This window comes from Lygodium microphyllum, chromosome 1, assembly GCF_053477565.2.
Source record: "Lygodium microphyllum isolate KBCC chromosome 1, Lygodium_microphyllum_v1.1.10, whole genome shotgun sequence".
NCBI classification, from domain to species: Eukaryota; Viridiplantae; Streptophyta; class Polypodiopsida; order Schizaeales; family Lygodiaceae; genus Lygodium; species Lygodium microphyllum.
Genome location: NC_141135.1, coordinates 83,199,824 through 83,271,912, shown reverse-complemented (window position 1 = coordinate 83,271,912; position 72,089 = coordinate 83,199,824). Strand labels below are relative to the sequence as shown.

The following is a 72,089-nucleotide window of genomic DNA, read 5'->3' as shown; positions in this document are numbered from 1 at the left end:
GTTGAGATCAAGGGCTTCCAATCGCTTACCATCTCGCACGAAGGCGAAGCTCCTAGAATGAACAGGCTCTACAGTCAATCCGTCAATACCAGTGTGTTCCTGGTGGTAAACAATCCCCTATTGTGCTATTGGATCGTGAAGGACTACTCTTTGATGGCAAAGGATCACTTTCCAAGCTCCTTCATCAAGATGTTTTTTTCTCAGAGAAGAAGATAAGTCAATTTTCATTAGTTGGAAGTTACAAAGGTTAATAAGCTTTTTAAAAAGCTTAATTCTATCAAATCAAGTAATCGCAATGGCAGCACATCCTACAAGGCGTCAAATTCGGCGAGTACATCCTCTCGACCTGCACGCTGTCAAACGATTAGTTGGAGCTTTCAATTAAAAAGCTTAAGTTAAAGGCTAAGCTTTATTAGAGCTTAAAAACCTTACCTCTCTAAATCTCTTCCTCAACGACGGGCTGCTCTTATTGCCATACTCTCGAATCGATTTTACACTTCTCTGCCAGCCTCTGTTCACACCTATGCTGTGATAGAGATAATTTCCAGCAAGTAGATTGATATACACAATCTTCATGTGTAAAGAATTTGTCGAAGAAGGATTTCAGCAACTTCCGTATCTGCAAAGAAGAAAGATCACTAAAAGGCATTAAAAAAAGAAGAAGAGAGCAAGCCTTGTAAACTCGACTTTGAGCTATGCTCATCCCGTTAACAAGATTTCAAGTGTGTGAGGTTGTTTGAAATTTTACAGGATGACCGATCAAAATATGGAAGATTTTATGGCCAAAGGTGACTTATCGGAACCAACAATGGAGCAAAAATTGGACCTAATTATGATGCAGCTTCAAGAGGAACGAAGAGCATGTCAAACTTTGCAAGCTCAATTGGCCACTCTTCAATGATCTATTGCCGATCAAGATGGACTGCAACCTGAAGATGTTATACAACTCATGATCGATGCGACACTTGGAGCACAATCTATCCACAAAGAAGCCAAGATAAGTAAAATAAATTTCAAATTCTATACTTTTAATGGGTTACACGATGGAAAGACTGTTCTCGCTTTTATTAGTCAGTTTGATGATTATTTCCATGAAGAACAATATGCCAAAAAAGACAAACTCAAGTGTGTTACTAATCATTTAGTGGACAGAGCATTGCTATGGTGGACTGTTGTCCGCAAAAGCATTGATTGTCCTACTACCTGGGAGACTTTTCAAAAGATTTTTTTGCAAAATTTTCTTCCACCTCAATTTCACGAAAAAGCAATCAAACAGTGGGATCTTCTACAACAAAGAGATCATGAGCCTATTTCACAATATAGCGAGCATTTCTGGAATGCCTTATTTCAACTTCGAATGCTCAAAGATGTATATGAGGCAACCCATAAGCGTAAGTTTATGTCTGGTTTACTTGGTCACTTCTATGCGGAAGTGAACATGTTCAAGCCAACAACTTTCGAGGATGTGATTTCCTTGGCCCATGATGCTGAAGATAAAATTTGAGGACGAGAGAAGCGACCACAATAATTCTCAACTAACAGTAACTTCAGTACAAAGCAATTCAATTCTAACTTTTGAAGATTCAATTAAAACCGCTTTGTTCATTCCGTAAATCTTAGACACGACCCCTTGCTTTACCAACAAACACAAATTCAAATCCTAAGCCATCTTTCCAGCCAAATCCCAACATTCCTAAACTCCATGCTATTACCAATAATGTTTCTAAAGCCAAATCCATAGTCTGCTATAAGTGCCATCAACCTAGACATCTAGTAGTGAATTGTCAATCCAAAAAGCCAATTGTTCACATCAACTACTTGGGAGCGACTGAAGATGAAGACCATGAAGAAATGCCAGATTTCATAGAAGATGATAACGATATCGGTACTACTTCAGATACTTTACCAGGTATGCCAAATTTCCATTCTTTATTAACGATGAAATGTCTTGTGCATGGTAGAGAATAGATTGTTTTACATGATGACAGGAGAACACACGATTTTATTTCTGCAAAATTGTCAAAGAATTGAATTTACATACTGTTTCGACTCATTATCGCATCAAGGCTACATTCTTAGGCACTAGATACAATGGAATACAAGAAGTGCATGACTTAGAAATTAAAATTGGTGATTATATCGAGCGCATAAATTTCTTAGTTGTGCCTTTGCAATCTAGTGACATTATCTTAGGAATGCCTTGGCGTCATCAATATAATTCCGATATAGATTATTCCACGCATTTAATGAAGATTCATTTTAATGAAAAACAAATCATATTGCATGGTATGTACACCCTTGATAATTTTCCATTACTTAGTCATACACAAACTAAACATATATTAAGAAAAGGTGGCAAATCCTACTTAATATGAGTGAATGAAATTGAAGTTAAGAAAAATCAGATGCATCCTAGGCACGCACATTTTCTTTCACAATTTAAAGATTGTTTTGCTGCTGACTTACCACCTACATGTCCTAAAGATCATAAAATAGACTTAATTCCAAGTTCTCAACCACCATATTTACATAATCAAATTGAACATAAAGATCATAATCAAGTCCTAAAGATCATAAAGCACCTTATTTACATAATCAAATTGAACAGAAAGAAATTCAAAACCAAGTTGAAGAAAGTTAACCTGAGGACTCATTAGACCTAGTAGTTTTTCTTTTGGTGCACCTGTCCTATTAGTCAATAAGAAAAATAACACCTATAGGATGTGCATTGATTATCATGCCCTAAATAAGATCACTGTCCCAAGAATATATATCCGATCCCTAGGGTAGACGACCTCACGGATAAACTACAAGGGGATGCAATATTTAGTAAAATAGATCTTAAATCTGGATACCATCAAGTATGACTGGTCACATATGATATTTTCAAAATTGCATTTAGGACTCAGTTTGGACATTATGAATTTCTTGTTATGCCTTTTGGTTTAACTAATGCACCAGCCATATTCAGTCGTATGATCAATCACACATTTTTGAAGCATCAGCATTGTGTCATTGTTTTCTTTGATGACATATTGGTTTTCAGTAAAAATAAGAACAAGCATTATGAACATTTATCCTTGGTTTTCAAATTATTGAAAGAGAATCAATTATATGCTAATCTTGAAAAGTGTCAATTTTTTCAAACCCACATTGAATACTCAGGACATATTGTTTCATTTGAGGGTATCAAAGTTGATCCTAAAGAGATAAAAGCAATTTTGAATTGGTCGATACCTAAAAATGTGCATGAATTACGTTTTTTCTTAGGTCTTGCTAGCTTTTACAGAAAATTTGTGAGAAAATTTCCATTGCTTGCATGATCAAAACTGAACAACAAATATCAAACATCTCCTTAGTCAGCCACAAATCTCCGACCGTCATATTAAATGGGTTGCTTTTATTCAAAGTTTTCATCCACTTATCCAATATCAACCCAGAAAAGAAAATGTTGTTACCGATGCCTTGGAGTAGAAAACCAACTATTCATAATATCTCTGTGATATCTTTTGATTCCCTTATCCTTATGAAAGATACCTATGATTAAGACCCTAGTTTTCAAGCTGATTGGAATAAATTAATTGCAAATAACTGGATTCCACTTGATTCATTGTCTTATGTTGATGGATTTATGTTTTATGAGAAAAGGTTATGTGTAACTATTCCATTTAGATCATTTGTGTTGCATGAAATTCATTGTCCCCCATATCAAGGCCATAGAGGTATTATTTCCACTTTATGTACATTGGTTGAAGATTTTTACTAGCCACAGATGGAATCTGATGTTTCTAAATTTGTATCTGAATGTTTAATTTGTCAAAGAGTTAAGCGACACCATGGTAAGCAATATGGTTTGTTAATGCCTTTACCAATTCCAGAACGACCATGGGAACATATTTCAATGGATTTTATTACTGGTTTGCCTAACACTCAAGCTAATCATGATATGATTTGGACTATTGTGGATCGATTTAGCAAACAAGCATATTTCATTCCATGCAAGAAAACGTTAACTATATCTCAAGTTGCTCAATCGTTTTTGAAAACTGTTTTCACTAGCCATGGTTTGCCAAAAGTTATTATTTTTTATCGTGATTCTAGATTCTGCAATCATTTTTGGATTACTTTGCTTGCTAATTTAGGTACAAAGATTGATTTTTCATCTGCATTTCATCTTGAAACAAATGGGCAAACAGAAGCTAAAAACAGTACAATTTTGAATCTTTTGCGTGCATACACAATTTCAAAACCAGAAACATGGGATACACACTTGCATCTACTTCAGTTTGCATACAATAACACCCCACATACAGCTACACGGAAAGCACCATTTGAAATCATTTATGTATATAGATTGCTTACACCTATTACCTCATTATCAAACAAAATTAAAGTTGCTGATGATATTGCCAATATGCATGCTACTATTTTTGCTGAAGTCAAAGAAATGATTGCAAAAGCCCAGCAATCACACACTAAACAAGCTAACAAGAAACGAAAAGCTATGAATTTCACAGTTGATGATTATGTTTGGTTACGCATTGAAAAGAGAAGACTAGAAAGTGTTGAGAAACACCCTGTTGTAAAGTTAGCTCCTAGATTTTATGGACCTTTCAAAATCATTCACAAAATTAACGACAATGCATTTAAATTAGAATTATCCCAACACTAAAAAATCCACAATACTTTTCATGTCAGTTTGTTATGACCTTTTAAAGGCCAATTACTTGTCCACCCTGTCTATTAAAATCCTCCTTTTGTTAGAAGAAGAAACTGAAATCCTTGAACCCGAAACTATTTTAGACACTGATTATATGACCACTAGAACTGGCCGTAGTAGATATTCAAGATATTTGGTAAAGTTTAAAATCATCATGTTGAAAAGGCCCAATGGATGTATGCTCGTGACCTAAGTTCTTACCCCTCACTGCTCGTTCCACATTTAGCTAATAGCAATTGAGGACAATTGCTATCCCACCACGAGGGTATGATGCTAGTAGGCAAATTCCACGGTGGATTCCGTGAGACCACGGTGGATTCCATAAAACTATATTTACCGAGGCTCGTACACAAGGTGGATTCCTTGTGCGAAAAGTTGACGGAGATGCGTATGTTTTTCGGGCATCATGTCAATTTAATGTGCAAGTGGGTAATTTTGCAAAATACATGTTTAAACTAATGGATGTTTATGAGTTTAGAGTGCAGACTCGTATTAAATTAAGGTTAGGACAAAGTTCCAACCTATTTATTTATTTTGTAACTGAAGATTGCTAGGTATTCACTTTTGTCGGTTTAATTTTATTATTTTCTAAAAATTGTGAATTCCTTAGTTGATGTGTAGAGTAGGCGGTGGTGGCAATGGTAAGCACTGGGCGATGGTGTGTATTCAAGTTATTTAGAGGAAATTATCATTTTTTATGGGCACGCGTCTTAGGCGTGGCGCTAATATTTATTTTGGTGTGCTTGATATATATTTATTATTTTGTATGTGCATGGGTGCACGGTTTAACTATTCATTATTGGACATTGTATTTGGGTAGTGTCCGACTCTTGGGCCGCCCAACCGCTTTATTCTTTATTTGGACAAAAGCAAACACAAAAGCTAAAGCATGCTAATTGTAAAAATTGGGCTATTTTTGAGCTTGGAGATGAATAAATTATTAAATACATGCTTTGTGGAGCGCTCACTCAAGGCATGGGGGAGATTGTACCCAATTGGTCTTTTTGACCTCATGTCTTGCAAGTCTATTCTCTTGATTTTTGAGCTTAAAGTAGAGTTCTTTGTTCTTGGGGACCTTTCGGCGCTCGATATGTATGCATATAGCATTCGATTTGTGCACCAAGACTACCTTCCCAGGCTATAAAAGGAAGACCCCTCTAAAGACATCATCAATCTATCTTTCACCCAGTCAAAGTTCTTCCAACTACCCTAAGCTCTTTGCCTATCATTTGTTTGGATCACCATCTAAGCTTCACAATGGAAGTGGATGGGTGAATAGAGCCATCTTTACATCAATTCATTTGAAATTAAAGTAGTCTCTATATCTTCTCATATTTGTTTTATGTTCTCTACTCCTTGCTCAAATTTTGTATAATGTGCCATGTAATTTCTAAAATATGCACTTGAGAGGAAGTAATGGTGGGATGTGGAGTCAGTGGATCTATTGAATTCTCATCAACACTTTGCAATGTAATAAGTACTCAGAAGATAAATTCTTCATAAGAAGAATTGCAAGGTTTGTTGGAATAAAGGACAATGTCCAAAGGCTAGTGGGTAGGTAGCCCTTATATACGTACATATTGCACACACTATAAAGAATAAATGCGAAAGGTTGGCAGGTAGGTACCCCTTATATATGTACACATTTTACATTGATATATAAGAGTAGATAATAAAGAATAAGGGTATTAGAGCATCCATTAAAATTTTTTAATATGTTCTCTCTCTCTCTCTCTCTCTCTCTCTCTCTCTCTCTCTCTCTCTCTCTCTCTCTCTCTCTCTCTCTCTCACCTTTCGCTCTCAATATATTGACTCATTGACTCCTCATTCCACCATCACTTCCACTTGATTGATATTAGAGCAACATTTTCGGGAGCTCATGCATGAAGCAAGGAGCATGAGGAATTAAGGTTTATGTTGAGTTGAAGAAGTCCAATACTGGCACTTATTGTTTGGATTTGAAAGCGGTATAAATCATATCACTCAGTTCTTTGATTTATGTCAAATAGTTGCTTCAATTAAGGGATCCATTGAAGCTCAATTTGGAGGTTTTAATATACCAAATTTAAAGTGTTTGGATAGCAAATAGTGGTTAGAAATAAGGTGAAATAACTAGGATTTGAAATTTCTCAACAAGAGATTAAGTTTATATATTTGATGTATGCAAGCACAAGGGTGATTAAGCAAAAAGCACCTTATTTTTGAAATTAGGGGGTCCTCTTAGCAAGGGGCTTACTTGTAAAAGAAGGGGGCCTAGCTATATTTGGAAGCACATGTCCTACTTGAGTTTGATAGAAACATAGAGAAGAAAATATTGGTTTGTTAGGTACTTATGGCTTGTTAACCTTTGGGGGCCTAGAATCAAATTGATTGTGGACTTGATTAGATCATGGGCATCAAAACATACTCCCATATTGTGTAGATAAGTGGTGGATACCAAAAAATGGGCCACCTCCTATTCATTTGAGAGAGCTACAAACATTTTGAAGTGATTTAGTTAGAATTGGTTAATTTACAAGTGTCAGAAGAGGACATAGTGATGGAAGCATGGAAAACTACCGTAAGAGACTGCTAGAGACAAAGGAAAGAGAAACATTGCAAAAGAAAAGAATAATGCACAATGAAGTTAGAAGCAAAGAGATAATTGGGAAATTGAATCCATATACCAAGATATGAGATAGTATAGAAACAATGCGAGTCACTGGACTGTGAAGGCATGGGCACATGCTCCTCTCCCTCTAGTAGAACCTGTTAGATGATGAATGACCGACGATTCATGTGACTGTGGAGGAGGAGATTAAATAAATAGGCTAAAATAATGCCATAAATGATGTTAGGTCTACCAACATGCATATAATGATAAAATAGCCATCATAAAATGCCTAAATAATCTAGAAAATAAATTGGTGCACTAGCCCACTTAATCACATGCATAGACTTAACCATGACTTGTCATATCTGTTAACAGTCTCTCTTAGATCATGGGTGATTTGATATAATACAACATACAATGATAATGTCCCATCATAGTATCTACAACAAGGACCATCAAAGTAGAACCATGGATACCCAAGCAATGGGTGTGCAAAACTACCATCATCGAGGTGCCTCGGAGAGAACTTGATGTCGATGTTGATTGTATCAGCTCTTGAAAATAGAGAAGAATCATAGCAGCTCTCAATATTTTTCTACAATGTTTCACAGTAGCATACAATACTAGCTAATCAAAAATGCCTATGGACATATGTGACCATGGATTCCCCACCTTTGGCTAGGACCACCAAAGTGTCCCCTTATGTGAGCTCAAGCTAGGAGCCAATCCCACTCTTTGTTAAAGAACTAGCTCATGATGAACTTGGATGTCAAAACCTAATAGAATTTGATCAATGCGTCAAGAAAACTCCTCTAGGGAACTTGTGGACTTGTATACATGTATAGATGAGAATCATTGAGCCCATCTTACCACCCTCTCACACTCCCTCTTTGGCACTTGAGAGTTGTGAGGGATGACCACATCATTTGTACCAGCAACTTGGAAGATCTAGTAGATGGATCTCTAAAAGAGCTTCAAAGATGTGTCAATGAAGATGCAGGTTGAGAGAGAGAGACAGACACTATCATTTGTGGGTACTAGAATGTGTACCACTTATTCAATTTTTAGATATGTATATTTTTACATTATATAATGTCTTGTAAAGGGACATTCACACCTAGTGTGGGTACAGGAACGGTGAACCTTTATTCCCAACAACCTCCCACCTAAAGGTAATGTGCCTGAAGGTAGTGAAAGAATAAGCTAAGTCTAAGTATGTTAAATTTGAAAACATGTACCTATCCAACTCCTATCATATGGCAGCGAAGAGCAAAACTGCTCTACTGGAAGATCCTTCATATGAAAAGGTTTGCAAGGTTATGTTAACCTAAGCACATGAAAAAGCGAAAAAAGCACAAAAAAAAGGAAAAAGTGCAAGTCGAGAGCTGAAAGAGGCGACCTAGAAGGAAATCGGACTTGGAAGAGCCCAAAAGTGCATGCATGGCCACAAGAAATCCAAGAAGCAACCACCATCGAAGCCCAAAAAGTGCTAAAAAAGAGAAGGTGCACCTTTGAATGTAAAGGCACAACCAAAATCCTTGTAAAAGAGTGCCAAGCTCCTCTTGTGAAAATCGTAAGGGTAGACAAGCGGTAGAAAGGAAGTTAGGAAGATAGGAGGACGATAGAAAAATAGCCAACCGGCCATGTAAAAGAGGGGATGACCACCCACATGGGATAAGGGTTTTGTATATAAACTCAAAAAGTGAATGAGAAGCCCATTCCTTGGTGTGTGGCAAAGTGGGCTCATCTTCTTCTCTTCTTCTCTCCTTCTTGCTTGCTTGTGTGTGCTTGAGAGAGGGAGTGTGAGAGTGTGAGGGAGTGAGTGTGTGAGGGTGAGGGACCAAGGAGAAGAAGCTCTCCATCATCTCCTCTCTTCTTCTCTTCTCTTGTCTTGTCTTGCGTGAGACTATGAAGGATGGAGCTTAAAGGTGGAGGCTTGAGGTTGCTTGGGCTCACATCAAAAATCACAGAGCTACCGGTGTGCTTGAAGGAGGAAGGTACTCAATCGAGCACTGGGGTAAGCTCACTACACTCATAGAGAGGGATAGCATGTTGGCTATGTGAGAGGTAGCCATTAGTACTCGGCTTGAAATGCTTGAACAACAAGCATTTTGTGGGTCTTGGCGGTTGAGCGTGAGCTCCCAACATTTTGGTTCCATTGCTAGGACAAACAGATTTGTCGAGCCTTGAGTGCTTGCGCGCTTCGAATCGAGCATTGGAGTAGGGTTTCACCCCCAAACTGGTGCTTGATATAGGTAGGAGATTTAGGTGCTTTGATCTTTGAAACAAGTAACTGATTGGAGTTTTTGATGAGTAGACAAGTATATTACTTTAGCCCAGGGATTCCTTTGTGATTTTTGGTTGCATTTAGGTAGATTAGGGCCAATAACTTGCAGGGAAACAATAGAGTTTTGCTGTTGCAAAACAAGCAAAACAGGGAAAAGAAAATGGAAAAAATGAGTTTTGGGGTTTAATGCATACAAGACATGGAGTTGGAAGGTTAAGGATGGCTAGATAGGACCCTAAAAGCCCAAAATCAAAAGGGAAGAGCTTAGTTGCACTTAGGGATAGAACGAATCGAGCATGTGGATTTTGAGTCCATCTTTCATTCTAGGTATCTCTAGGCCTTCCTTGTGTTTTAATTGCTTGTTCTAGAAGGTTATAGGCTAGGCCATAAACCCTAGGGACCCTTGGCATCGATTTCACCAACATTTGTGTTTGTGCTTGCCGCAGTCCCGAGCACCTGTCAATGTTTGACTTCCATAGTCAAACTAGTAGGACCATCTGACTGGTAGAATCAGATTGTCCGACTACTAAGTGAGTGCATGCGAGAAGTGAGATTTTTGAGCGAGTTTTTTTGGGAAACCTCTATTTCTTGTTCCACATGCAAGGTTTTTGAAGAAAATATCTACATTGTTTAACATTGCAATCTAGAGCTCCATGAAGGAAGATAACTTAAGTGAGCTACTCTAATTGGTTAGAAGTGAATGTGTGAAGTCAAAGCAAGCACCAACCTTTGTATTCTAATATGGACATGGCAAGTGCAGAGCAAATCCCGCAATAACTTCTACTAGAAGGAGTTAGGCAGAGCCCCTTTTTATGAAATGTTTTGACGACATTGATTGGCTGCACTTCAGCCCAACAACAACACTATTTGTGGATGATAGCATGGAGAAGATGCAGATGAATCCACCCAATGCCTTTATATGCCCACCTCCATTTGAGGAAAACCCCATGGATACTATCCTTCTGGAGCGCATGCTTCCCTACTTGACCGAGCTAGCATGCTTCCATGGTTCATGTGCACGATGAATATGTACTAGATTGTGTTTATTTACAAGCGTAATGAAATGAGGATGAGAGGGAAGAGGAGAAAGAGAGAGGAATGTGCAAGTGAGGGAAATTGTATATAGGCATGCACTCAATTGCAATACCACAAGATGTGTAAACAAAGCATGTGCAAAATATCTAGGGAAGGGTGGAGTGTAGAAACATGCATGCATGTGAATGTATATGTGCACAGTGGATTGAGAAACAATGAGGTAATATTGTTGTCTTGATATTAACTATTCAAAAAAAGTGAAAAACAATAGATATTTCATGTTATTGCAATGAGTGTAACAAAATATTTGATACCCTACCCTCTTGTAGTAAGTCCACATAATAATGCTCAATTGAAAGTAGCGAAAACATGTGCGATGTAGTTTCACTTATGTGCGCACAATGGAAGTGATATATCAAGATATAATGTCAAATCATACACATAAAAGTGAGAGGTACGTGAACGTATGTATGCATGTGGGATAACAATGTGATATTCTTTTCGTCTTGATATTAACAACTAAACGTGTCTAAGACAATTTACCTCATGCAAACCCTTGACCCTTGTAAAAATAAGAGGGTTGTGAAAAATGGATGGATGACCCTTGAAAAATTAAGAGGGGGAGAGAGAGAGAAGTTGCTAATATATATAGAGAGAGAGAGAGAGAGAAAGAGAGGGAGAGAGAGAGATGTTGCTATTTGTGAGAGAGAGAGAGAGAGAGAGAGAGAGAGAGAGAGAGAGAGAGAGAGAGAGAGAGAGAGGAGTGGGAGAAAGTGAAAAGTTGCTAATTGAGAGAGAGAGAGAGAGAGAGAGAGAGAGAGAGAGAGAGAGAGAGAGAGAGAGAGCGTGTGTGTGTGTGTAAGAGGGAGAGAAAGAGAGGAGTTGTTGCTTATTTGGTCTAGTGCTCTTTGATCTAATATTAATTAGTTGCTTTATTTACTTGCTCTATTTGAGAGAGAGAGAGAGAGAGAGAGAGAGAGAGAGAGAGAGAGAGAGAGAGAGAGAGAGAGAGAGAGAGAGAGAGAGAGAGAGAGAGAGAGAGTGGGTGTACATATATTTGTGAGCGACACAAGGAGAGAGAGAGCAAGCGAGAGAGAAGGTGAGTGTAAGAGAGGGAGAAGCAAGAAGTTGCCCACAAAGAGAGAGAGAGAGAGAGAGAGAGAGAGAGAGAGAGAGAGAGAGAGAGAGAGAGAGAGAGAGAGAGAGAGAGAGAGAGAGAGAGAGAGAGAGAGAGAGAGAGAGAGATGTATTAGAGGTAATTAATATGGGGGAAGACACATGGGAGGGGACGGTAGTGGTGGAAGCGGTGGTGGGGGTGGTGATATAGACACAAGAGAATAGGAGGAATAAGTGGAACAAGAAACAGAGGTTGCCCTAAAAATCTTGCTTAAATGCTCACTCAAAAAGCTCCCTTCTTGCCTTTCCCCTTGTAGAGCCTCTGTTCTTGCTCTGTTCCTGTTCTATTATGTTCTGTATGCTTCTGTAAGTGTTATGTGGAATGTATTTGTGACTTTGAAAAAGTTTTCTACCTTTGGAAAGAGGTGAATGTAAGTTCAAAAGAGATCAAGGAAGTGGAAGAAGTAACTATTGAAGACTCAAGAGAAGACTGGAGTGAAGTGATAGTGATGAGCTATGAAGGGTCACTGTAGTGGCTCTGGTGACCTTTCATATCAAACACACCTCTTGGAAGGGGCATCCACAACCTAAGAAGGATTATTATGAGTGATTATTGAGTATTGTAGTGAGGAGATGATGTACTATTGATTGAGAGAGAAAGAGAGAGTCAAAGATAGCCAATTCTATGCCAAACAATGTATCTTTCTATGAGAGATTGAGAAAGAAAACTATGAAGACAATGAAAATAAATCATATGTGATATTTTTCCATTCAAAGTGGTGTTTCTTTTGCATTCTCTTTGTTGGTTGATGAATTCTATGAAGAATATGAAGAAAATGATGAGTCGTGGCAGATTGTTTCTATGATGTTGCGTGAAGATTTCTTGTTAGTGGTGTTCTTTTCCTTATTGTGGTTCTCTAAAGAATGAAACAAAAGCTTGTTGATATTACAAGATAGATTTTCTTGCAGTAGAAACCCCTTTTCCTTAGTGTCTCTCTTGGGGCTCCATGTTTTTAATGAACATCACCCTACCACGGCACCATGAGAAGCTCGAACCGGCCAAGAGAGGCTGCAAGTATGCTTGCTAGCCATGAAAACTTGCAAGGAAACTCTCCTTCTCACCAAGAATCCATTGCTCCAAGAACACACAAGAAAGATGCACACAAGAAATTGAACAATTCTTCCATCCTCACTCTCTTCCTCTTCCTCACTCTCCATTAGATTTGGCAATGAAGCATAAGAGAAAGGAGCAAGAACAAGAAAGATGAGAGTTGTGCCAAAATGGGAGAGAGGGAAATGATGCATGAGAGGAGAAGATAAAAAAAGAGAGATATGTAACCACCTCAACCCCCCACCTCCTCAAATCACTCGACAAGCCTCCTCCTTTTCCTTTCTTGATATTATAAAAATTGAGTTGCATACATTTTGGCTAAGGTCAAAAGACCCTTTATTTTTGAAATGGAACAAGAGGTGTTTGACCATCCTTTTTCCTAGCACAATATTTTAATGAGCCTTGGACTCATATGTTTACATTGCTTCATACATCACTTTTGACAAAAGGGTACAAAAGCAAAATGCATTTTTACAAAAGATGTTTTCATGTTGAGCACATTTCGGTGCCTATATTTGCACTGATTTCTCCCATGCTTAAGTGTGAAGTGTTCCCGCAAAAAAAATTGAAGAAGAACCACAATCAGCTCTTGAAAAACCTTCATCTTCATCTTTATCTTCAATCTTCATTTCTTTTCTTCATCGTCTTTAAATTGTCATTGGATTTGGAAAGGAAAATAACACACAGAATAGAATCACAACTAGGACGTTAAAGCCTAGGTCACAAACACTCCATAAGAAAAATTCACCAAGCACATAAAAGATAGGGCTTTCAACCAACTTGCACACAATAATAACTTCACACTCAATATAGAATGAAAGATAACCACCAATGAAGCACAAATAGAAACCTGCAAAAGATGTGGAATCAAAGTACACATTTACTAAGGATTTTACAATAGAGTTCTCCCACCCGAAAAAAAATGTGTTTCGAAAAAGGAAAGGGAAGCGCGTTTTATTAAAGATAAAACAAAAAGAACAAAAAACGATCTTGTGTGCTTGAAGGAGAATGATCTTGGTGAAAGGGCATGTTAAACATAAAGATGATGCATGTAAATGAGCCTTAGAGAAAAATTTTTAATAATCAAAGGTTAAAAATGGTTGGTCATGGTATTCACGGTCTGAAGAATTAAAAGAAAGAAAGAATTGCAGAACAGGATAATGCCACCATTGATGCCATATATAGGACGAGGAGGCATGTGGACTAGATGGAACGTCGCTGGTGGTTGACGTCGTTGCGACATATCTTGCAGTAAGCGTATAATGTGCTTGTTGCACATTGTGCCATGGGCCAATAACTTCTTGCCCTCATGTGAGGCATTGGCATTGCGAGGAGAGAGGTTTAATGAGAGAGAATGAGTAAGGCGCAGGGGTGGTCTCCGTTTGTTGGTAGAACCAGATACGAACGTCATGCCGTTGTCTGATGCGGCTACCAATGAAGATGGTAGTGGCATGCCATTGTTTCGTTGAAGAAGGGGGCGAGAGGGAATGACCAGCATAGCCGAGGAGGAGGAAGTGGAGGAGCGGCATCATTGAGTAGACCCTGGGAGGGCTGAATAGAGTAGGTGGAAGGGGTGAAATAGGAGAAGTAGGCGGGGGTGGATGGTGGGACTGATCGAGCTGACTAACCTGCAGGTACTGGACGGAGAGGTGCAGGGAAGATTAGCGGGTTGAATGGGGGTTTAGGAGTGGTTGCTGGAAGTGGATGAGTGCAGGGAGGAGGCAAAAGTTGGAGTGGAGGGAAGATAGGGGAAAAGAGAGGGAGGACAGGGAGGGATCAAGGCATGGATGACTTGCGGTCGGGGGAGTAGGATCGGGGGGACGACCGAGGCCGGCAGCACGCACGATAACAGCATGAAGCCCGTTGAATAGCCTTGTCAATGCTCTCTTTCATTCTCCTCTAGTAGCTCAGCAAGACTATCTTCATCCCTTGCTCTTTCCCTTGAAATGTAGCAAAGAAAAATCGTATTCCATGGCAAAAATACACCTACAAATCCTTTCTTCTTGCAAGTTCCATGACCTCTTTCCCGGCCAGTGCACCAAATGAAGAGCACCCTGCCATGGCACCATGAGAAGCTCGAACCGGCCAAGAGAAGCTGCAAATATATTTGCTAGCCATGAAAACTTGCAAGAAAACTCTCATTCTCACTAAGAATCCATTGCTCCAAGAACACACAAGAAAGAGGCACACAAGAAATTGAACAATGCTTCCATCCTCACTCTCTTCCTCTTCCTCGCTCTCCATTAGATTTGGCAATGAAGCACAAGAGAAAGGACCAAGAACAAGAAAGATGAGAGCTGTGACTAAATGGGAGAGAGGGAAATGAGGCGTGAGAGGAGAAGATAAAGAAAGAGAGATATGTAACCACCTCAACCCCCCACCTCCTCAAATCACTCGACAAGCCTCCTCCTTTTCCTTTCTTGATATTATAAAAATTGGGTTGCATACATTTTGGCTAAGGTTAAAAGACCCTTTAGTTTTGAAATGGGACAAGCGGTGTTTGACCGTTCTTTTTCCTAGCACAATATTTTAATGAGCCTTGGACTCATATGTTTACATTGCTTCGTACATCATTTTTGACAAAAGGGTACAAAAGCAAAATGCATTTTAACAAAAGATATTTTCATGTTGAGCACATTTTGGTGTTTATATTTGCACTAATTTCCTAGTCATCATTGCAAAAAATTAAAAAAGGAAGATAAATAATAATAAAAATGAGAAAAAGAAAAACAAGCGGGCCCCCCTGCATTCCGCGCAAAAGCGTGGGGAGAGGATAAAAAAATTTGTAGTGGTGGGACTTGTAGATGGCCAGGATACCGGCACGGGGATGAACGGTGTGACGAACGCAGCAGAGGACAGGTAAATAAAAAAACATGGATGTTCAAGTGCAACACAGGAGGCGCGTACACACGTAAAAACACTAAAAATTTAATAAAACCCAAACTGTGCATCGGAATGAAATGCTGTAAAAACGAGAAATGTGTCGAAAGGCAGGGGAAAGAGAATGGAAAAATGCAACAGGAGGTCCGAGGAGAATGCATGGCATTCACATGGGAAAAAGGCAAAAATTGAGCTCGAAAATGCATTCGGGAATTAATATCGGAGAATCCATTCCTTGGAACACAGGGAAGAAACAAGGAAAAATGTGCAAAATAACATTTCCAACAAACCTATCATGTCAAAACATAGTTCTAACCGAGATAGGATGCGTTCACATGGGAAAAATCCAAAAAAATAGACTCGAAAATTAACTAAAAAATTAATACGGAAAGAATCGAGTACTGGAACGAAGGGCAGTAAAAAATTAAAATGTTTGGGGAAGGGGATACACAAGGCGGTCATATCAAAACTCATGTCGGGGGGGATGACAAGGGGTTCTCATGCTAAAAACACAAAAAAGACACCCAAAGACACATTAAAAATTTAATAGCTAAAAATCCAACAAGCAAAATAGGGTGGAGAAAAAAGAAAAAATGTGGGGAAACGTGCATCGAAATGATAGGGTGTAAAAAGGAAACATGTCATAGGGAAGGTATAGGGCAGGGCTGTCATGTGAGATTGTTATTTCAAAGAAAAAAGGATGTGTTCACATGGAAATATGTCCAATTGACAAAAAATGGTTCAAAAATTAATATCTCAAGAACTGTCCGGGTCGAACAAGGGTGGGTAAAAAGGAAAAATGGTCAGGTCAAAGGGAAAAATAGTGCTGGAAGGTTTGATTGGGGTTCCGGTGAACGGAGGGTGTGTTCACATGAAAAACTTCAAAACAAGGAATAAAGGGAAAGAGAGAAGGAACGGCCCCAGAAGTGGGGTGAAAGTGAAAGGGTGGGTGGGGAAGGGACCCCATCAAGGGAAAAGAAAGTCATGGCTTAGATGCATGATCAAATTGAGGCATATGCAAGGGGGTATGCATCATAGACGTGCAGGGACGCGCCCCTACACTTAAAATCTTAACGAAAATGGTAAACTGAACATCAAGGACTTAGGACCACACATCAGACCAACTCCTGATGTCCCCACACTTGAGACCTGACCATCACTAATTAAAAAAAGGTGTAGGGTTAGAAAAACGTGGCCCATGTTGGAGAGAATTGAGGTTGACTGTCGATGTCGCATACTGTGTTGCAGTCGGGATGCAGGAGAGACCAATGTGTCTTTGTATCACATGCACATCTAGTGGGGTAGGGACCACATAGTAGCAATACCCAGGGAGGTAGCTGTATTGAGGGAATCATGGGAAACCGTCAATGAAAAAGAATATTGCACTCAGCTTATGGTCACTCAAATGGAATGAAAGAACAATCACTTGCCCTAGTACTGACATCATTGAGTGAATCATGATTGAACTCAAATCTCACACCCGAGTTAGGAATCGACAAGGGAGATGATGCAGAGGGAATATACTAGGGTGCACAGTTGTGATGGTGCATTAGTACGTTCAACCCCGTCTGGCATAGGTGCAAGCAGAAAGGCCACGGAGCCTTGTTATGCAGTGTACAGAAGAGGATGACATGTCCTCTGGTGATAGCAGAGACGAATCTCGTGTGTGCATAGGGAAACGAGAATGTACCTAACTCTAATTGTCGTAGCATCTCCCAATCCTCATCTCTCAATAAGTGATTTAGAAAACACCAGTCACACTCAATCCCCCCTCTATCTCACACTCTGTTGATAGATACAAGAGGATAACCCATTCCTCAAACCCATTGATGTTATCCTCACAGTCACTTGTGCAAAGGTTGTATGCCTTGTGCGCATTTGATGGTGCTGCATCAGTGCATCCTGTCTTGTGCTAGCATGTAGTGCGAGAAAGAAGTCAGGGAGCCTTATAGTGTAGTGCTGTATAGGAATAGATCATGCTTTGTGTATTGAGAGGCCCAACCCGTGCGTGCAATACTCCATTCACACATTGCACCTCTCTGTTAAATGTAAAGGGCAAGGATTGGTTACTCACACTACCCTCTGTCTCACGCTTTGTTAATAAATACAGAGGGTAGCATATACACACAATCCATCCTATTAGGATGAAAGCTCTCATCACTCAATTGTTTGTCGATGAACATCGATTCGTCTATTATTGCCATCAGGGTGTTGAAGATGAGGCGTACCTAGGGAGGTAGCCCATATATTTGGTACTGTAGATTTTTAGGAGATCATGTCATTTGTGTGAGGGAATCACATGTTTTGCGGGGAGTACAGAGACATCACACCAAGGGAGGTGGCTTTGGAATTTCTTTTGGAAAAGTGTATGCTGATGATTCAGCTATCTTGGACTGTGGGGTGCTACCACCTTTTCCACAGCCAGCTTCCCACCCAAGGGTGTTTCCACATTTTCTTAGAATGAGACTTATTATGACTGGGAATCGCTTCCTTGTCTCCCATAGTAGTTTGTTTTTTTTTTCTTTTCTTGCTTTTTTTTCTGCTCCTGAGGGTGTTTCCACCTTTTCTCGAAGAATAGATCAACATGACAGGGACCTAAGTCCTTTTCTCCCATGACCAATATATGTTTTTTTTCTTTCTTTTTTCTTTAATAAAGAGAATGGTAGAAATAGCATGTGTCAGGACCATCCTCACCACCACTACTGGATCAGACGAGAGGAGAACAGAGTAAGGATGTGAGGTGTTTGGGAGGGGCTAGTAGAAGGATGCCACCTCATAAAGAAGAACGTAATGGCTATCAGTAGCACAAGGAGAATGACAATGCGACTCCTAAAAGGGAAAGGGTGGGTCAATTGTGATTGTCAAGATCCCCAGGGAGGGAAGTACTTATTCAGGTGATAGCCATTGTTCAGAAAGGGATCATCAAAGGCATCAACTATCTGGACTTGGATGGAGCCATTCGGATTGATGGCAAGCACCTTATAAGGACCCATCCATCGTTGTTGTAGCTTGCCTAAAAACTTGCCAAATCAGGAATCATAAGCGAGAACTAAGTTTATGATTGTAGGGCCATCTTGCGGATCTCATCAAGACACTCCAAGTGCAAAAGATGGCATTGCAGGGATTCATCATTTCCCAAGCATTCATTGATGGCCATGTGTAGAGAGGCTAGCTCGAGTTCAACAGGAAAGATGGCTTTTGTTCCATACACCAACTGGAAAGGAGTTTGTCATGTAACTGGCTTATGGGAGGTTCTGTACGCCCAGAGGGCCTATGTAAGTTGATCATCCCAATCACATCAATGTGCAGCAATCATCCTTGTCAAGATCAAGTAGAGGATGTGATTGGTGACTTCAACTTGGTCGTTGGCTTTGGGGTAATTGGTGGACTTGAGATGGCAGATCTTAGACAATTCTGTCAACTCTTTCATAATCTTGTCAAGGGAGTGCGTACGTCGGTCACATACGATCTTTAGGGGACTGCCAAAACGGATAATGATGTTCTTATACAAGAACAAGGCCATGCTATTACCATCATCCCACTTCAAAGCTTTAGCTTCACACCACTTTGTTATGTGGTCTCTACAGACCAAGATGTATCTATTTTGCTTCCTTCTGGTTGGCAGATCAATGGGGCCCATGAAATCAATCCCCCACTTCTCGAATAGCTTTAGGGGAAGAATGGGTTGCAATGGCATGGCACTGGATTTGGTAGGCATTTCCATTTGCTGACAAGCATCACACCGTTTGCAGTAATCATAAGCATCCTTATGGAGGGTTAGCCACCAATATCCTGCAAGTAAGGCTTTTCTCAACCACATGGCTCGTCATGGCATGCTTTCAATACTATGCCGATTTTGTCTCCTGCGACGCATCTTTGCAAGACTTTATCCTTGCCTTTCTTGTACAAATCGCCACCTAACAAGGTGTAGGGGGATGATTCCAACAGAAGCTTCTCCTTCTCACGGCTCAAGATGCCAGGGGGATACTGTTGGGTTGCAAGGAGGTTGGCTATGTCTGTGTACCATGGGGTAACTGTTTCGACTAGAAACAAGGAAGTATCAGGAAGGTTTGGATCATGTTGCTTTTCTTCATCATCACTTTAAGGGATTCGCAAAAGATGATCAGCCAGGACATGAGAGCGATTGGGTTTGGTAACCACTTCAAAGTCAAACTCTTGAAACAGAATGAGCCATCTCATCATTCTTCCCTTCACGTTGTCAAAGAGTTTACTGTTCATGATATAAATCATGGGATTCTTATGAACACAGAAGAGTTTCACTAGAAGATATATGAGATATTTGCATAAAAAATTTAGGCATTGTTATCCAATAACCACCTTAGTTATACAAGTTCTTTTGTATTTAGCATATAATTTGCAATTATACCATGTACATTTATGAAAAATAAGTCTATGGGAACTTACAACTTGGAAATCTGGAAGTGATTGACAGTCTGCTGGATAAATCACATTAATTCAGGTACAAAAATATGGTAAGAACCCAAAAATGATGCCAAAAACTGTCAAAAGTCCACTAGGTCCACATGGGACCAGAAGTAACTGCCTTAAGTGACCAGCAAGTGACCTAGGTTGGTCAAAAAGTGACCAGGGACTGAGTAGAGAGCAGCCCGCATTTTTCAGCGCAAAATGCGGGCTGCACTGTTTGAGGGAAACTGGAAGAGAGCTGGAGCTATGGTGCATGAAATGGAGCATGCAAACTGAAGATTAATAGGCCCAACTACTGAAGATGTAAACATGGTGAGAGCTCGACTTCTCTGCCTCTTTGGTATGACGAAAATGCATGCTGAAACTGTCTATAAAAGAGGGGAAATCTGAGAGAAGAGTATTCAACTTGCTCTTATGCACGACTTCTCTCATCTTGTTTACCTTATTCTTGGTCTAATGAAGCCTGACTTGTATCCAAGTACTTGAGGATATTGAAGACTTATGGATTGTTATGGGCTGTAATAACCAGTCATAAACAGGGCAGCCCACTATTATGATCCATTTTTATGAGCAAACATGGTTTTTTTATGGTTGTAATGGAGGAAAATGACCTCTTTTCTTCAGGACATTGTTCATAGATGATCAAAAGTGCTTCTTCTTGAGTTTATGCACTCATTTTGAACTTGATTATGGGATGGAATTTTCTATTTTAAAACAAGGATGAAGCTAAAATTATACTTTTTCAATTCATTTCATGTATCTTTGGCCCAAATCTTGGATGCATTTGAATCTATCAACAATATACTTGATCCAAAGGATTGAAATCCATCTATGTACATGAAATAAATGCCATTAAAGCTTGCATTTGACATTCATAATTGAATTGGGAATCTGAAAATATCCTTTATGAAATGATGTATGTATCCTGAAGCATTTGATGTAATCAAGTTAGTCTTATTCCTTCTGTTCATGTATGCTAAGTACATAGTGAGAAGGCTTGAACTCTTCTTCCGTGCCTAAATCATTTCTAAATCCTGGATCTTATTAAACCTCAATCTATTTTCCCTTTCCAAATCTTGAATCCTAAACTCTTCTTTTGCACTAAAAGCCCCGGTGGTAGACCTTCAACTCTTAATGCAATGACAGTGGTGAACTCGACGTGAAGGTCCGCTGCAGAAGAAGAAGTCCAATGGGAGAATCATCAAGCTCGGGAGGAGATGCTTTGCAACAGTTGGTTCGTCTAATGCAAGAGAACCAACAACAATAGCTGCAATTTCAGCAGCAGTTGCAATTGCAACAACAACGGAGACAAGAAGAAGAGTGGATTGATGTTGCTGCCATTAAGGCCTTAGAAGCAGTTGGGCATGAGCTCAAGCAATTTAATGGGCAAAATGTGTCCTCTTTTATCCGCCTCTACACTGACAGGATGGTCTTCTTTGGAGTTCCTCAACATGCCTGGAGCCGTTACTTTGCCCGCCTGGCTGTGCATGGTCTCCAGGACCAAATTCATGGTCTTTCCCAAAAAGATGCTGGATGGACTGTGTTCAAGAAGGCTCTTCGAGAAGAATTTTTCCTTGAAGATTCTGGCCTTATAACAAAGAAAATCTTCACCGAATGGGTCAAAAGGCCCAATAAGGGTCTAACTGCTACTGCTCTTCATCGAGAGTTTGAAAGCAAATTTTCCCAACTAGATCCCGATGACCAACAAGGTATGGAAAGTCAAAAGATTGAGTTATTTTTAAAAACTGCAGATTCTTCTCTTCAGGAGAAATTGACTGACCGACTTGAAGACCTTGACTCTAAGTCGGGATTAAAGACCGCTTGGAGTGGTGTCACTGAAGTAGTTAATATGATTGCTCGAAGAGAGTGATTGCACCTAAGATGGGGATCAACCCCTGTAACAACTGATTCTATGAAGGAGCCTGTTCTAGCTTCTCGACCTCCTGTCTCTATGGCCGAGAAATCAAGAAATTCTGCTGTTCCTTCTCCAAAGAAGGATGTCATGGACGAGTTAATTAAAAGCATGCAGAATCTCCATCTTAATTTAACAGAAATTAATTCTAAAGTAGAAAGGCTTGATGTTAAAGTAGAAGAAAGGGGTCGGTCAACCGCCCAAAGACCTGCACGAGAAGGCTTCAAAAGATGCTGCATTTGGTGTGATAGCCTTCAGCATGACAAGAGGGAGTGCGGTGCATTCCGTGAAGCTGAAGCACAAAAATTAGTCTTTTGGAAGGATGGTAAAATTCATGCAACCGAAATCGAGCTTCCTCTTGAGCCAAACTTCGGCAACGGTGGCATGAAGAAAAGATTGGAGGATTTGGCAACAAGAACGGCCTATGCAGCTGTTGATGCTGCAACTTATGGATTGCAAATTGAGCCAACTAATGAAATTGTTAAAGCATGTAAAACTAATGCAAAATCTAAAGTGTGGACGTAGGCCTTGGAACGTATGGAGCAAGGCAAGGCAACAAAAGATGATTTAACCACTGCTAGTCAATGTATTTGAGGGAGAACCGGTTGGTCCGAGCCTGTAGATTCATTTTCAACTTTTGCTCGGTTAGCTGAAATTCATAATCAAGAAGCCATGATAGAAGAAAAGAGAAGAAGAGAAGAAGATGTTGCTGGTCCTTCTTCTTCAGGACCGACTAAACATATAACAAGAAGTAAACCAGACCAACAGAAGGTTGCTGAAGATCCACCCCCACCAAAATTTGACATGGGAGATGCCCCTCAAGCAAAAAAGGCAGAAGGGAAAAGAAAAAAGCAAACATCCTAGTTACAAGCTGCAGTCTGACATAGAGACCATAACAGATCTTAAACGAATCCTAGAAGAAAGGATTCTTGGAAGCAGAATTGAATTTACATTAGGTGAAATTCTCGGTATTGCAAAATGAGGATTTCATGATGTAATAATTGATGTAATTAAACAAAAAAGGCAATATGTTGGTGAGGAAACTGAAGAATCTGTACATGCTTTTTTGCAAGTACTTCATGTGTATTTGCAGGATGAAGAGAAGTTGAAAACTCAAGGGATTCGATTGGAGGCAATCAAAGAATTGATTGTAGCCATAGAAGCCAAAGATGAAGACATTTATGAAGCAGAAGCTGAAGAAGCCATAATGGTGGAAACTTCTCAATCTAAAGTGCAGCCCATGCATAAGAAAGAGACTCTTCTTCACAACATGCAAGAAGAAAGTGAAACTCACTTTATTCCAAGTAGTCACTATTCCCGTACCCATTGGGCAAGGGCGACAACTGAAACTGTTGTTAAAATTTGTGAGAAAGAAACTCCATGCATTGCCCTTATAGACCATGGTTCATAAATTAATGTTATGTCAAGAAGTCTCTATGAGAATGGTGGATGGCCCATTGATGTGGACCCAGGGTGGCACATGAAGGCAGCCAATAACTCTTCTGGCGATCTTTATGCAGCATGTCCTTATGTACAAGTTACTATTGGTAATGTAAAATATGAATTTCATTTCTTTGTTCAATATTCCTGCAGTTATCCAATCATTCTTGGACAACCATTTATTTTCGAGTCTCGTTTAGAGACAAAGGCTCTTGATGATGGTTCATCATATGCTCGGATAAGAAGCAAGGATAATGATAAAGCTGTTCAATTCCTAACTATCTGTGTTAATCACCATCGGAATAGGGATCAATTGAGAGATCATCCTGTTCCTCCTAATGCCCGAGAATTTAAGGGTTTTCGGGTAGCATTGGTATAAGTGGAGGCTATGGCAGTGCATCATGCCAAAATAAATTGCCTCCACATATGAAGGAGGCAAGGTCTAAAGTTGATTTGCAAGTTTTTTCAGCCAATAGTGTGGGCTATTATAAACAATTTTCAGCCATGAACAGGGCTGAAAGAAAGTATTTAAGTCATATGGAACAAGAGCTGAAGCAAATTGATGTTTTACCTAAAGATGAAGAAATTTCAGGACTATTTTATGGGCTGAATTATAATGATACAATGGCTGAAATTTATACAGCCATTCATGTAGAAAATCAAGCTGAAAATCAGTCCATACAGGTATGTACATTGGATATGTATGACATAATTCAAGAATTTGCAGATTATGAAGCTTTTGGATAGCCAAACAAGGATGAAGCAAGAGTAGAAACAAAGTATAAAACAGTTGATAAGAAGGTCAAGCCGGTAGCTACTCCTCTACCACCTGAAAGCGAAGGACTAGCAGAAAGGGTATCCAAACAACCAAGCCTTTGTGATCCTAAAGATATTGGTCACCAATTTACAACAGAAAGTATACAAAAGCTGAAAATTGGTGAAGACTCTTTTCTCTTGCAGAAAAGCAAATCTTCATGCAGATGTTAAAGAATCATGGTAAAGCTTTTTCATTTCAGCCACATGAAATTGGTTGTGTGGATCCAAACATCGTGACACCAATGGTAATTTTTACAGTTCCACATGTGCCTTGGAATCTTAAACCAATTCTGGTTCCAAGGGCTCATTTGCCTAAGTTATTGGAACTTTTAAATGAAAAGATTAAAATGCGAATATTGGAGCCATCTTTAGCTCCATATTCCAACCATTGGTTTACTGTACCTAAGAAGAATGGATCTTTACAATTCATTCAAGATTTGCAACCCCTCAATAAAGTTACTATAAGAAATGTTGGATCAGGACCAATTGTGGATGAGTTCGCCGAAGCATTTGCAGGAAGGGCAATCTATTCCATGGGAGACCTATATTCAGGCTACGATCAATTTCAGCTTCCTTTGGAAAGCCGTGATATTACTACAATGAAGACGCCTCTTGGCCTAGTCCGCATGTGTACTCTACCTCAAGGGGCTACGAATTCAGTAGCTCACATGATGAATGCTATGCATAAAGTATTAAGGGATTATATTCCTCACTTGACTCTTCCTTTTCTTGATGATGTTCCAATCAAAGGATGTGAAGTTCATGAGAAAAATGAAGAACTCAATGAACTTGGATGTCAAAAGTTTGTTTCTGATCATATTAATGAATGTGCTCAAATCTTGTCTAAATTAGAAGAAGTGCATCTTACTCTTTCAGGAGCTAAATCTGTTTTTGGAGTTGAAGAAGTCCTTGTGGTCGGTCATATGTGTGGTCCATATGGCCAAAAGCCTTCTCCATCTAAAATAAATGCTATTAGTAAGATGCAAGAAGAATGTACAAATGTTTCAGAAGTGAGAAGATTTCTTGGTGCATGTGTCTTCTACCTTATTTGGATACCACATTTTGCCCATGTTGCTGAAAGTCTTTATCAGCTTCTAAGAAAGGGCCAAAGGTTTCTATGGACAAAAGAACACACTCAGGCTATTCGGAAACTCAAGAAAATGCTGACTTTAGCTCCCACTTTTAAGAGGGCTAACTACTCTAATGGACAGCCCATTAAACTCACAGTGGACACAAGTCCTATTGGAATAGGATGGGCAGTTGGTCAAGACGACCTTGAAGGCAACATATATGTAATCCACTTTGGAGCAAAGGTTCTTAATGAACGACAAACTTTGGAGCAAAGGTTCTTAATGAACGACAAAGAAGGTATGCTCAAATTAAAAGAGAGCTTTCGAGAGTAGTAACTGCATTAAAATGTGACAGGGAGTACTTCATGGGCGCACATGTTATAGTTGAGACAGATTGCCTTCCACTCTTGGGCATGATAACCAACTGTTCCACTCCTGACATAGCCATGCTAAGATGGATAGCCTATATTAAATCCTTAAATCCTGATTTGAAACATATTGTAGGTAGAGATAATCCAGTTGTTGACATGCTTTCACGTGCCAAATATATGGATGAAGAAGAAATGATGGATGAAGAAGAAATGATGGATGAAGAAGAATCAGAGTTTATAAATGAAGCTATTAATGCAGGTACAACAACAGTAAGAACAATAGGTTCAACTGTTAAAACAACTTTTACATCGGCAAGGAAGGATGAATCAAGCAAAGAAGGACAATGGACAGCTAGTGAACAGCATATTCCATGTTTTGTTATGGTTTGTTCACACTTTAAAGAAGAATATTATGCAGATGATTGGCTAAAAATTGGCCAATTTTTGAGCACTATGACAAAGAAGGAAGAATGGACTAATGAAGAGTTCAAGAGAATTGAGAGAAAAGCCTATGGTTTTTTTCTTAAAGATGGCTACCTTTGGAGGCATGCAAAAAAGAAAGGAAGGGCGCCTGTTCGTGTCTTAGGTGACAAAAAGACACAAAGACAGGTCATGCAAGAATTCCATGAAAGCCTATTGGCTGGTCATAGAGGCATATGGGGTACTTTTGCCAAAATAAAAGAGAAATTTTGGTGGCAAAACATGTATAAAGACATTGAGCATTTTGTTGAGTCTTGTCATGCTTGTCAAATGTATTCTATGGTAAAGCATAGAGATGGGCTTCAACCTACCTATCCTTTATCCATCCACTATAGATGGGTTATTGATTTAGTAACCATGCCTATAGGAATTTGGAACATGAGATATCTAGTACTTGCTAGAGAAGATCTCACAAATCAAGTGGAAGGAAAGGCCTTGACAACAAAATCCACTCATGTTGTTTGTAGATTTTTACTTGAAGAAGTATTTTGCAGGTATGGATGTGTTGCTAAAGTAACTGCTGATAGAGGAGAATTGGATGTCGATGAAGCTCGCCATTTCTTTGCTCAATTGGGAATTAAGCTATCTCTTGCTTCAGCCTACAATCCTGAAGGCAATGGTAAGAGTGAAAGAGGTCATCAACCAATTCTTAAAGCTTTAGCAAAATCATGCAAAGGAAAGTTGAGGGAATGGCCTAAAATGCTACCATTCGCATTATGGGCTGGTAGAACAACCCATAGTGCAATAACATGATATATGCCAGCTAAACTCATGTATGGACAGCCACCTATTATGCCTATTGAGGAATCCATTGTCACATGGAGTATCTTACCTTGGGATGAAGGCATGAACATGGAAGAATTGCTGTCTTTACGCATAAGGCAACTTGAAAGAAGACCAGAAGATGTTAAAATAGCCATTGAAAGGCTAAAAATAGCAAGATTAAAGAATAAGAAGAGGTTTGACAAGCATCATCGACTCCGTCCAAGAGCAATTCAAGAGAATGACTAGGTTCTTGTTTATGATAGCAGCTTGGACAATCAACACAGTGCTTATAGAAAGTTAGCCAAGCGATGGTTTGGACCATATGTTGTTAAAGTAGTACATCATAATGCTACTTACTCTTTGGCTGAAATGGATGGGACCATGATAAAGACTCCAATAGTTGGGAAACAAATCAAACTCTTCAAACGAAGAGAATCTTCAATTTATGAACTTGAAGACTTAGATATAAGCCCTCTACTTGAAGATATGTAGGAAGAAAAAGACTTAGGGAATGAAGATAAAGAAGAAGACCCTCCTTGACCTATAATCTTATGAAATGGCACATGCCGGAGGATGTGTAGGTTAGGAGGGGGTGAATGTCAAAGAGTTTACTGTTCATGATATCAATCATGGGATTCTTATGAACATAGAAGAGTTTCATTGGAAGTTATATGAGATATTTGCATACAAAATTCAGGCATTGTTATCCAATAACCACCTTAGTTATACAAGTTCTTTTGTATTTAGCATATAATTTGTAGTTATACCATGTACATTTATGAAAAATAAGTCTATGGGAACCTACAACTTGGAAATCTGGAAGTAATTGACAGTCTGCTGGATAAATCACATTAATTCAGGTACAAAAATATGGTCAGAACCCAAAAAATGATGCCAAAAACTGTCAAAAGTCCACTAGGTCCACATGGGACCAGAAGTAACTGACTTAAGTGACCAGCAAGTGATCTAGGCTGGTCAAAAAGTGACCAGGGACTGAGTAGAGAGCAGCCCGCATTTTTCGGCGCAAAATGCGGGCTACACTGTCTGAGGGAAACTGGAAGAGAGCTAGAGCTATGGTGCATGAAATGGAGCATGCAAACTGAAGATTAATAGGCCCAACTACTGAAGATGTAAACATGGTGAGAGCTCCACTTCTCTGCCTCTTTGGTATGACGAAAATGCATGCTGAAACTGTCTATAAAAGAGGGGAAATCAGAGAGAAGAGTATTCAGCTTGCTCTTATGCACGACTTCTCTCATCTTGTTTACCTTATTCTTGGTCCAATGAAGCCCGCTGACTTGTACCCAAGTACTTGAGTGACTTTGGGGCAAGCAAAGGGTGAGGATATTGAAGACTTATGGACTATTATGAGCTGTAATAACCAATCATAAACAGGGCAGCCCACTGTTATGATCCATTTTTATGAGCAAACATGGGTTTTTTATGGTTGTAATGGAGGGAAATGACCTCTTTTCTTCAGGACATTGTTCATAGATGATCAAAAGTGCTTTTCCTTGAGTTTATGCACTCATTTTGAACTTGATTATGGGCTAGAATTTTCTGTTTTAAAACAAGGATGAAGCTAAAATTATACTTTTTCAATTCATTTCATGTATCTTTGGCCCAAATCTTGGATGCATTTGAATCTATCAACAATATACTTGATCCAAAGGATTTAAATCCATCTATGTACATGAAATAAATGGCATTAGAGCTTGCATTTGACATTCATAATTGAATTGGGAATCTAAAAATATCCTTTATGAAATGATGTATGTATCCTGAAGCATTTGATGTAATCAAGTTAGTCTTATTCCTTCTGTTCATGTATGCTAAGTACATAGTGAGAAGGCTTGAACTCTTCTTCCGTGCCTAAATCATTTCTAAATCCTGGATCTTATTAAACCTCAATCTATTTTCCCTTTCCAAATCTTGAATCCTAAACTCTTCTTCTGCACTAAAAGCCCCGGTGGTAGACCTTCAACTCTTAACACAACGACAACGTCGGCCTTGTTCATCAAGAAGGAAAGGGCTTCATGGTCCACATAGAATTTGAAATGCATCGACAGTAGATAATGTTGGAACTTCTCCAAAGCAAACACCATTGCTAGACACTCAAGCTCTGTCCCTGTGTAGTTTCACTCTTGGTCAGTTACTTTTCGACTTGCATAATAGATTGGTTGATCTAACTTGGAGGGGCCTTTTTGGCATAAGACTGCACCTAGGCCTTCAATTAATGCATCAGTGTGAACATGAAACTCCTTCGTCCAATTAGGAGGCTACAAGATGGCTGCTTCAATCAAACACTGCTTTAGGGTATTAAATGCCTCGTCACAATCAGTGGTCTATGTAAACTCAACATCTTTTCTTAGGAGTTTATGCAAAGGGGCTGCCTTCGTTGCAAAGTGTGCAATGAACCTTTTGTAATGGCCCACATGTCCAAGAAATCCCCTAAATTGCTTAAGGTTAGTTGGGGCTGTCAAGGCGGAAATCTTGTCAATCTTAGCAGGATCTGTTGCTATCCCTTGTGCAGAGACAATGTGGCCTAGCAGAACTCCTAATGAGATGACAAAGACACATTTGTCATGGTTGAGAGAAATCCCATACTCTCGGTATCTGTCAAAACACTGCTCTAGGTATCCCCACTGCTCACGAATTAGACTATAGACACAAAAGTCATCTAGATACACCTCAATAAAATCATGCAGATGGCCTTAGAAGGCAACAATCATCACTCATTGGAAGGTAGTAGGAGTATTACACAGCCCAAATGTCATCACTCTGTAATCAGAGGTTTCCCATTCTGTTGTAAAGGTTGTTTTGCATTGGTCCTCTTCTGCAATTTAGACTTGGTTGTATCCGTTGAATCCATCCAATAGGGAATAGAGCTCATGGCCTACCATTGTGTCCAACAGTTAGTCCGTGAAAGGGATAGGGAAATGATTCTTCTTCGTCTTCAAGTTCAACTTTCGAAAGTCCACACATATTCAAAGTTTCCCGTTCTTCTTGGGCTACGACCACAATGGGCAAAACCCATTCACTGTTAGCCACGGGATAAATGAACTCAATTTCAAGGAGCTTCAATAATTCAGCCTTCACCAGAACAGAATAATTGGGATTCATGCGCCTCTGTCTTTGCCTCACAGGTTTGGCATTAGGCTCTAGATCGATGTGATGTTGGCTTTGGCATTAGGCTCTAGATCGATGTGATGTTGGCATACTGTGGGATCAATCCTCTTTAGATCTTTATACGACCATGCAAACACGTCTATGTTCTCCTTTAGTAGGTCTCACAGGACCACTAGTTCTTCTTTTGGAAGATTTAGATGCACTTTCAGGTGACGTTCAATACCGTCAGCATCCAAGAATGTCAATTGCCTTTCACCTTCCACTTCATGGATAAAGGTTCCATGGATTGCTTCTCGGTAAAGATCCGACTCCTTCAAGGGGGAGGTCTCATCTTTTGATGATGCACTGGAACTACTATTGTCTTTTAATGGAGACTTAGCTCGCTCTTTGGAAGGCTGAAAGGGTATTATTGAGGTTTCGAGTTTGGGTTGGGGATGAGTTACTTTTTGACTTGAGAATTCATCTTTTGAGTATGCATCCAGGAACATCACATCACACGAACTTTGTGCGTTCTGTTTAAGCTGCAAGGCTGGGGGTTGTTGGCAAGGTGCATCATCATCATTGTCTTTAAGGAAGGGTAACTTTGGACGATAAGAGACCTACCCTTTCCCTTTTGGGAGTCGCACTGCCCTTCTCCTTGTGCTACTCATAGCCATTACGCTCTTCTTTATGAGGTACCATCCTTCTGCTAGCCCCTCCCAGACACCTCCCATCCTTACTTTATTCTCCTCTCGTCTCATCCAACAATGGTGGTGAGGATGGTCCTGACACATGGTATTTCTACCATTCTCTTTATTAAAAAAAAGAAGAAATATATATATATATCAGTCATGGGAGAAAAAGGCTTAGGTCCTTGTTATACCAACCTATTCTTTGAGAAAAGGTGGAAACACCCTCGGGAGTAGGAAAGAAAAAAAAAGAAAGAAAGAAAAGAAAAGAAAAAAAACTATTATGGGAGAAAAGGAAGCAATTCCTTGTCATAGCAGGCCTCATTCCGAGAAAAGGTGGAAACACCCTTGGGTGGGAAGTTGGCTATGGAAAAGGTGGTAAGGTAACACCCCATATTTCAGGATAGTTGACTCACCAACAGACCTTCTTCAGATACAATTTCAAGCCACCGCCATTGATGCGCTGTCTCTGCAACTTCATCAGTTCATTTGACCCCTTCAACATACGATCTCTTTTCCAACCCAATCGAAGTACCATACATGTTGGCTACCTCCCGGGGTACATCTCATCTTCAACACCATGATGACAATAATAGACGAAGGGATCTTCATCGACAAACAATTGAGTGATGTGAGCTTTCATCTTAACAGGATGGGTTGGAATATAGGCTACCCTCTGTATTTATCAATAGAGTGTGAGATAGAGGGTGGGGTGAGTAACCAGTCCTTGCTCTTTACATTCAATAGAGAGGTGCGATGTGTGAATGGAGTATTGCACGTATGGGTTTGGGTCTCTTAATGCACAAAGCACGATTTGTTCCTGTGCACTGCACTATAAAGCTCTTTGGCCTTCGTTCTCGCACCATATGCCAATACATCGTGGGATGTACAATTGCACCAACAAATATGCAAAAGGCATACAACCTCTACACAAGTGACTATGAGGCTAACATCAATGGGTTTTAGAAACGGGTTGCACTCATATATTTATCAACAGAGAGTAAGACAAAGGGGGGGTTGAGTGTGACTGCTGTTTCCTAAATTAATTATTGAGAGGTGAAGATTGAGGAATGTTACAACAATTGGAGTCAAGTACATTCTCGTTTTCCTATGCACCCACGGGATGGGTCTCTGCTATCACCATAAGACACATCATTCTCTTCTGTACACTGCACAACAAGGCTCCCTAGCCTTCCTGCTTGCACTTATGCCAGACGGGGTTGGACGCACAAATGCACCATCAATTATGCACCCTGGCATACTCCCTTTGCACCATCCCCCTTGTCGATTCCTAACCCGATTTGGGTTTCAATCATGATTCACAGTCCTAGGGCAAGTGATGATTGGTTGTTTCGAATGAAATTAATAAAAATAAAAAATACTTAAAAAAACCCACCAACTCATTTGAATATTTTTGGAATGTTTCATACGCTGAAAATGATGTACCCAATAGGCAAAATATTATTTTAAGACCAAAATACTATATTTTTTACCTAAATTCATAGAAATTTTATTTTACATTTCAAAAATAAGCTAAAAATGGCAAAAAAATATAGATACATTGTTGAAATTGAATGGTTCAATTCTCACTTAGGGTTGAAGGCAGAAAGCTTGTTATTAAAAGTTTTTTTTTAAAATCTATACTTTAATAAAAATACGTAAATAATAATAATAACAACACAAACACTAATCACAACTAACCAAACTCAATAGGACCACACTAACCTTGTCTTGATATTTTTTTAAAAAAAATAAGATGTTTCATTTTTTTTCAGTTAGTGGCTTTTGCTTTTTTTTTTTTTTTGACTCATTACATCTTGGGACTAATCCATGCGCCCTTAGTTTCTTGCATACACACCCTTGCCATGTATTTATTTTTTATATTTTCTACTTTATTTATTTTTATCACCCCATAACCATGATTAATTGTTAAAATAAACTTTAATTACCCACTTTTCCACGTGCACTCGCGTCAAACACACATTTTTCTAATAAAATAAAATAAACCAACTGTTCACTTAGCACACACTTCGTGCACTACAGACATATCTAAGTTTATTTAATAATGAATCTGCCATCACAAGTGTACGCACTACACAAAAAGTGCTAAACACACACTTAATTTTTAACCAATGAATTTACATTTAGAGACCTTAGTCTAGGACATGGACTCTAGGTTTCGTTTAAAGCACCACTTCACCCTAATAATTTGTAGTTAACATTTTAAGAAAAGGAACCGTTGTTTTCTTTCTAAGGTTTACCACCTAATAAAATTTCATCCATTTTTAAATAATTTCTTAAAATAAACCATTCATTAAAACTAATTTCTCTCAGTGCACTTATTTCTTAAAACAAACCATTCATTAAAACAAAGGTAACTAGATGGGCATGTGTCATATTTTGAGTTGTCATTTCTTACCAAGATGCCCTTTAGTTACCTTTCAAAGGAGTTGTTTACAGCTTCTAGAATGGTGTTGAAAGGCATAATGATTGATTGGAGTTCCTACCTTCTGTAAAAAATGGATCAACACTTTGTCATAGCCACAAGGGGTAATGTAACTAATGTTACATTTGGTTCCTACCTTTCTATCTTTTTGGTATGTGCCGCCCCTTCGAATGAATTTCTTACCTTGGTAGTTGATCCACCAGAAGCTTCTCCCACTACTGAACACTCTGATGTTGTCATTGAGGATCTTGATCCTATCCCTCTTGTGGTAGTTCAAAGGAAACACTTAAAACAAGTGGCTGAATCAGCCCTAGCAGCTCCTCGTCCAGTCTCCGTTCCTTATCAAACTAGCGGTCACCTACCTATTTTTCTCACAATGCCGAATCTTTTTAGAGCACATCGTGAGGGTACTTTGGAGATTTCCATCCCTACATGTACAAAACTTGGTAGCTGGAGATGCAATTCCCTTCCTATGTCAAGATGTTCTTTCCATTGAGCTCTCAATTGACTACTTGTATCCAACAGCTCTATTTCTCTTGCTATGACGAACTCCAACGAACCAAAGAAAAGTTGAGAAAAGTCCAACCCCTACTCATGAATGTTTTTTTGATCTTTGTACCCAAATGGAGCAACAAACTAAGATCATTGATGCTCAGAAAATGGACATTTCTAGTTTTCACACTCAGTTGGGTGACACTAAAACCCAAGTGGTTAATGTGATTGAGGAATGAGTTAGATTGTTAAAAGAATCTCAAGAGCTTCAGGCTCTGCTAGCTGCCTAGACAGAGGAGCTTAAGGTAGCAAATACCACCTTAGAATAGACTAGAATCTAAATTTAGCAGCTTAATGAGCAACTGGTCCAACCACATTCTTCTACACCGAGTTCTGGGCAACCACTTTCTTCTTTGACCCCTACGGACTTGGCAGTTCTTCAATGACAGCCACATCATGTGCATTGTTCCAAGCTAAAGTGGAACGACTGTAGTCCAAGATGGACTTATTATGGTCTTCACTTGAGCGATTTCAGGAGTATATTCCTCTCGACCATTCCTTTTTTGTCTACTATTAGTGCAGAAGTTGGCTCTCAACACTGGATCTACCTCTTCCAGAGGATGGTTGGAGTGGAGTCTGGTCTTCTGATTTGCTGATAGAAGTAGTCCACATGGTCTTTGAAGATTCTGTGACTTTGGATACAATGATGTTGTCTTATATGTATTTACGAGATGATTTGCTGATTCCAGATGATGAAGATCTGTCTTGGTATATAGGGTATGTGGTCTTATAAGCTGCCTTATACGTCAAACATTTGGAGTTGAGGATAGATAAAATGTTCCAATGCTATTCTTCTAAAGTGGCTACTTGCCCTGACACTTTATGGCATACAATGATTGATTCTGTAATCTTGAACCAGTGACACAATAAAGTCTCTACTCATGTGCAGAACACTAACCAAGTGAGGATGGATCTTTTAGCTTATTCGATGCGCAAATTGGATGCTAGATGCGTATGCAGCGAGCGCCAGAAGGTCCCCAAGAACAAAATAACTCTATTTAAGCTCAAAAAGCAAGAAGATAGATTTGCAGACATGAAGAAAACAGACAAATTGGGTACAATCTCTCCCCATACCTTGTGTGAGTGCTTCACAAGGCATGTATTTATAAATTTATTCATCTCAAAGCTAAAAAATAGCTCAATTTTACAATTACCATGCTTTGGCTTTTGTGTTTGCTTTTGACCAAATAAAGAATAAAGTGGTTGGACAGTCCAAGTGTCAGGTTGTGCCCAAATACAATGTCCCATAATGAAATATTTAAATCGTGTACCCATGAGCATACAAAATAATAAATATTTGTTAAGCGCTTCAATAAATAAGCACACCTAAATAGATATTAATGCCACACCTTTAATAATAAGATACACCCATAAAAAATGATAATTTCTACTAGGTAATTTGAATACACACTATCGCCTAGTGCTTTTGAGTGCCACAGGTGTCTGCTCTATACATCAATTGAAGCATTCACAATTGTTAGAAAATAATAAAATTAAATCGACAAAAGTGAATACCTAGCAGTCTTCAGCTACAAAATAAATAAATAGGTTGGAACTTTGTCATCCTAACGTTAATTTAATACGAGTGTACTCTACACTCATAAGCGTCCATTAATTTAAATATATATTTTACGGAATCACCCGCTGTGGAATTATCCACGTGCACATTACATTAATATGACACTCGAAAAGGATAGGCGTCCCCATCAACTTCTCGCACAAGGAATCCACCTTGTGTACGAGCCTCGGCAAATAAATATAGTTTTACAAAATCCACCGCAAAACCTCACGAAATCCACCGTGGAATAAAAACTCACAAAATCCACCATAGAATATGCATTTTGGCATCATACCCGCGGGGTGGGATAGCAATTGACCTCAATTGCTATTAGCTCGATGTGGAGTGAACAATGAGGGGTAGGTACTTAGGTCACGGGTATGCATCCATTGGGCCTCTTTAATAGGATGATTTTTAAACTTAACCAAATATCTAGAGTATCTATGGCCAGTTCTAGTGGTCATAAAGTCAGTGTCTAGAATAGTTTCGGGTTCAAGGATGCCCGTTTCTTCTTCTAACAAAGGAGGGTTTTCATAGACAGGATAAACATATAATTGGCCTCTAAAAGGTCATAACAAACTGATATGAAAAGTATTGTGGATTTTCCAGTGTTGGGGTAGTTTTAATTTAAATGTATTGTCATTGATTTTGTGAATGATCTTGAAAGGTCCATAAAATCTAGGGGCTAACTTAACAACAGGGTGTTTCTCAACACTTTGTAATCTTCCCTTTTCAATGTGTAACCAAACATAATCATTAACTTTGAAACTCATAACTTTTCTTTTCTTGTTAGCTTGTTTAGTGTATGATTGCTGGGCTTTTGAAATCATGTCTTTAACTTCAACAAAAATAGTAGCATGCATATTGGCAATATCATCAGCAGCTTTAACTTTGTTTGAAAATGATTTAATAGGTGTAGGCAATCTATGTCCATAAATGATTTCAAAAGGTACTTTTTGTGTAGTTGTATGTAGTGTATTATTGTATGCAAATTGAAGTAAATGCAAGTGTGTATCCCATATTTGTAGTTTTAAAATTATGTATGTACGCAAAAGATCTAATATTGTACTGTTAGTAGCTTCTATTTGCCCATTTGTTTCAAGATGAAGTGCAGATGAGAAATCAATATTTGTACCTAAATTAGCAAACAAAAAAGTCCAAAAACTATTGCAAAATCTAGAATCATGATTAAAAATAATAACTTTTAGCAAACCATGGTTAGTGAAAATAGTCTTCAAAACAATTGTGCAGCTTGAGATACATTTAATGTTTTCTTGCATGGAATGAAATATGTTTGTTTGCTAAATTAATCTACAATAGGCCAAACTCATATCATTATTAGCTTGGGTGTTAGGCAAACTAGTTATAAAATCAATTGAAATATGTTCCCATGGTCGTTCAAGAATTGGTAAAGGCATTAATAAACCATATTGCTTACCATAATGTCGCTTAACTCTTTGACAAATTAAACACTCAGATACAAAGTTAGAAACATTAGATTCCATGAGTGGCCAGTAAAAATCTTCAACTAATGTATGCAAATTAGAAATAATACCTCTAGGGCCTTGATATGGGGGACAATGAAATTCATGCAACACAAATGATCTAAATGGAATAGTTACACACAACCTTTTCTCATAAAACATAAATCCATGAGAATAAGACAATGAATCTATTGGAATCCACTTATTTGCAACTAATTTATTACAATCAGCTTGAAAAGTGGGGTCTTGGTCATAGGTATCTTTCATAGGGATAATAGGGATAAGGGAATCAAAAGATATAATGGAGATATTATGGATACTTGGATCTTCTACTTAAGGCATCAGTAACAACATTCTCTTTTCCAGGTTGATATTGGATAAGTGGATGAAAACTTTGATAAGTGGATATTGGATAAGTAACAACATTCTCTGATGCCTTATCCAATATCAACATTGGAAAAGTGGAAAAGTGGATAAGTGGATGAAAACTTTGAATAAAAGCAGCCAATATCAACCTGGAAAAGTGGATAAGTAACAACATTCTCTGATGCCTTATCCAATATCAACATTCTCTTTTCCAGGTTGATATTGGATAAGTGGATTTGAGATCTATCTTGCTAAATATTGTGGCCCTTGTAGTTTATCCATGAGGTTGTCTACCCTAGGGTTCGGATATCTATTCTTGACAATAATCTTATTTAGGGCACGAGAATCAATGCACATCCTACAGGTGTTATTTTTCTTCTTGACTAACAAGATAAGTGCACCAAAATGAGAACTACTGGGCCTAATGAGTTCGTGGTTTAATAATTCTTAAACTTGGGTTTGAATTTCATTCTATTCAATATGATTATGTTGATAAGGTGCTTTACATGGTGGTTGAGAACCTAGAATTAAGTCTGTTTTATGATCTTCAGGACGTGTAGGTGGTAAGCAGGTGTTAAGTTAGCACCAAAATAATCTTTAAATTGTGAAAGAAATTGTGCATGCTTAGAATGTATCTGATTTTCCTTAGCTTCAATTTCATTCACCCATACTAAGTATGATTTGCTACCTTTTCTTAATGCACGTTTAGCCTGTGTGTGACTAAGCAATGGAAAATTATCAAAAGTGTGTGTACCATGTAATGTGATTTGTTTCCCGTTAGAATGAATTGTCATTGAATGTGTGGAATAACCTATATCGGGATTGTATTTATGATGCCAAGGCATTCCTAAGATAATGTCACTAGCTTGTAAAGGCACAACCAAGAAATTTCTGCGCTCAACATAATCACCAATTTTAATTTCTAAATCATGAACTTCTTGTGTACCATTGTATCTAGTGCCTAAGAATGCAACTTTTATGTGATAATGAGTTGAAATAGTACATAAATTCAATTCTTTAACAAATTTGCAGAAATAAAATTATGTGTGCTCCCATCATCATGAAAAACAATCTTTTCTTTACCATGCACAAGACATTTCATCGTTAATAATGAATGAGGACTCATCATACCTGGTAAAGAATATGAAGTAGTATTGATATCGTCATCATCTTCTGTGAAATCTGGCATTTTTTCATGGTGTTCATCTTCAACTGCTCCTAAGTAGTTGATGTGAATAGTTGACTTTTTGGATTGAAAATTCACTGCTAGGTGTCCAGGTTGGTGGCATTTGGCTTTGGAAACATTATTGGTAATGGCTGGGGGTTTAGATATGTTGGGATTTGGTTGGAAAGATGGCTTATGATTTGAATTTGTGTTTGATGGTAAAGCAGGGGGTCATGTCCAGGATTTACGGAAAGAAGATGGAACAAAGCGATTGATTGAATCTTTGAGAGTTAGAATTGAATTGCTTTGTATCAAAGTTACCGTTAGTTGGAAATTATTGTGATCGCTTCTCTCGTCCACAAATTTTGTCTTCAGCATCATGGACCAAAGATATCACATCCTCCAGAGTTGTTGGCTTGAACATGTTCACTTCCGCATAGAAGCGACCAAGCAAACCAAACATAAACTTGCGCTTGTGAATCGCCTTAGGTACGTCTTCAAGCATTCAAAGTTATAATAAGGCGTTTCAGAAACACTCAGTGTATTTTGAAATAGGCTCATGATCTCTTTGCAGAAGATCCCACTGTTTGATTACTTTTTCATGGAATTGAGGTGGAAGAAAATTATGCAAAAATTTCTTTTGAAAAGCCTCCCAAGTAGTAGGACAATCAATACTCTTGCGGACAATAGTCCACCATAATGATGCTATGTTTACTAAATGGTTAGTGACACACTTGAGTTTGTCTTTTTTGGAATATTGTTCTTCATGGAAATAATCATCAAATTGACTAATAAAAGCGAGAACAATTTTTCTGTCATGTAGGCCATTAAAAGTATGAATTTTGAAATTTCTTTTACTTATCTTGGCCTCTTTCTTGATAGATTGTGCTTTGAGTGTCGCGTCAATCGTACGTCGTATAATATCTTCAGGTTACGGTCCATCTTGATTGACAGTAGATCGTTGAAGAGTAGCCAGTTGAGTTTACAAAGTTTGACGTGCTCTTCGTTCCTCTTGAAGATGCATCATAATTAGGTCCAATTTTTGCTCCACCATTGGTTCCGGTAAATCACCTTCCGCCATAAAATCTTCCATATTTTGATCGGATATCCTACAAAATTTCATACAACCTCACACACTCGAAATCTTGTTAGTGGATGCATGTTGACAATGTATTTTTTAAATAAAAAATATGACTTTTTGCGATCTTTTTTCTTTTATGGGTACGATAATTGATGAGTGTCTTGTTCAAGTGGGAAATAGACTATGTATGTCAGTTTGCTTGCTAGAAACTATCACTGTTAGAGTGCAGGTATGAACATGGGCTTGTTGGAGTTGCAGAACCGGTTCATGTTTGATTTAGTGTGAACAACCACTATGGGAAAGATTGAAAATTGGAATTTTAAGCCTTAGTAAGCTTAAAAGCTTTAAGATTTATAAAAATCTTAATGTCTTTTTTTGAAATCGGCAGGACTAGAGGACGTGGATGACGGATTTGGTGCCTGCGAGTACATACTGCTGTTGTCATTGCTGAAATTCAAAGTGCTTAAGCTTTTTCTTAAGTTTTAAAGCTTATAAATTCAAACTAATGAAAATTTCCTTATCTATTTCTTTGAGAAGGAAACGTCTAGGCAAAGGAACTTCATGAGTGGTCCTTTGTCAAGACAGAGAGTGGTTCTTCGCGATCCCCCTTCGTGATCCAATAGCACATCAGGGGGTTCTTCACCGCCAGAAACATGCTGGTATTGACGGTTCATTGCGACTGTAGAGCTTGTTCGTTTCAAGAGCTTCGCCTTTGCGCGAGATGATAAGTGATTGGAAGCCCTTGATCTTAACTTTACTCTGATATCGCTGGTGCACAAATTGAATGCTAGATGCATACGTAGCAAGCGCCGAAAGGTCCCCAAGAACAAAAGAACTCTACTTAAGCTCAAAAAGCAAGAAGATAGATTTGCACGACATGAAGAAAAGAGAAAAATTGGATACAATCTCCCCCCATGTCTTGTGTGAGCGCTTTATAAGAGGCATGCATTTATAAATTTATTCACCTCAAAGCTAAAAAATAGTCCAATTTTACAATTAGCATGCTTTGGCTTTTGTATTTGCCTTTGACTAAATAAAGAATAAAGCGGTTGGGCAGCCCAAGTGTCGGGCTATGCCCAAATACAATGCCCATAATGAAATATTTAAATAGTGCGCCCATGAGCATACAAAATAATAAATATTTATCAAGCGATTCAATAAATAAGCGCACCTAAATAAATATTAGTGCCATGCCTTTAATGATAAGGCGTGCACCCATAAAAAATGATAATTTCTTCTAGGTGATTTGAATACACGCTATCACCCCCCAGTGCTTCCTAGCACCATAGTTGCCTGCTCTACACATCAATTGAATCATTCATAATTGTTAGAAAATAATAAAATTAAATCGAAAAAAGTAAATACCTAGCTGTCTTCAACTATAAAATAAATAAATAGGTTGGAACTTTGTTGTCCTAACCTTAATTTAATATGAGTGCACTCTAAACTCATAAACGTTCATTAATTTAAATATGTATTTTGTGGAGTCACCCGCTATGGAATCACCCACATGCACATTAAATTAATATGACACCTTAAAAGGACACGCGTCTGCGTAAACTTCTCACACAAGGAATCCACCTTGTGTACGAGCCTCAGCAAATAAATATAGTTTTACGGATTCCACCACAAAACCTTACAGAATCCACCGTGGAATAAAAAAACTCATAGAATCCACTGTGGAATATGCCTCCTGGCATCATTATCTTTTCAAGAACCATCCCTTTGATTCATCCTTCTTTGATGCATACCATCGACGATCTGCTTTAGGTCCCTTTGTTCCTAGCTTATTTTATTATCAACAAATGGCCCATTGATATGATACTTATTTTTCCCTTTATTAATCCAACTCAGTAGCAATCTTACCTCTCCTTTTCCAACCTCAAGGTGCTCCTCAAATTCCAATCTTTACCTATTGTTCATTCATTAAAGTTTGATTGTTTTCCCCTTCTCTGCCTTGTCCTTCCCCATCTATCGATATTCCTTCCACTTTTCTTTCTTATCAATTAACACATTTCTTAACTAAATTGTCTAAATTCTCAGCTAATCCTTCTTTAGATTATTCCTCATTTTATGTTTTTTCCTACCATTTTCTTTATCCTTATTCACCCATTCCTCTTCCATCTCCTACCACTTCTATTTCACAACCCCCTCATTTGGTTAGTGGGGGGTATGAAGGATTCGATCAGAAGATTCCAAGAAGAAGAGGATGGAGCTCAATTAATTGATTATGTTTTGGAAGCTCATGATGATTCTTAGTAGAAATATGAGGTTCTCTTTGTTGGTTGATGAATTTCATGAAGAATATGAAGAGAATGATGAATTTTGTTGAAGATAAAGCTATGGGAGATTGTTTCTATAATGCTGCATGAAGATTTATTGTTAGTAGTGTTCATTTTCTTGATGTGGTTCTCTAAAGAATGAAACAAAAGCTTGTTGATGTTACAAGATAGATTTTCTTGTAGTAGAAAACCCTTTTTTAGCGTCTCTCTTTGTCAACCGTTAGATGAACAATGTGGAAAATTTGGAAAATCTAAAGAAAAAGACAAAGGCCAAGGCAAAAGTGAAATGGAAGACGAAGGTGTGTCAAGAAAAATAGGGAAGCACAAGAAGTGCAGAAAAGCCCTAAATAAAGGAAAAAGGAGCACAAGAAAAAGTGCAAGTCAATACTTTTGTAAAAGAGTGCAAGCACATCATGATTTAATTTAAAGAGTGCCGGGCTCTCACCCGTGCAATTTATAAAGGTAGATGGGCAGTAGGAAGGAAGCTGGGAAGATAGGAGGACAATGGGAAAAAGGGCTTAGACCGCGGCTGGCCATTTAAAAAAGGGGATAAGGGGATGACCACCCAAAAGAGATTTAGGGTTTTGTTTATAGAGTTGAAAAGTGAATGAGAAGCTCATTCTTGTGTGTGGCCGAAAGTGGTTCTCTTCTTCATCTTCTTCTTTTTGTTGCTTGCTTGAGTTTGTGCTTGAGAGAGGGAGTGGGAGAGTGTGAGGGAGTGAGTGTGTGAGGGTGAGGGATCGGGGAGGAGAAGCTCTCCATCTTCTTCTCTCTTCTTCTCTTCTCTTCTCTTCTTTTTCCTTATGGCAATGGACCTTGGAGCGTGGAGCTTGAGGATGGAGCTCGCTTGAAGCTTGCACTTGGATCGTGGAGCTATTGGAGTGCGCAGGAGAGGAGGTAACTCGATTGGCATGGAGGTAATCTCACTACACCCGTAGATATGGATGGTGCATTGGCTATGTTAGAGGTAGCCATTCGTGCTCGGCTTGGAACACTTGAAACAATAAGAGGTCTATGGGTCTTGGTGGTTGAGCGAAAGCTCCCACATTTTGGTTCCATTTCCGGGACCAACAGATTCAAGCCTTGAGCGCTTGCGTGCTTCGAATCGAGCATCGAAGTAGGGTTTTCCCCGAACTGGTGCTTGAGCTAGATAGGTAGGAAGCGAGGGAGTTTGAAGAGGTATTAGATCTTCTTAGCAAGTAGATTTTTGGTTTTTGGACTTGGGAAAGTATGATGGAGTAGTGTAGGTATTTTCCTTATGATTGTTTCTTGCATTTAGGAAAGATAGGAGCAAAACATAGGAGCAAACAATAGGGTTTTTTGTTGCTACAATAGGCTGAAACATGAAAAAGAAGGGCAAAAAATGAAAATTTGGGTTAAATGTTAGCAAGGGAAGCAAGACTAAGGTGAGTACAGGCCTGGGCAGGGTGATAAGGGGCCAAGAGTGGCAAGAAAGGCCACATTGTGCATTGCAGGGTTCCATGAGAGGAGGAGAAAGAGAAAAGCTTCGTTGAGTGGACCTGTGTCAATCTGGCCATCCAAGAGTTATTTGCTTAACCTAGGTAATTCCACACCTTTCCCTACATGAGTAGATTGGATCTGGAGGTGCTTGACCAGTAGGAAGGCCTCCATTGTTCGGCGCAACAAATTCCTTGAAGCCTGGTAAAAAATTTTGTTGCACTCGGCCCATTCGAGTGACGATGATTTTGGGTCGAGTTCCTGAATCAGCCCTTGGACTGCTCGACCATTCGGCCCTCGGACGGCCCTCAGACCGCTCGGCCATTCTGCCCACTACACTCGGATGCCTTTCACTCGGCCCGTTGGAGTGAAGCATTTGAATCAACTTTGAAATTCGGCCCTCGGTCTTGCCAACTCGGCCCAACCCGACTTAGATAAGATGACATTTGGCCCGATCGAATTCACCATTCAGCCATCGGCCCACTTGACTCGGCCCACCTGACTCGGCCCTCGGCCCACTCGGCCACTCGGCCCTTGGACAACCACTCTCAAACTGGCCGAATTCGACATTCGCACCAGTTACATTCGGCCCTTTCTCATTCGGGTCTCGGTCCTCGGATGGGCCGAAACATGCATTTAGCCCCTGCAATTTGGACTTGTTGGGCCGAATTTAGATTTTTTCCAATTTTAACCTGTAGACCCTGAAACTGATCAAGAGACCATATAGAGCCGAAACCATATCATAGATCTATCACTGGGCTGAAATCTAGAGCAAGTAGTTTAAAACTTGGGTGTAAATGGTCATCCATATTGCGCATGGCATTTACCGTAACGGCCCTGCGGGCTGGGGGGGACTGTCTCCCCCCCCTCACAAAGAGGGCTCAGCCCCCTCCGCACCTCCCCTAAGTAGGTTGGAGAGAAAACGCGCACTGTGATAGGTCCTCCAAATTAGACCCTAGTGTAGTAATGGTTCTACATGAGCATGGATTCTCACTTGCAAAAGAGCAACCAAAAGCCCATACCCGAACAGAGACAAACAGAGACCTTATAACCTCAATGGGCCAATCTAGCCAATAAGGGAAAAAAGGCCACACTGCAAAAACACGTATGTGTTGCATTCAGACTGCATCTAGTCAAAGCGAAAAGCAACAACATCAAGCTACAACAGGAAGGATGACTAGATATGACAGTCCTAACAATAGATGCACCTTGAATAGCACTGCACACGTGATCCAAGACATTAGTGGAGAATCCATATCTAGTTGTGCAGTTGGGGACCCAAGGGCATTTGTTAGAAGGCTTAAATTTATGAGCCAAGACTCGGAAGATGAAGACATAGTTTCGCTTGCTTATCTTAGGGTCAAGCTCACCGTGAAAAGAGAGCACACTATTGATGCTCTGATTGATGAAGGAGTAGATTTTAATATCTTGACCTATGAAGCATAGACCCTACTAGGCCAAACAGAGCTCACACCGACTAATGTAACTCTTAGCCCTTATGGGGGACACCCACAAGCACTCATAGGGAAGTGCAAAATCCTTGTGACAATTGAAATTGAAATCTTGCCTATCCTATTTCATGTTCATCCAAATAGTGCTAATTACGGGAAGGAAACCCTCTTAGGAAGACCCTTCAAAAGGACGACCAAGTGTGAGGTCGATTATGTAGCATAGAGGATACACCTGATACTACCGAGTGTGAGGATAGTCACAACCTTTAGCAAGGGTGACCTCATCAAACCTCGAGGGAAAGGCAAGGAATGTGCTGACATAACAATCAAGCCTACTAACGAGAGCAAGGACTTGTTCGAAGAGTTGATACAAGCACAGGTCGAACAAAGAAAACCAGTGAGTGAGGCCATGCCTGAAACAAGAAGGTCAAGAGACAATGCCAAGGGCAGGATTTGGACTTACAAATATTGTAGAAGACCCCAAAAGAAGTCCAAGACTTATAGATGAAGGCATCGATGGAGGGTCAACACAACGCGGTGATGGATATCCAAAGCGTTGCTACGTGCTCAAGGGTATTATGCAGATAACCGATGGATTTGGGTGCCAAAACCCCCAGCTAAACCTCCTTTGTTGACTAAAGGCTAGATCGTATCAAGAGCAAAGAAGCGTAGAAGGAGATTTAAATGAAAAACCAAGTCTCGAGTCAAAAACATTGGAGTGACCGGGTCAAAATCAAGAAACCAAATGGGAATAATCGGAGGGTAGATCCTCAGCCTAGCGTGCTTGACAAGCAGATATTAGATGTAATCGTTGAGGATACAAAAAAGCCACTAGTGCCCAAGGAGCCTTTGATTCCCCAAGAGAATAACATGCATCATAGGCACAACATTGCTCATGGCAAGGTTAAATGCTCAACAAAGCAAATGGTAAAATCATCTAACAGCCATGAGCAAATCTTCCAGCCAATGTCGGAGCCACTAAGGAGTCCCAAGTCTCCTACACCCTCTTTCCCTAAACAACGGACACAGGAAGCACAATAGCAGTCATCAAGTGCAACTACTCAATCCCAACTCTATCTACATCTAAGCTTCCAAATGTCTAAGAGGTGGGACATGACACCATCTGTAGCTCTCAGCCCAAGGATATGCTTGTGCAACCTAATGTGACTAAATCAACTCATGCTCGATATACACAAGTGAATGCTCAAAGGGCAACAAAAGACACGACCAATTCTGATCGCCCTAGGGACTTGACACCGCAATCCACCAAGGGTAGTCAGCCCACTGGACTAGCCACTACTACTTCCAATCAAGGATCACAATAGTCACAACCTTGGCCGTGACAATGACCCTTGCGGAACGTGTCCTTAGCAGTTCACTTGTGGAGGAGGTGCCGCAACCAGCATCCTTGATAGCTCCAGCACTTCCAAAGCACCTAAAGCCTAGGATTGATGAGAAACCTCTCAAAGATGTGGCCAAGGAGATGGTGCATCTAACCAAGCAACCTAGCAAGGCTGTCCAACAGGTCGCAGCTACATCCCATGAGGACACACCAGAGAAGAGGAAAGCTGAGGCCCAACCAAGCACCTCAACATCTGACCTAGTTCAGGGTCCTAAGTCATTAAGTTATGCACCTTCACTAATCAAGAGAAAGAGGAGAAAATAGCAAAAACAATAGCAGTTACAAGTGGTTGTGGACCCTGAGACCAAGAGCACTGGAGAGCTGAGGAATAAAGCATCGAGTACATCCACCAAGGAACCCGTTGATGTCTCTCCTAATAGTGGTGAAACCTTAGACACATTTGTGTGTCCTAAAAAATCAAAGCAACCATTACCATCAATGGTTGCTTGCAATAATCAATCCACCGACAATAGAACTCACATTGACCAATCAAGAGTGGATACAACACTGTCACAACAGGGTGACAAATCTATACCAGTCACATCCGAGGAGAACCATGTCACAATAGCACCAAAACCTCAGGAAAAATGCACAAACCCCAAGAGAATAAGCAATCCTAGGATTGAACAATCTTGCTCATCTAGGCATGAGCCCCCAGCTATGCTAAAGCCTAGGGAAACTCCTAGAACCTTGCATGAGATAGCAACAGAGCAAGCCCTCATTGAATATAGAAGTGTCACTGAATGCTTAATTGAGTTGGATGCTAAACTCAAAGTATTCGCACGTGTCTACATCCTTGTTGCGGACATGGGTGCATTTTCGAAGGAGCAGCTTGAAGAATACTTGCCATTTCCCCTATCTTGGGAAGAGCAAGAACATCTTGATGAGCACTATGACAGGCTCCTGCATGAACGTATGCGACTCACCTTTGACGAGGAACCCGACGAACTACGCTTAACTGTAACATTCAATGATGTGCTCTGCCAACCAAATCTCTTAGAGATAGAGAAACTAAAGTGACAATCAGAGGATCGAAGTCAATTGAAAAAATGTTGGGTTGAAAACCATGTTGCAATGGCCAAACTAGAAGCCCAAATTATGACAGTCTTAGAGGAGCAATTGGCCAAATGATGGTCTCAAAGAGACCCAACCTATGTGGCACCAACTTCCTTTCGAGTGTGCTGACTGCCATTCGAGGTATAGACTTAGCTAGAACTAGCCAAGAGAACTCTTTGGCTGATAAGGTTCTCACTGAGGAAGAGTTACATGTTGCCAGTAGACTTGGACAAGGTATCATGCTACTCGATGTTGCAAAATATCTATCGTTATTGAGTATGCTGCCACGAGCACTAGATGCATGTGCCACACTCCAATACAATCCGGAGTTCTACAATTGGTTTTTATCCTCACGAAGTGACATGGATTCATAAATATGTATATAAATAAACAATGAATTTTGTGACCTTGTATAGATAACATCAACACACACAGGCAATGATAGTCAAGCGCATGGAGAAGAGTTGGGTTTGATAGGATGAGCTCCTTAGGTCCTCTCACCACACATTTAAGTTGTGTGACCATTCCCACCTCCAAGTGGAGGGTATGCAACCTGCATTATCGCCATAGGAAGCCCTGACCAACATCTTTAATGGTGTAGACGGGGCACCATCCCTTCCTATATACCTTTTCCCTTTCCGGTCTATCCTTCCCGGGATGAGCCCTGCCCCACTCCATGACAACCAGTCCACATAACTTAGCATAAGCCAAGATCTGCTAATGGCTGGAGGCAAAACAAACATCATTATGGGGGCCATCCCTCTATAACAAACATTGCATGCCTCACCTCTCCCCTCCTCATCATATGCGCTTGATAACCCATTGTATAATCCCTTCCATGCGAATAGTTTTATCCTGTCTCAGGGCCTAATCCTTGGTTCGCATTTTGTAGGTCCCCCTACGGTAGCAGTCATGGACCACATAGTGCAACTGGCATGCAAGGAAGCTCTCTGCCTTTGAAAAGAGCATAAGGCACTAGTACCCCCACTAGAACGCTACGTGCCTACTCTAAAGAGGTATGCGCCGAAAAGAGGCCCCAAACGACACCGCCCAGGATGCAGGCCGAAAACCCCCCAAGCCAAGAGTACGAGGGCTCAAGGGAGCACACGGGGTGTGGCAACACCAGCCGTGTAGGCTCCCACCAGACGCTCGGGCACCAGGTGCTCGAAATAGGAGAGGGCAACTTGAGACAAGCAGAAATTTGATGCATTGTTTAAAAGCATTCTGGAAATAGTTGTGGCCAGGGACTACATCATTCGGGTTCTAGTTGACATCTTCCCCACCCAGCCTTACAGGAGCCCCTCATCGGCACAACCTCAGTCGCTCGACCACCCGGACTCGCCCCGCCTCGTACAAATAGAGTAGTCCCTATGATATATAAGCTGCTTAACAAAGGCCATCGGGCAGGCTGCCCACTTGTATACACTTTCCTTACCTACTGCTAATATATGCCATGTCTTTAACAAGCACCAAAATATGCATCACAGCCAACATCATAGGGTTTTGATAAATTAATATCTTGACATGATTGCATCTGTTCGTTGTACTTGGTGCATGCGACTTGCATATACTCTCATGAAGTGACAAGTGGATGCAAGATGGCACAGGTCTTCGTGCAAACATGTTCAATGCCCAAGTCACCGCAAGACCACCAACCCCACAAAGAGCCGTGACAAAGCCATGTCTTTAACAAGCACCGCAATATGCATCGCAGTCCGCATCATAGGATTTTGATGAAGTAATATATTGACATGATTGCATCTATTCATTGTACTTGATGCATGCGACTTGCATATACTCTCATGAAGTGACAAGTGGATGCAAGACGACGCACGTCTTTGTGCGAATGTGTTCAATGCCCAAGTCACTGCAAGACAACTAACCTCACAAAGAGCCGTGACAAAGCCACACTGCCAAAAGCAAAAATCACCCTTGCCGATCGCCCACGTCGCATGGCCCAAAGCATGATCTTAACCACTTTCTCTTTCTGGGTTACACTCTACACCAGGCACTCATGGCAGCTGTTACCTCAACTGTACCAACATCGCACGTTCCAAGTAGGGTTACAAAATCTCAAGTGTATCTCCCCATCTCAAACAACTGCTTCTCTAACAACAAGACTAGGGCACAATCATCACTGTAATATCCATTTTCTGAGCCTTCAAAGCTCGACATCTCCCAACCCATTGAAAGGCTGATAGCCTCAACATATTGCAATGGTTGTATTCAAGCTAGTCCAAAAAAAAAGAGAGAAAAGAAAAGAAAAAGAAAAAGAAAAAGAAAAAGAAAAAGAAAAAGAAAAAGGAAAAAAGAAAAGAAATGAAAAGAAAAGACAAGAAACGAAAAGCTAAAGCAGCACCCATGATCACAACACATCACCTAGGGGTCCTCAAATTAGGTACATCTAGCGACCTTGGTCGGTGGCTCCATCCCTGGTCCCCTAGCCCTCTAGCATCACCCACAATTGTTCAGGGCACATCAAGGGTAGGACATACCCAGGGAGCTTGTCTCACCTATGGTTAGACCTGTCACCCTGACCCATTCGGACGATTCCCTCTTGCACTCTGCCTTAATACCATTGCAATCAATCGTGGTAAGCACCCATGAATGGCCATAAAAAGTACACCGTCCTCATCATGCAAGTCCAATAGCTACAAGCTATACCAAAAGTGTTCTGTCCCTGTGTTCAATTATGCTATGTTGTGTAGTCACAACACAAAGGATGTCTCATACACCTTCACTGTACTTCTTCTCAATAGGGACAACTTTGCTTCATCCACATGTGGTTTCGAGAAAACAGCCTGAGGTCTTCTAGCTATGTAATATCTAAGTATGCATGAGCACTCACATAATATCTGCATCGAAACATATACACAGTTTGGGTCCTCAAGTGCATAACAATACTCTCAGCTTGCTTAGAGTTTGACCTGTTTCCCAAACTAATTGAACTACATCTTGTGCATGATAAAGAAGACTAGCACTACCCCTAGGGAGAGACCACATATGAGAGGTTTTCAATTGTAGGTATTGAAGACTCCAACAAAAGTGTCATTCGCTCTTCCTCGACACTCAACTCTGAATTCTTATCGTTTATCATCCTGCAAGCCTGCCAAGAATCGTCATGTGCACAATCCCCAACCAACCAACACTTGTGCTAGCCATTAGTGCAATCCTCAACAAAGAACAACCCTACCAGCAACCATCTAGGCCACCAACATGCACCCAATTACCTTCCTCCACACCACCACCAACACTCCTCCACAACAACCACTGATGTCCCTTCCACCCACGTCTTCAATGCATGCCAAAACTTGCTACCTACGACGGTGAGTGCCATGGGACTGGCACTCGCCTAGGAGGGGATAATGTTAACCATTAGATGAACAAGGTGGAAAATCTGGAAAATCTAAAGAAGAAGAAAAAGGCCAAGGAAAAAGTGAAACGGAAGATGAAGGCGCACCAAGAAAAATAGAGAAGCACAAGAGGTGTAGAAAAGTCCTAAATAAAGGAAAAAGGCGCACAAGAAAAAGCGCAAGTCAATACTTTTGTAAAAGAGCGCAAGTGCATCATGATTTAATTTAAAGAGCGCCGGGCTCTCACCTGTGCAATTTGTAAAGGTAGATGGGTGGTAGGAAAGAAGCTAGGAAGATAGGAGGACAATGGGAAAAAAGGCCTAGACCACGACCAGCCATGTAAAAAAGGGGATAAGGGGATGACTACCCAAAAGAGAAGATAGGAGGATAATGGGCAAAAAGGCCTAGACCACGGCTAGCCATGTAAAAAAGGGGATAAGGGGATGACCGCCCAAAAGAGATTTAGGGTTTTGTATATAAAGTTGAAAAGTGAACGAGAAGCTCATTCTTGTGTGTGGCCAAAAGTGGTTCTCCTCCTCCTCCTCTTCTTCTTCTTCTTGCTTACTTGAGCTTGTGCTTGAGAGAGGGAGTGGGAGAGTTTGAGGGAGTGAGTGTGTGAGGGTGAGGGACCGGGGAGGAGAAGCTCTCCATCTTCTTCTCTGTTCTTCTCTTCTCTTCTCTTCTCTTCTCTTGTCTTGCTCGTGGCAATGGAGCTTGGAGCGTGGAGCTTGAGGATCGAGCTCGCTTGAAGCTTGCACTTGGATCATGGAGCTACTGGAGTGCGCGGGAGAGGAGGTAACTCAATCGGCATGGAGGTAAGCTCACTACACTCGTAGATATGGATGGCATATTGGCTATGTGAGAGGTAGCCATTAGTGCTTGGCTTGGAATGCTTGAAAAAATAAGCAGTCAATGGGTCTTGGCGGTTGAGCAAGAGCTCCCACACTCTTGGGGCTTCATTTTTTTGGTGCACAGCGGGGGAAACTTGCCATTAACAAGTATCTGAAGAGGCTAAAAATGAAGAAAATGTCATTGCCAAGAAGAGGAGAATTCAATGGATGTTTGCAAAGTTCATTCTTCCACTAAAGAGTTGGAGATTCTTATTACCAAAGCTACTTTTTATAAGAAGTTCATCCCACAGTGATGGAAACATATGACCATCATGATGCAGGCTCTATGTGGTGGACTATTTCCTCTTCCTATTGAAGTAGCAGAAACTTGCATCTTGGTGGCAAATTGTTTGGGAACAAACTGAAAATTGAAGTGAAAAAATAGAGAGAATGACCATCCATGGAAGATTTGGCATTCATTGAGAAGTTTCCAGATATCATCAAGTGGAAGTTTGTGAAGAAGATTCAGGAGTCATGGTCAATGGAGGTTCACAAAAATAAGAAAGAAAAGAGTTGGAATTTGTTTGTGGATGCTCAACAGCAGGACATGTGGGATGCCTAGTGCACTAACAATCTCCTGTTTGTTCAATTAGAAACCCACTAGAAGTTGGTGGATAGATTATTCTTCACAATATACACTATTGAAACCATTAGAAGATGGCATTATTATGGTGATGGCACAACAATGATCCTCAAAAAAATGAGTTTTGATACCTTTAGAATGGAATATCTCCCCCTCTATAGTGGCATGAAAGTAGATTTCAGAGATGTTGAAAAGAAATAAGTAGAAGAAATGTTTGCAAGAGAGTCCTCCAGAGATTAAAGCCTTCTGCTATCCTTATGTGAAGCACTGTGGGAGCTTTCGCTCAACCGGCAAGACCCACGGACCGCTTATTGTTTCAAGCGTTCCAAGCGAGCTCTAATGGCTACCTCTCACATAGCCGACGTGCCATCGATCCTACAAGTGCAGTGAGCTTACCTTGATGACGATATGAGTTGCCTTCTCTCTCACGCACTCCTGTAGCTCCATGATCCTAGATGCTAGCTCAAGCATCCTCAAGCCTCCTCCATCTCCAAGCTCCATCCACCATGGCCGCATGCGTAAGAGAAGAAAATAGAAGAGAAGAGAAGAGAAGATGGTGAAGAGCTTCACCCTCTTAATCCCTCACTCCCACTCACTCACTCCCTCACACTCTCGGGCTCCCTCTCTCAAGAGCACACACAAGCAAGGAGAGGAGAAGAAGAGAATAGCTCTTGTTGGGCACACACTAAAGAATGGGCTTCCATTCACTTTTTGAACTTTATATATACAAACCCTAAAACCCCATGGGCACCCATCCCTTTTTACATCATCGGCCATTGTGGCAAGGTCCCTTTTTCTAATTCCCTCTTTTTCCTTCATGCCCTAGGCCTATAATCGACTATTCTTTTACAAGTGGCATAGGAGGGAGCCTGGCGCTCTTTTACAAGAGTTTTTGGAGTTTTTGAGGCACCTTTTATTTAAATCTATGCTTTTGGCCCCAGCTTAGCTTTAGAGGCCTCATGTGTGTCTTTGCTCTTTTTTCATCTTCTTTCCGCTTTTTCATTCATCCTTCCGCCTTCTCGGCTTGGGGTTAACATTACCCCCCTCCGAGATGGGTGACAGTCTCCGTGGCACTCTTTTGACTGTTGGTGTTTAAGAGGCAGTTGGTGAAGCAGTCGTGTGAGGGCAGGGCAACGTGTAAATGTGGGTGCTCGTGGAAGTGTGGTAGTAAGGTTGGTTGGAGAAGTCAAACGAATAGCGAGTGGTTGACGGGGGCCTCTGAAGTTGGTGGTTGGTTGCGTTGGTGATGCTTGGAAGGACAAGGTGCGGTGCTCCACCTAAGGAGGGGGTGTCTATCATATTGTGTAGTGCATTGTGCTCATGCTGGTGGAATGGGGAGTTGGGTCTAACCATAGGGTAGCCTAGGTGAGATCCCATGCTTGGGGGCCCCATTCGTGGCAGAGGTGCAGTGTGAGTAGCTTAGGGTGACAGGTCTAACCATAGGCGAGTAGACCTCCCTAGGTATGTCCTGCCCTTGATGGGCCCTAAGCGTGAAGTGGGGGAGCAAAAAGGGCTAGGGGGTTAGCGACTGATCGAAGCCACCGGGCATGCCTAACTTGAGGACCCCTAGGTGTAGTGGTTGTGCTTTATGTGGTGCTAAGTGCTTGTGTAAGTGAGTTGTTTTGGTTATTCCATATGTAATGTTTCGCTTGTGCTTCCTTTCTTTTTTTGGGTATTACACTAGTAGATCGACAGCTTGTACCTAATCTTCCTTGTCTGATTGAGGCAGAGAAGGGGGTCAAATGAATTTGCTAAAAAATTGATGGCTTTGCATGTACCCTTTGAGGTTCATGTGGACGTGGAGGGAGGTGGTGGAGAGAAAGGGATGGTTGCACCTAGTAAACTGGCTATTGTTCATATCCTCTAGGAGAGCTAGGCAAAAGGAGGGAAGAAGGATAGCTCTCATCATTAAACGTACCATGGTGCAGTTGTCAATGGCGTTGGGGTCAAAAAAGGGGGGAGGCAAGCCACGCTCTTGTGGGGTTGAGTCTTGCTCGAGTAGTAGCTTAAGTAGCCTAAGATAATTACATGTAGTTATAAAGGCTGGATTGGGGCATGAAGAGAAGTCCGCGAGAAAGCACGTCATGGAATCATTTGGGCTTCTCGAGTCAAAAAGGAGGGCATGCTCGAAGGAGGCGGCATTGGAGTTGTGGATGATGGGGAAATCATGATGCCCATGGAGGGTGGCAACAAAATCCACACCTACCCTACAAGGATATGCCATGAATGTGGGGTCGTTCCTCTCATAGGGTAGGGTGTTGCAAAATGCCATCCAGGCGAGCATGCTAATATCGCACACTCTCCTCCTCCATAGGGTTGGCATTTGTAGCCTTGTACAGTATGTAGTATTTCAAACACCTTGTCTTTCCAAAACTCTACTTCCTCCGTGCCCCACAGAGTGGGGGTCTTCTCTCATTCTTCCAACCATTTTTGTCCCAGTCGGCCGCCCGTCGTGATCACCTCCTCCATTACCTTGATCGGTAGGACCCTCCGCAAGCTGTTAGGCATGAGGAAGCTGAAGGTGAAAGGGTCCTTTTCATTTTCTTGCCATTCCCAAATCACCAGCTCCGCGTGGAATCCAGCAAGGAGGTCATCGGGGCACGATAGGAGGGGTGCGGATGGCCACACGATTGGTTCTGCCTCCTGGTTTCTTCAACTAATTTTTTCCGTCACTCCCTTAGCATGGTTTGTTTTTCCGAGGGTGGATCAATCTGTTGCTATTCTTGAACATGCGGCAAGGGGAGTTGTGGTATTATCTATTCGCTAGTTCTTCTCATGACGAATTCAAGGTCAGCCTCCTCCCCTTGCCGGTCTTCTAGCTGCGCTCCTTTCTCAAAGCCCAGTGTATCCAACTCTTGGGGGGTTAGGCCGGCCAGTAGTAGGTACTTTCGTTGCTCTTCTAAAATCAGCTAACCTCCGCAGGTTGGGGTGGCATCTGTAGTCCCATATGCAGGGCCCTGCATGCGATGCTCAATTTTTTTTGCATCACCTCCAACGACTCCTTTCCCTCTAGCCGAGTCGTGTCCAATAATGTGTTGAGGAAGGCCTATTTTGTTGGGCAATGAAGGCTGTCTGGGCCCAAATGATTTTTTCTTTCTCCACCAAAGCGAGGTGCCGTGCCAGTGTCTTCACCCATTTCTCGTTCTATGTGGCCCATTCCTCTGCTCTTTTGTTCATTCCTTCCATGCTCTCCCCTTGCTTTTGTGCTAGGGTTATGAGCTTCTAGTCCTGGGCTTTGAGCTCTCTGCTCATATTCTTGTTCTCTTTCCTTCCCAGGTGCAGTTGATCGTGATCTCCTTTTGCTGCTGCTCCCTCTCTTCTCTTCTCTCCTCCTCTTTGGCATTTAGTTCCTCCATCATTTGGTCGATGTTGGCGGTTTTCACCTCCAATTCCCCATGTTGCATCAAGAGGAGCTTGTATTCCTGCTGCATCTGCACCAGTTCTTGATTTTCATCCTCGAGCCGTTGTTTGTAGTTTTCATCCATGTCTTCCTTGGCCTTTAATTCCTACTTGAGGCCAAAGATTTGTCGTTGTTGCATGGCTATTGTGTGGGTTTTCTCAAGCTAGAAGGCAGCTATTGACTCGTTTTCCGCCACCAACTCTGCCACCAACTTAGCATCTACGGCTGGTCTCTTTTGCCCCATGACCATGGTTTTTGTGCTCTTTCCCTGGGCCATTTCTTTATTGATAAAATATTGCATCCAGGCCATGAAGTTGGAAACCTCCATGTTGGTGGGGATGCTAGGGGTGAGGATGGTTGGTTCGATGGAGGGTGCCATGAGGGTGGGGATAGGATGGAGGAGGGCCTTGCCTTTGCCTTCCAGGATAGCGGGCGGTGGCATGACTTCTGGTACCTGCATGTTAGAGCTAGGCCCTTCTTCCATGAGCTAGCTCCAGGCTCTCGGATCATTAGTCCTACACTACTGCTCAATGGACCGGCGTGTGGCTTCGGCCAAGTCCTCCTCCTCCTTTCTTCTTAGTTCCTCTTCTTCCTTCGCAACTCTTCTTTGCCTTTCTTTTTCAGCTTTCTTGTACTCTTCCTCCAGTTTCTCATTTTCTTCCTACTCTTCTCTTTTTCTCTTCTCAGCCTCTTGTTTTGACAGCTTTTTAGCCCTCTTGACTTGTTTTGTTGTTTCTTCTTCTTCTCCCTCTCCTCGGTCTCCTTGAGGGATTGTCTTTTTGCATTTTCCAAATCCTCTTTCTCCTTCCTGCGGCCTTCATCCGGCTTCTTTTTCTTCTACGTTATCTTCTTCTTGGGTTCCTTGACCTGCTTTTTGCTTGATTGCTCTTCTTGCCCCTACCCTTCCATATCAGTCTGTCTTGATCCTGTCTCAATCCTGTCGCTGGACCTCTCTTGGCCCTGATGAGGGGCTGACATGTCAGGCGTTTCTCCTTCCCCTTCTTCTGCATCTTGCATCTCTTTCACTGCCTCCTGGATGAGTGCAGTCAAAATGCTTTCATAGGCAATGAACAAGGCCTTGGATGAGGCCTTCTTTCTTTCCATGGCCCTAGAAGCTAGAGACTCTCCTCCTGCGGGTGTGCTTTCTAAATCCAATGCTTTAGCTGCTTGGTCGATAGTTTTATGCACATAGCCATTCTAGTCGACTTCATGCAGGGTATGAGCCGCTATATTCTCCAACACAGGCACACTGATTTGGTGCATCAAGGCTTTGTAGCACTGGTTGGAGAAGAGCGCGTGTACTAGTTTTTTCTGCAATCTGGTTTTCGCATCAGGGATGTCCTAGATACTGATGCTGTCATTTGTCAGCACGTCCTCCTTTCTCATCTTTAGCATGGCGTACACATCCATCTTCTGCTTCTTCTCCATTTTTGGCTCTAGTCCCAATACCTTCTCCACCAAGGCAGGGGTTAAGAAAACCTGCACCTGTTTGGCATTTTGTCCCCTTCCTATTGTGATGGTGCCACACTCATTGTTGGGGTCGTGAGACCTGAGAAACTCCACACACTTTGTGTGGTCAGGTTATTGCGTAAATTTTTCAATGTACTTGGTGAGGTTGCATTTTTCAACGACTCTCCTAACCGCTTCCTCCTTGGCCACCAAACCTTCGACATTGTGAATGGTTTGGAACTTTAGCTGGTTGTAGGCACATGGCTCTCCAGAGTGATGCTGTACTATGCTCTTTCCTCTTCCGTGAATGGAAGTCGGTGGGCACGGTCTTGCTGCGACATCTTTTGTTCCTATCCTAAACCCCAGTTTCCATTAGTGCTTCCAAATTAACAATTCGCAAGAAAAGTCATAGACTAAAAAGAAAAGACTCTATGTGTTTATTAAATGAAATCATTAAAATCCTATCCAATGTGGAGCCTTCCCTTTCAGCTTTAACTTTTTACCCTTTATTTCAAAGTTCTCTTGACATTTTCCTACCTTGCTTGTTGTCTATGTGCTTATGTGTTTTTCTTGACTTTCATTGGTTTTAATTGATCCCTCAATTCACCTCACTCCCCTTCCCTTCCTAGCTTGAGAAGAATCCTTACTAGGATTGAAGGTTTTGGATGTTGAGGACCTTCGGCAATGGGTCTTAGGAGTCACTGGCATAGGAACCAAGTGTAAAAATTGGGGTTGTACTCTAACTGAGCTGCGTGATCGAGATCAAAAGGGTGAGTGCCAACGTGTGTTATGTAAGTGAGAACATCTATTAGGAAGTCACTGGAGGCACTGCGACTAGCAATGTGTAGCTCCTCCTTAGTCAGTAGGCGATCGAGGTAAGGGTGTCCCTTGATGTGCTCTTCCAGGGGGTGATTGAAAAGAGTGGTTAACAATCTATATGAGGTTGGTGCGATATAAGTGGGGTCGTACTTCGCTGTTTTGATTGCGTGGCACTACTCTGTGTTGGTCATGACTCAGCATCCCTCTACTTCCCATTGCAACCTAAGAGTGTACAAGTGCCGCAAGAATAGAGATTTAGTCCCAGCAAGTTGGTGATAATTTTGTAATTTCTTGGTTGGTGATGGTAGAAGTGGTTTGTTGATTGTATGACGTTATGACACGCTATTTGAGGGCTTGCTCTTTAGAGACCTCGCTGTTGAGCAATACATCAGCAGAGTTTGCTGCCTTTGCGAAGGCAAGTTCAAACATCTCCCAAGAACAAGGCATTGTGCGAATTTCGATTGTAAAAGGCTCGGGAAACAAGCCTAAGTCTAAGAGGTCATAGCTCAGAGCTAGCTCTCTGAAGGTGGCATCGAGCCATCTAATGCAATCAACCACATCATCCCCTGTATCTTCAGCTAGATCTGAGGCCAGTGTCAAAAATAACTTCCGCTTGTAGGAGGGTTTAAGACATGCTGGTGGTTGGGGTTTGATAGCACTAAAGCCTTTGACAGTGGATAGTTATGGTTGCATGTGTGCCTTAGGTTGCTGTTGGACTTCTTGGCTTAGGGCTGGGGAAGCAGAAGCTACTTCTGATGGACTACTGCCTTCAGAGTGGATCATTGTAGTCGGATGGGCTCTAGTGGGTGATGGGTCATGAGACGATGTCTGTCGTTTGGGCCGGTAGGCCTGTTCGACTCTCTTGGGCATATGTGTGGATGGGGTTGATTGATATGGGCCTAGGGAGCACTACCGCTTATGGTTTTGAGGTTTGATGGGGCTGGGGGTGATCAGGCTTGGGGGTAGCATACAAGTGGTGGTCTTGGCTGTGTGGGCTTTAGGGATCCATAACCAGGCATTCCCCTCATAGTAGCCTTGCGTGTGCATGAGGGATTTAGAGACCCACCTTTGCCTGATCATGCCTTGATTTCTATAACTGCGCCTTGGTGTCCTAGGTTTAGAGCTTTGGGTCTTATGAGGTCATGTGCGATGACTCCTAGGCGGCGGTTGCGGCTGTTTAGGCCTCCATTGGAAACTAGGCTATTGACCCTTATTGATGGGACCTAAAACAGGCCTCGGCACTGGCTCATGCACTAGCCGGATCTCTATCATGTGCTCAACAACCCCATGGCCTCACGACCAGGAGCGTGGATGACACATACATCATCTTCCTAAACATCTTGCGTTTGTATCACGTCTCGTAGTCCAACCCTAATCCAATTAACACTCTTGAGAGGGAGTCCCAACACATTGCCAAATAGCACGAAGTACAAACATAGGAGGTCCTCCCACGGATGACTGCCGCTACCTCACTGCGACTCTCCTACACCTTGGGGATTGGCCCCTCAATGCATCGCTAAATATATATAACACAATATCGCACATATTTCCACTCAAGGTACCAATTGATTGTATACAAGAATGTACCATACCTCACTTTCTTTCCCCTAGACCCAACGCTTAGCCTACAGCTTGGACAACCTCACTCACTCAACGTTGGTCACGATCCTCTAGAAAGCAAGTGCCATGCATCCAGGAGATATTGTCTGATACCTTTAAATTTCATGCTTCATGCAAATTGTGAATGTCCATGTGCTCAAACAAAGAAAAATTAGTATTGTGCTTAGTGCAAAAATATTCTTTTAATGATTTTGACTATTGCTCGTATACAGCGTTGCATGAACCTAGCACCGAGAAACCCTCGTGCTACTAGGTTCTTAATTTTAAATTATCGACCAACCTAAATGGTATGCATAAAAACCAGCAAGCTTTTCATCATTTCATTCAGCATTTAAACACCTTTTATACACTCTACCCCCTCACCCGTTTAGGTTGTGCATTATTGATCGGTTTAGGGTTCATTTTTCACATTTTTATTATATAAAAAGCCATAAAAACTCACTAGAACATAAAGGTAGGGCTGAACTGAGGCTAAACCTTGTACTTTAGACCCCCCATACATCCACAAACATAAATCTTATTTTTTCTTAAATTTTGGCACTCAAAATTTATTTTTTCCCTATTTTTCTCCATTTTTCTTGTATTTTTTGCAATATTAAATGACTAAAAATTAAAAATGAGTTATGGACTGTGGCCCTTAGGTTCATTTGCAAAAAAAACACCAGTTTAGTTGGTGTGTCTTATTATTTTTTCCATTTATATCTCAAAAATACCCAATTTCTCTCTATTTCACGTGTTTTACGGGTTTTACACTACTAATTTCATCCACAACACTTATGATTTTCTGATTTTTTGATCATAAATAGTTGAAAGACATTGGAAAAAATAGTATAATGCATAATCATCCCATGGGAACAAATATTCGTGAAGCAAATTGCATAAAAACACCAATTTCCATTGTAAAAATGAGATTACCGTTCTTTGCGGGTTGCAGGTTTTTATTTGCCATATCTCGGGACTGATTTCCAGTAGCCATTAATGCTCATGATAGTCCACAATCAGTAATCTTCATTCCTTTTGAACCACGTAGCAATCCGGTCTTCATTGGACAAGCATCCGTCATCCATTCTTCTTCTTCTTCTTCACCACATGAATCTGCCCTTAGTGGAGAGAGAGGGAGGAGAGAGAAAGACTGAAATCAGAGATTTCCATTGAGGCCACCATTTGACGGGCGAAGACAGGCGATAAGACCAGCCAAGAGAGGGAAGATCAGCCCCATGATCGATTGTATGGGTTGCTTTCAGCCTGCATACTCCATCTCCATCATGAGAGGGCGCAAAAAACGGCCGCCATGTTGCTCCACGTTTTTCTTCATCCCTCATTCTCTCTCCACGTTTTTTTCTTTATAAGGTGCATAAAATTTTAGAGGGGGGGTCCAAACTCAAAAGGCATGCCCAATTTTGGCCTCCCAAGTGTCCACCTTTTCATATCTTGACCATTTTGTGGCCATTTTCCCGTCCGGACTCCGAATTGAGCTCTGAAAAATCGTGGGCATTTGGCTCGACATCCCGCATTGGCGGGTAACTCTTTTCAACCCGTACCACAGTGTCGAGCCGCTGCCTTCGACGTTGAATATTTTTTCCTTGATATTTGTAATTTTTAGCTATTTTTAAGCACTTCTCGGCATAAAAATTCTACTCGCATTGGCGACCACGGGATAGGATGCTCCCACACCAGATCCGCACAAAACAACCAAAGGAAGCATCAAGCTGATACAAAATAGATACATATTAAACACAGCATAATGCTTACCCTACCCCCTAACAAAACCAAGGCATGACATTCACAAGGAGTAGGCCTAGCATAATCTGATAGAAGCTCCAAAGCTAGTCACTAACCAACTGCTCCAACACGGCCAAACTAAAAAGAACTGTCAAAGAGGTTGCCCTAAGTGGTGATCTGATTGCCTACCTAACTAAGGATAACACAACTAGGAGCTCCTACTAGGCGAGGACTCATATAGCCTGATCAAGAAGTATTTTCTTTTGGTGCATTTCTTCTTGTAGGGTTTCATTTTCCGATACTCGGGTATGTAAAACGGAGGGAGCTGAGCGTAGTGACCCAAGGAGAATAGGGCATCGGCCTCAGGACCTATCTCGGTATCCAAGAACCTACCAAGCCCTCGCAAGGCGACACTGAATCCTTTTCTGACATGCACTTTTATTTTCGCTCCAACCTTCCTTATTTTCTTCTTTTCTAGCAAGATGCCACCCCTAGGAAGACAAGGCATCGGCCCCGAGTCTGACTCGTCCCCAGGAACCTACCGGGCCTTTGCAAGGCAATGATCAAATGCTTATAAAATTTTCTTTCTTTTCTTTTCTTTGATAGGGGTTAGAACCCCTTTTTACACACCTTCGTATTTATTTATTTTCTTAAAGATATTCAGGGTTTTATTTCCCTTTATCATCATTATTTTTCTTGTGGCAGGCTTATCTAACTGCCTCACAACTAGCAAGAACTCCTAGAACAGCTGCCTAGCAGGCTAGCAAAACAGGGTCACTAAAACTCCCTTCTAACACAGGTCTCTCAATGCCTGGCAATGTCTTCATAGGAGGCAACGACTACACAGACCTCCCTCAAACATACTTAACCTAAACCTCGGGACTTCATGCCTTGGACGTCGGTCCCCAATAAGAAACGAAAAACCCCTTAACAAGTAGACAAACATGTATAGTATAAAAACCATAGTACTCATAAAGGAGGGATATCACCTGGAGAGGGCCACGAGAAGCTTCCACACAACAAAAAGGCTCCTTCCAAGCTCTTCTTCTGAACCTGTCTAGCATAGAACTAAAACCAGAAACCATTAACCGCACCTGCACTAAACAGACAACTGGCCCTCTTGGCCTAACGAGATTTGGACGTAATCTCCAAGGCAGCTAGCCTTCCTAGCTTAAAACTAGATAGGTCATTTCAGTCCATGTAATACTGATGTCCTTGGCATATACATCACACCCTATCAGACTACCCAGGGTGCCAAGGATAGCATATCATAGGTTGACTAACCCCATGCTACTCATGCAAGTTAGCTAAAAGCTTGATCTTGTATTTTTTTTCTTTTTTTTTTTAAATCTTAGGATTTTCTTCCTGTAGAGCTACAAGTCCAAGCCTTTCCACAAATAACTCATCAATAAGGCCGATCCCTTCTTGGGCACTATAAGCTAAATGAACGGCCTCAGTGGGCTCGCATGTCCTACATTTATTGTAATCCAAATAAACTGGTCGTTCAAGTGGCTGAGTGGCCCCTTTGGGAGAAGTAATCATAGCTTTGTACTCATTCGAACCTCCTCTATTTGGGTTTTTACATAAATCAGTGCTGCGACCCAAACTAGGTGGAGCTTCAAGCCTAGGCACATCACATGGTTGTATCCCAAGGTAGTGTATATTGTTAGATGTATATCCAGTCTTATCATCTTGGGGGCTCAAACGAATATATCCAAATGGGATCCTTGGCCTTGCATCCGACATTCCTACCACACCTTTGGACATTTTTGGTCTCCAAACCCATCTCACATTTCCCTTAATATTCTTGCACTCCCTCAATTTGCTGCACTGGTCTAACGAACTCAATGCAAACTTATCCCTATGGCCACATGGCCTCACATCCTTATGAACTTTGTGAAGCACAGGTGAACTTTTAGCATTTTGCATCCTCTTTACAAAAGATGTCTTTACTTGTTTACGTCCATATTGCAAATTTTCTTCCATAAGAACCATGCTTTCACTGGAGGGAACAACATCCACCCGGAAGCATGGTTCCAACACCAAAGGTCTCTCAAGAGCCTTACTAGCAACAAAATTAGAACCACACACAGAATTCTTATCAACGCTCATAGGCCCATTGGTGCGATCCATATTTCCATCACAACTATCTCTCGTGGAAGTGTTGCAAGCCCTAATGGGACTTACATGGCTTGGAACCTGTTCACTGAGAGGCATGTCATTACTACTCATAGGATGGCCATTTTCTGCTTTGAGATTTTGGCCACCAAGGTTCCCCTCATAGGCTACCTTGGTATCAACAAATGAACTGTCTTCTTGCATAAATGATTGGAAGCTAGGATGCACTTGTACTGAGTAGGGAAAACTCCAAAAGTTTTCCCAACATTTCTAAATATGACCCTCATAATCGATGGCATGCATTTTTGCTTCCCTTAAAGACTTAGGATTCCGCAATCCCACTTGGATTTGCGTATTAATCTCTAAGCCATTCAGAAAGAGCTCACATAGCACATCATCTGCTAGTGCAATGTCTCTTCTTGGCCAAAGCCTAAGAGTACTATCAAAGGCTCTAGCATACTCTTTAACAGAAAGATAAGACTCCTGTCTAAACTGCATAAGCTGCCCTAAGACCTGAATCATAGGGAGCTGTTTTTCATAGTCATCTAGAAATCTATCACAAGTCTCCTCAAATGATTTGATTGACCCTCTTGAGAGGCTCTAGTACCATTTCCTTGCCTCTCCCTTTAGGGTACTTGGGAATACGAGCATCCAATGTATATCATTGAACCCACTTGCAATGCAAGTTAGGTCATATTCTCTTAAATGAATCATCGGATCCTCATTTGGCAACCCATAAAACACTGGGAGATCCCTATAAAGAGGAGGACATTTAGTCCTCTCTTTTGGGATCAACACCGGGTCATTAAAATCTTCATATTCATCATGATCTGGGTCCAGTCTCTTAGGATCTTTAACCTCTTCCATCCCCACCCTTTTCGATGTAGGGGGGTTAATATCCTCATTGACATCCCTTTCTGCCAACTCACTGAGTGGTCTAGGGAATCCTATAAATTTCAACATATCATTTTGATCCCCTCTTAGAGGGTCTTCCATACCTTTCCCTTTAAAAGGAAAGTCCATAACGGGTTTATATAAGAGTTTTTGGTCCTTATCTAAAGCAGATTTATCATTACTACTTCTTAAAACTTGGGAACCGTGCCTTTTAAGCAACGGTTTTTTCTTGACAGCTAGGGCTTCTAACATCATTATGAAGCCTACTATGTCATCATGGTGGCCCATTACACGGGATGTTTCAACCACAAGCATATTCCATTGTATATCCGCACTTTCCCATAGCATTATGGCTTTAGCATAATGACTTGTTGATGCCACAACTACCATAGTTTCCAACATGCTTGTTTCATGCTCTCTAGGTTGATGGATGGTTAAACATGATTTCTCTTGGGTCGAGACCACACCAAGGTGAACCTCGGCCCATGCCATCGTCTTAGAGGATGGGGTAACCACTACTGGGCTACTCTTTTCATCACATAAATTATCTTCTGTAGAGGACTCATGCTCTACATAACTAACTAAGTCCATTAGTAAGTTTTATATGGGGAAAGCCAAGTTTTTCCATCCTTGAACAAATCCCATTTTATGGATAATTTAGGGTCCCTTAAAACCCTAGATTCAAAAACCGCCACTTATAGGTGGCTCCCGACAGATGCACCACTGATGGGACCTAAAACGGGCCAGCACTGGCTCATGCACTAGCCGGACCTCTATCATGCGCTCAATAACCCCACGGCCTCGCGGCCAGGAGCGTGGATGACACATACATCATCTTCCTAAACATCTTGCATTTGTATCACGTCTCGTAGTCCAACCCTAACCCAATTAACACTCTTGAGAGGGAGTCCCAACACATTGCCAAATAGCACGAAGTACAAACATAGGAGGTCCTCCCACGGCTGACTGCTGCTACCTCATTGTGACTCTCCTACACCTTGGGGATTGGCCCCTCGATGCGTCGCCAAACATATATAACACAATATCGCACATATTTCCACTCAAGGTACCAATTGATCGTATACAGGAATGTACCATACCTCACTTTCTTTCCCCTAGACCCAACGCCTAGCCTACAGCTTGGACAACCTCACTCACTCAACGTTGGTCACGATCCTCTAGAAAGCAAGTGCCATGCATCCAGGAGATATTGTTTGATACCTTTAAATTTCATGCTTCATGCAAGTTGTGAATGTCCATGTGCTCAAACAAAGAAAAATGAGTATTGTGCTTAGTGTAAAAATATTTTTTCAATGATTTTGACTATCGCTCGTATACAGTGTTGCATGAACCTAGCACCGAGAAACCCTCGTGCTACTAGGTTCTTAATTTTAAATTATCGACCAACCTAAATGGTATGCATAAAAACGAGCAATCTTTTCATCATTTCATTCAGCATTTAAACACCTTTTATACACTCTACCCCCTCACCCGTTTAGGTTGTGCATTATTGATCGGTTTAGGGTTCATTTTCCACATTTTTATTATATAAAAAGCCATAAAAACTCACTAAAACATAAAGGTAGGGCTGAACTGAGGCTAAAACTCATACTTTAGACCCCCCATATATCCACAAACATAAATCTTATTTTTTCTTAATTTTCGGCTCTCAAAATCTATTTTTCCCATATTTTTTCCATTTTTCTTGTATTTTTTGCAATATTAAAAGACTAAAAATTAAAAATGAGTTATGGGTTGTGGCCCTTAGGTTCATTTGCAAAAAAAAACACCAGTTTAGTTGGTGTGTCTTATTATATTTTCCATTTATATCTCAAAAACACCCAATTTCCCCCTATTTCACGTGTTTTACGGGTTTTACACTACTAATTTCATCCACAACACTTATGATTTTCTGATTTTCTGATCATAAACAGTTGAAAGACATTGCAAAAAACAGTATAATGCATAATCATCCCATGGGAACAAATAGTCATGAAGCAAATTGCATAAAAACACCAATTTCCTTTGTAAAAATGAGATTACCATTCTTTGCGGGTTGCAGGTTTTTATTTGCCATATCTCGGGACTGATTTCCAGCAGCCATTAATGCTCATGACAGTCCACAATCAGCAATCTTCATTCCTCTGGAACCACGGAGCAATCCGGTCTTCATTGGACAAGCATCCGCCATCCATTCTTCTTCTTCTTCTTCACCACATGAATCTGCCCTTAGTGGAGAGAGAGGGAGGAGAGAGAAAGATTGAAATCAGAGATTTCCATTGAGGCCACCATTTGACAGGCAAAGACAGGCGATAAGACCAGCCAAGAGAGGGAAGATTGGCCCCATGATCGATTGTATGGGTTGCTTTCAGCCTGCATACTTCATCTCCATCATGAGAGGGCGCAAAAAACGGCTGCCATGTTGCTCCACGTTTTTCTTCATCCCTCATTCTCTCTCCACGTTTTTTGCTTCATAAGGTGCATAAAATTTTAGAGGGGGGGTCCAAACTCAAAAGGCATGCCCAATTTTGGCCTCCCAAGTGTCCACCTTTTCATATCTTGACCATTTTGTGACCATTTCCCCGTTCGGACTCCGAATTGAGCTCTGAAAAATCTTGGGCGTCTAGCTCGGCATCCCGCATTGGCGGGTAACTCTTGTCAACCCGTACCATAGTGTCGAGTCGCTGCCTTCGACGTTGAATATTTTTCCCTTGATATTTGTAAATTTTAGCTATTTTTAAGCACTTCTTGGCATCAAAATTCCGTTCTCACTTATCTTTTGTTACCACTAGCAGTGGTTCTTGAGAGGTGATGGGTGGTGGCCGGGCACTACCCTTCTCCTTAGATTCGGATGCTAATGGTTTTATCAGTGGCCATGCGGATTGTTCCATCGCGCAACCCTTGCTGAAAGCTGTATCAATGCGGATGTTGCCTATGGCAAGGTGAATGTGCTGCAACTCATAATTGACATAGCAACGAGTTTGCTTCTTGAAGGTTCGCCCTAGTAGTGTCTCCATGCCTGCGTCCTTGATGTTTGATAGCACGTAGAAGATCATTGGTACAGTTTCATTCTCGATAGAAACGGCGGCCCTGCACTTACCGAGGAGTGTATAGGAGCGGCTCCCATATGGATTTAATCTGGCGTTAGTGGGTTCTAGTGGTGGTTTGCCAAGTTGGGTCCAATGATCGTGAGTCAAGACATTGAAGTCTGCTCCCTCGTCAATTAAGGCATTGAAGATGCATGTTCGCTTGGCAGTGACCGTGATGTGCAGGTATGCAAGTTCCACGATTTCCTCATCCTCGTCATCGATTTCGGTGATGGTGGCTACTTGGATGTTGACTGGTGGTTCCAACATTGGTGGTTTATGTAAAGGATGCATGGGGGGATAGTATTTCTTGATACGGCTGCCATTGAAGAAGCCTATTCCTTCGTCGGCTGGAGTCTCGAGCTCGACATTGCCCGTTCGGATGATTGCATGGACTTTGAAAGGTTCAAGACCCCAAAACTTCATTTTTTGCTTGTGCCCCTTGACTGAGTATAGGAGCACTAGGTCGCCTTGTTCAAAGTCGCATTGCTTGACATGCTTGTCAAACCAGCCTCTTGTGTCGTGCCTTCTCGCATATGAGTGTATGAGTGGCTAGAAGACGTCTTCGAGAGGCATTCGAGCTCTACTAGGCATTGCATCCATGCCTCCTTTCCTTCCCATTGCTCCTGAAGTGCAATTCGTAGGCTAGGCATGAAGAATTCTACAGGGAGAATTGCTTCGATTCTGTAGGTCAACCTAAAGGGGATTTGTCCGACGGCCGTTTTGTAAGCTGCGCAGTAAGACCACAAGGCCGCCATCAACTTGTTATCCCAGTCGCTACGTGAGGCCGAGACTACCTTGGTTAGGACATTGACAATAATCTTATTTGTGGATTTTGCCTGGCCATTTGCTTGAGGGTAGTATGGAGAGGATTTCCGATGGATAATTAGGAAGGTGGATAGGAGATGAGTTATCACTTCATTGATGAAGTGTGTCCCTTGGTCACTGACTAGTTCAATGGGGCATCCGAATTGTGAGATCACCTGCTCCCACAAGAACTTGGCACTCGTTCGAGCATCATTCTTTCAGGTTGTTCTCGCCTCTGCCCACTTCGTTAGGTAGTTTGTGGCCACAATGATGTATTTGGCCTGAGAATACTGTGCAGCGGGGATGATGGGTCCCATGAAGTCGATTCCCCATTTTTCGAAGGGTTGTCATGCAATGATTGGGGTCAACTCCATTTGATTCTTGCAAATCGGGACCTTCGTCCGTTGACATTCGTCACAATGCTTAACAAATCGTGTGACATCAGAAAACAACGTTGGCCACCATAGTTGACACTGCAACACCTTGTGGGCCGTTGTGTCTCCGCTAAAGTGTCCACTAGCAATCCCACTATGTGCCTCTGAGAGCACATCGTGCATCTCATGTTTGCACATGCATCTGCACAGCAATCCATCTTGCCCTAAGCGATATAGCTGGCCTGCTATTAGTTGGTAGGGTTGGATTTTGAGAATAAGTCACCTCAGTCTTGCCTTCTCTATTGGTCGTTTAGGCAGTCCATGCTCAAGCACTTGGACTATGTCATTTGCTGAATATGGCATTATATCAGCCTTGAATAAATCCCTCCCATTGGAGAGGTTAAAGAGGTGGGCGTCTGGCAATTCATCAGTAATGCCTTTTCCAGCGGATTCTCCTGTGGGGATGCGTGACATATGATCAGCCATGTAGTGTTGTTTTCCCTTCCATACAACCAGGAGAAGTCAAACTCCAAAAGCAAAAGGAGCCATGGAGCTATGCGTCCTCCTGTAGTGCAAGGTTTGTTCACTAGATATAGCAATGCTTGATGGTCTACAAAGAAGGTAAAGGGTGTAGCCAATAGATAATGCCGGAACTTCTTCACAGCAAACACCATGGCCAAGCCCTCTCTTTCTGTCGTTGAGTAATTCATTTCCATATCTGTGAGTTGTTTACTAGTAAAGCTCACTGGATAATCTAGGTTGTGCTCTCCAGGTTGGCACAACATTGCCCCCATAGAAATTTTAGAAGCATCGATATGCACGTGGAAGGTTATGGTCCAATCTTGGGCTCGTAGAATTGGTGCTGTGGTTACAGCCCTCTTCAACTCTCAGATGCTCGTTGGCATGCTTCAGTCCATTCAAAGACAATCAGTAGCTTGTATAAAGGTCTAGCTATCAATGCGTAATTCAATACAAACCGTCGATAGTACCCGTATGGCCTAAGAAGCATTGAACTGCCTTATAGTATGTTGGGGGTGGAAGGTCGACAATAGCCTTGACCTTCGAGAAGTCAGTGGGGAAATGCTGTTCTTCGACACCACGTGGCCGAGGATGCATCCATGCTTCACCCAAAACTGGTATTTCAAGGGGTTCAAGGAGAGACGATATAGGCGACACCGGTCTAAGACTGCTTGGAGTTTGTTCAAGTGTTCCACCCAGGTCAAGTGAACACAGAGGCCATCGACAAAGACTTCTAACTCCTTGCGAAGCATGTCTTTAAATATGGTGCACATGAGACGTTGAAAGGTGGCAGGGGCATTAAGAAGGCAGTCTTATGCCTATCGGCAGGATGCACTTGCACTTGATTGTATCCTGAGAAGCCGTCCAGAAAATTGTAGGAATCCTTGCCTGCTACTCTTTCAAGCATGTGCTCGGTGTATGGCAATGGATAATTATCCCTTTTAGTAGTAGCATTCACCCTCTTGTAATTGATGCACACTCTACTTTTTTCGTTTTTCTTCATCACAATGACTATGGGTGATACCCAGTCCGTGTGCTGAATTTGGTAAATGAATCCTACTTTCATCAGCTTATCAGTCTCTTCCTTGACAGCATGAGTGTGCTTAGGATTCATTGGGTACAATCGCTGCTTCACCGGTGTTGTGTCTGGTATCATGGGTATGTTATGAGTCACTACACTCGGACTTACCCCTTTAAGCTCTTCCAAGGACCATGCGAATATGTCTACATACTCTCACAAGAGAGTGACAAGACTTGCTTCCTCTTTCTCATCCAAGTCATCGGCAATGAAGACTAGTCGGGGTGTCTCCCCTTCCCGGGCTAAGTTCACCTCTTTGACCCTGGCTAGTCCCTCAATCGGTTCGCTCGTTTGCTCTTGCCCTTTGGCACCCATCAAGATCACTACCCTATCTCCTTTCTTGAATTTTGTAAATCGTTTAGGAAGGTCCCGTGTTTTTCGTTGTTTGTCTGTTCGGGTGTCCGTGGGTTAGTTCGCCCTTCCTCTCTTCAATCGTCTGTGCCTCAAGTGGACAGGTAAGTCCTCGGCTTGCTCTGTTGCTATCTCATGGAACTCACCACTGACTCTGGGTCGCTATCCGAGCTCACCACCAACTCAGAGTTGAACTCGCCGTCTTCGCTAGAAGAGGGGGTCTCCCCTGGTGGTCGTAGTTTAGATGGTGACTCTGCCCTAAGCACTGGCATCACTCTTGGTTGAGCTAGGCCTGCTTTCTCAAGGTCTATGGCTCCTATGTGTTCTAACAAGGTGCAATCACAATTTGTGTGCATGAGTCCTCGCTCTGTCTTGTAGGCACTTCTTTGTTGCGACTTGGAATCCGCCCATATTTGTTCTATTTCATATCCCTCCGTGTTGTATTCTATTGAATCCATCTCACCCTCACTTCCATCACTGAAGGGTTGGCAATCTTCGTACTTGTTGTCAGAGTCCTCTGCACCAGATTGTTCATCGTCTCGTAGGGATTGGTACATCTCTTGTTGTCGATATGGGACTAAGGCCCAGTTGTACATAAGATTCAAGTCATGCACCCTGGTCCATTGCCACTTGGATTCGCCTAAGAGATCCTGGAGTGGTTTGAGGTTTGCTGTTGAATTGTCAGCCATGTTGTTTGTTAAGTATTCTAGGGCCTCCTAGAGTTCTCTCTTGTTGCTTGGCACTTGGAAGGTGACAGGCTTAGGTCTCCCAAGAAGGGTTCCTTCCATCATGCACACTGGTATAGAGGGCGTGCTGTCAGTCGTGCCCATAATCTTGATGGCTTGCTCATGCGCCCCTTGATCCAAGAATGGCAGGTCGACTGTAGCAAGGACATGCGTCCAATCCCGCTCATCCTCTGGGCATAAGATATACTTGGTCAAGGGCCCATAAGACTTCTTGACTTGACTGTCACCCTTGAGCATCAAGGAGATGGCATCCAAGTTGACTGGGGAGGTCTTCCGAGTGTCCATCTCTACCCTCACAGCTTTCGTCCTGTTGCCTAAGAATATCAAGCCGTTACCCCAATCTTCAATAACTCTGGCATTGCTATCCAGGGCCTACCTAACAAGACATCGTAATCCACCCCCTTCATGACTATAAAGTTGACAAAGAACTGGACACCTATGATTTTCATTGGCTAGTTTTTAAGTACCGTGAATGGCCCCACCCTCATGTTGTTTGCTATTGTGACATTAAACCGAGCGGTCTCAATAGGTGGGTTTTCCCAGATCTATAATATTGCGTGGCTTAGCACACTAACCCCGGCTCTCGTGTCTAGGATCCCCTTTCTTCTTGTGTCTCCTAAGGCTAGGATTGGTAACACTGCATGCATATTGGTGCCTTCCTAGAAGGCATTAACGTGCAAGGATTCTGGCACAGGGTATAGCGTTAGACTCGATATTTGTGTTTCTGTGTCCTGATCCTACAGATCCGATGCCTGTTCTTGTGATTCCTCGACCCACTGCTTGAGGTTTTGCCATAGGGTGGGATGCTGCTTAAGCAAGTCTCCTAGGCTTAACATCATTGGGGTGGTCACAAGCATGTTAAGGAGGCTGTTGGCTGCTTGTCCCTCTCCTACACCGGATTGTCTTGGCCAATGGCCGTGACTTATTTGTGGGCTCGCAGCATCAAGGCTTGCCCTAAGGGATACTATTTGCGGTGCAGTTGAATCTCCTGACTTTGGTCGAGGGGGTGAGACTGCCGTGCTCATGCTGATGAGATCCTCGCTCTTGTCCTCTAGGATGGGCTCTGCGTCCCTTAAGGGCTCTTGGGCCTCTTTTACCCAATCCTTCACTTTCTCTATGGCCTCGAGTTGGCACTTCGGA

The 72,089-nt window shown here is 41.4% G+C and overlaps 1 pseudogene; it reads left to right on the top strand.

Annotated features, from left to right (window-relative positions):
* The first annotated feature begins 20,389 nt into the window (after nucleotides 1-20,389).
* Nucleotides 20,390-39,977, top strand: LOC148041328 (uncharacterized; annotated as a pseudogene).
* Nucleotides 39,978-72,089: the final 32,112 nt, after the last annotated feature.